We start from the raw sequence: 67,311 nt of genomic DNA on the forward strand, positions 1-67,311 counted from the left end.
TTTTTTTCAATTTCTTTCATCAATGTCCTCTAGTTTTCACTGTAGAGATCTTTCACTTCCTTGGTTAAATTTGTTCCTAAGTATTTTTATTACTATTATTATTTTTAGGAAGATTAGCCCTGAGCTAACGTCCGTGCCCATCTTCCTCTACTTTATATGTGGGACGCCTGCCACAGCTTGGCTTGATAAGCAGTTTGTAGGTCCACACCAGGGATTCAAACTGGTGAACCCTCGGCCGCCGAAGTGGAGCTTGCAAACTTAACTGCTGTGCCACTGGGCTGGCCGCTTATTTTATTATTTTTGATGCTAATGTAAACGGGATTATTTTCTTGATTCATTTTTTGTATAGTTTATTGTTGGTGTAAAGAAATGCAATTAATTTTTGTTTGTTGATTTTGTATCCTGTATCTTTACTGAATTTGCTTATTAGTTCTAACTTTTTTGGTAGCGTTTTTAGGGTTCTCTACATCTACGGTCATGTTCTCTGCAAGTGGGTAATTTTACTTCTTTCTTTCCGATTTGGATGCCTTTTATGTCTTTTTCTTGTCTGTTCTTGCTAGTACTTCTAGTACTATGTTGAATAGAAGTGGTGAGAGTGGGCTTCCTTGCCTTGTATCAGATCTTAGAGCAAAAGCTGTCAGTTTTTCCCAGTTTATTATCATGTTAGCTGTGGACTTTGTGGGCATTTCATAAATGGTCTTTATTATGTTGAGAAAATTGCCTTCTTCTTTTTTTTTTTTCTTTGTGTGAGGGAGATTCACCCTGAGCTAACATCCATTGCCAATCCTCCTCTTCTTTTGCTTGAGGAAGATTAGCCCTGAGCTAATCTATGCCAATCTTCCTTTACTTTGTATGTGGGATGCCTCCACAGTGTGGCCGATGAGTGGAGTTTGTTCGCACCCAGGATCTACACCTGGGATCTGAACTTGTGGACCCTGGGCCATGGAAGTGGAGCGTGTGGAACTTTAACCACATGGCTGTTGGGCTGGCCCTGGAATTTCCTTCTAAATTTATTTTGCTTGGAGTTTTTATCATGAGAGGGTGTTGAACTTCGTCAAATGCTTTTTTCTCTATCTATTAAGATGATCATGTGGTTTTTATCTTTCATTCTGTTAAACTAGTGTATCACATTGATTTACATATTTTAACCAATCTTGTATGCCAGGGATTAATCCCAATTGGTTTTGGTGTATAATCTTTTGGGTGTGTTAAATTCAGATGACTGGTATTTTATTAAGGTATACTTCTTATTCATAATGCTTGACCAATAAAATTTCTGCATCCCTGTATGTCTGAAAATGTATTTATTTTATTCTCATATTTGAATTCTATATTGCATGGTATAGAACTAAAGGTTACAGTTATTTGCCCTTTAGAACATTAAAGACTTTTTACCATTAACTCCCAATTTCTAGTTTTGTGGACAAAATGTCTGATGCCAGGCTGATTTTTATTTCCTTTATAGCCTGTTTTTATTTTATAGATTTAGTATCCTACTGAATTCCTAATAATATAGAAATTGCTATGTTTAGAGTTCTATTTTGGCATCGTTCTTTTTTGGTTTTCTTCCTAAAAATATCAAAATGGCTATGGATCTTTTGAGAGACTACTGATGACTACCCATGGTTGACAAAATTATGCAAAATTACGTAATAATTTTTTGGCTTTAATTTCCATCTGTGTGCTCAAGGCTTCTACATTTCTATGACCTACATCTTTCTGAGGATCAGAAACGTATATTTGATTGTATGTAGCTACTTGAATCTCATTCAGTACATTAAAAACACATTTATCTTCTCTCTGTTCCATCCATCCAGTAATCTAAGTCAGAAACTGGGTGTTACCCATGACTCTTCTATCTCTAACATCTGCTATCAAGTTCTTTTGTTTAGAACTCCTAAATATTTAAAAACCCTTCTCTATCGCTCTGTTAGTTTGGGTTCCCTGGATGCAGACTTTGAGATGGGGATTTTTATGAAGGTGATTTATAAGCAGGAGGGGTTCAGGGAAGCTGACTATGGCAGGGGAAAGAAAAGATGTGGTCACAAATGGATTCCAGTTTCAGCCTGGAGCCACAGGAGCTCTGGAGTATACACTGTACCAGTGAACTGGTTCCACCTTGAGGCAATGGAGCCAGGCATTTTTACTCCCACTCCAGTCATTCATTGGCCACTTGTAGGTCCTGGGATGGTTTATCAAATTCTGCATCTTCACTGGAACCACCAGAGGACAGGCCTCCATCCTTTCACACCGAAATCATTACAGCAACCTCCAAACTGCTCTCCTGCTGTCAGTCTCGTCTCCTGCAAACCATTTCCCATACTGTAACTAGTTATCATTCTAAAACTCAAATCTAACTGCATCATTCACTAGCTTAAAAAAGCTTTCAATATTTTCTTCCTGGTACCAGTTTGATCCTCCCCATTCTTGTCTCTCCAACTTCATATCTTGCCCTTTACCATTGTACAAGCTCAGTGTCCAGCATGATTTCCAGCACACAGTGGGGGGGTTCAATACATAATTGTTGAGTGAAAGGATGAATTAATAACCACAGCCATATTGAACTAATTAGGTTTTCGGCATACTCTTTTTCACCTCCCGGACTCTTTTATATATTCTATTTGCTAGAATGCTCTTTCAGCCTCATGCCTATTCTCTGCCAACCAACTTCTTTTCATCCATTGGGTCTGATTTTTGATGACTTTTCATCTAGAAATCTTTTCCTGAGCCTGCATATCTTAGTTGTCTGTTACTCTAGTGTGGTTTCATAGTACCCTGTACTTCCACTGTTTTATCATTTATAACACTGTTGTAATTTTCTGCTCCTTCTTGGGAGTTTTTCAGTGGATACTAAGCTCTGTGAAGTCTTTATTCACCCCTGAAGGCTAAGCAGCTATCGATGTGCCTGATACATCCCTTGGCCTCAAAAATATTTGTTGATAATGAATGAAGGATGGAGGAGTGAAATGAATATATTTATCCTGAAGTTGCTTTGTGTATATATGGAGCAAGATATTTTTTAAAACAGCTTTTAATAATGAAATGTTACCAAAAGGTAAACTGATTAACAGAAAAATATACCATAAACAGCTCATATTAACAAGGTAATAAGTTCTCCTCAGAGCAGGGAGAGTATCAAGGTAAACTGTTTGCTCATATGCTGAGAATTATAGTTTCAATTTCTTTCTCAACCTCATTTAAGCCAGAGTAAGAACAAACTGTAGCTCCCCCAAGGGTTCTAGGCAGAATTCTCCTTATAGACGAATCGGATAAAAGTGTGAAAGAATTCCCTGGGTTTCAGTACTACTTTCTTATTCTTCATTTATTGAATTGATTCACGTTCCTTTATACTTTCACTTATTCAATCAATATTTATTGTGTGCTGGACATCATTCTACCGTGTAGAAGGTGTTGGTATATAGCAGGCAAGTACGTGACAGAGGATGGCTGAATATTTAATAAGTAAAAACTCCTGTCGGGCCTCAAAATAATCTTTCATTTGAATCACTGCTCTTTCTGATGTGTTATCAGCATAAGATGGGTGATAAGAGTAACACAAAATGGTTCTTAAGCTACAAGGAAATTTAGAAACGTGGTATAGTCTTCATTACCTAACCCTCAGAGGTTAAATGGTCAAAGCTTTTACAGCCCTAAAGTAGTTACACACCAAAATGTTACAGGCAACATAATACAATCAATTGTGATATATAAAAACTGGCACAGATATTAATGAAAACATTAAATTAAATTAATATATACTTTGTGTCCAGCACAGTCCCTGGCTCAACAAATGGTAACAGTATAATTATCTCATCTGTCATATTGTCTATAGCTAACAGCAGATAAGGACATGATCTGGGAAATCAGTCAATTCTGGTTACTGGCTTTCCAATATGTCTATTTTAATACCTTCCCCTTTCTCTCCGTTTCCTCACCTGTAAAATGGTGGTGATGGCAATACTTAACTCTGGATTTTTACAGAAATTACTGTTCAATAACAATATATTCTTATTTCTTTAATTTGCTATAAGGACAGCCTGTGAATCCACATATATGGTTGAAGGTAGAAAATCTATACTCTAATTTGGTAGAGTTTTTTAAATATGGGAAGAGTGGTCCCAGGTTATATATTTTTTTTCTCTTTACTGCACCATTTCTTCTCCACTCAATGCAGAATCTAAGATTCATAGCTGCTAATTTTATTCTTTATTCCCTAAGTGTGCCTTACTGAAATCATCTCCTGTGTCCTTTTGGCTCTTGCCTCAGTTGAATCAATGTTGGTCTCCAGGCACATTTATTTCTCACGTGAAATAGCTTTCCTATGACACAACTTCCCAATAGCATTTTTCATCTGGGCATTTCTCAAGGTATAGATTAAAGGATTTAACATGGGAGTTATGATATTGTAGGATACAGCAACTGCTTTATCAATTGATAAAGTAGCTGCAGGTCTCATGTACACAAATATACAAGGCACAAAGAATAAGATGACCACTGTGATGTGGGAGGCACAGGTGAAGAGGGCTTTGCGCCTTGCCTCCAAGCTGTAGGTCCTTAGGGAGTGCAGGATGGCCACATAGGAGACCATCAAGAGAAGGAATTTTAACAGGCAGATGAACCCACTGTTGGCAGCAACAAAGAGCCCTAGAATGTGGGTATCAGTGCAGGCAAGATTGAGCAAAGGATTCAGATCACACATAAAGTGATCTATGACATTAGGGCCACAGAAGGGTAATCGGAAGATGAAGAGGATTTGTATGGTTGCATGAAGAAAGCCTCCCACCGACACCACTCCCACTAGCAGGACACACACCTGCCAATTCATTATAATTGTGTAGTGCAAGGGCTTGCAGATGGCTACATAGCGGTCATATGCCATCACAGTGAGCAGGATGCTCTCAGAACCTCCAAAAAAATGTTCCCAGAATATTTGGGTCATGCATTCATTAAATAGGATGGTCTTCTTTTCATGGAGTGAATCTATGATCTGTTTGGGGGTACTGACAGAAGGATAGCAGGCATCAATAAAGGAGAGATAAGCCAGGAAAAAGTACATGGGAGACCCCAGTGATGGACTGGAGGTGATGGTGACCAAGATGAGCACATTTCCTACCACAGTGATGATGTAGATGACAAAAATCAGAGCAAATATGATTTTCTGCATCTTTGGATTCTCTGTGAGCCCCAGTAGAACAAACTCTGTCACGTTGTTCCTGTTTTCCATGAGTTTCATGTGGTGGTTAATTATAGTAACTGAAAAGAAAAAATTTTTATTAATGTAACTTTGAATTTATGAAACTTTCTATTCTAATATTTAATAAATTCTTGGATTCTGTTGAGTTTTGAATTCTTTTGAGGTTAGTTTTTTTTTTTTTTTGGTATTTATTTGTGTGTGCACTGGAAATAAAGACTCTGAGTTCTTGAAGATTACTCAAATTGCCTCCAAGGGGAAGTCTTTGTTAAGGTTACAGACATTAGGAACTTTGTAAACACACAGGCAGGAGACCACCTGTGGACACTTAATCATCCCAGATGACTAAGAATTTAACTTGAAGTAGTAGACTGCACACACAGTGACAGGCAAGCCTGAAAAGGAAGTAGAAGATAGATGTCAAGACCATAAATGCAAAGCTACAGAACTTTCCTTTAATCTCTAGGAAATGGGAAACCACTAAAGGTTATTGAGAATATGAGTGGAAGGATGAAGAGGAATTTGAAGAAGGGGAATCTTAGATATTATTCTAGTAAAGATCTTTGTGTGTCTCGGATGAAATGGGCTGAGGTTCAGTAAGGGGGTGAAAGGCAGACACAGGACTCCCTGTGATATCCTGCCCAAGACCAAGCAGCTAATAAAGCACAGAAGCAAGATTGGGTCAGATTATACTTGTTAATTTTTTCCCTCCAAATTCTTAACCTGTATGCCCTATATCGTTAACATTATAATAAAAAATATTCAACTAGTAATCTTTTTTGATATGGCCATAATAATTATAATTACTTTAATACTACTTGAGAGGCAAGATTGTATAGAACAATTCCATCAGCGCACACACATGCAACATACTGCCACTGACATATTGGAACTCCGAAATGTTAAGAAAAATGTGATGCTGCTTTCTGTGAATAATCCTTTTATCCTGGCCTCTCCATAAGCCCCAAATATTCCTTCTTCCATCCCCCTCCAAAAAATGGGCTCCCACACAATATCAGAAAAAATTTTCCCAATGGTTAAGTGTATTGGTTTAAGAATCAAACAGACCACCTCAGAATCCTAGTTCTACTTGTAATATCTTTTATCTGGGGTGTATTACTTTGGCACCTTACATTCCTAGTTTTCTCTTCTATAAAGTGAGAATAATAATAGCCACCTCACACGTTGTTATGAGAATTATTTGAGGGAACATGTATGACACATCCACCACAATATCTGGGACACACATAGAACTTTCATTTTATGACTGTATGCACCTAAGAGATCGGAAGAACTGGCCGTTTGATCAATAATACAGAGAAACATTTACCTATGCAATGAGCTCAGGAAGAATTGTCTCTAATTTTACCCTCAAAGAATCAGAGACTCATATTATCCATAGCAATTGATCCCAGGAAGTACTCTCCATGTTTGCGCTTGGACTAAACAGTTGATGATTTATGATATTTCAAATTCACATTTATGTCTTTTGTGTATGCATAGTGTAGTCAAATTTTGCTTTTATTCTCATGATTAGTCTTGCTATTAAAGGAGATGTCTCATGGCAAAAGCATGGTATCTTGTGTCAGAGAGCTGGGTCCTACAATTTGCTTAATTTCTATGAGCCTCAACATTTTCAACTGTCAGATTAGGTTAATGACAATTAAGAATTATCTTTTAAAGAATTGAAAAATAATGAGTACTATATATGGAAAGTAACAATCTTTAATAAGCATCAGCACTATTGAAAGACTTACCTTAGCAGTCTTAGATGATCTTAATGATGTTTGTGGGTGTCCAGAAACAATTCCATATTCAAATTGACTGCCACTTGTAATAAGTGACTTGCAGCATGAAAGATATGTCGTGCTTGGGGAGAGCCTCTTCAGATAATTAACTATCAAATGAATAGCTGTTAAGAAATTGTATACATTGAACTTGTGCAATATTTTTGTTATATCAATTTACCTCAATAAACCCCAATAAAAAAGAAAGTGTCCTTATGAATCTAGATCTTTCCATCTAGCCTAAAGCCTCAAAAGTTTTTCAAAGAAAACCTGTTTTCTGGTTTTGAATTTAGAATGGATTCACTTGAAACACTGTGGAGAAATGATCTTCCGTATACGGCTCTGGTCCTGCAGAGGAAGAGGCCCACAGTGTAGAGGAAACACATTCTAAATGTTTACTCTGCCCATAAAGATTCTTGCTCTGGAGAGGTGAACAACAACCAAAACGTTTTCACCTTGCTCCGTGGAGACATTTATAATAAGAAAGTTTCCATGAGAATTAAGGAACTTTGTCTTTTATCAGCTATTTTTCTCTCCCAGGAATTAATTATCTCCTTTGCTGGAAAGCCTTTGTCTTAGAAACAGGTATTCTGGAGAGACCTATTTGAGAAACACTCATTCTTGAGTGAGGAATTATGTTCCTACATGTGGAACCTAAGAATGTGGGAGCCCCCTTTGTCTATCGGAACCTGGGTTGTTAACAAAGCTGAATGTCCAGTGAATAACAAGATATGATAGCAAGGTGGCCTAATTCCAGCATGTGGAGCTGTGATGTAGTTTCCCTGTTGACTCAGGTCACAGAAGTTTCTATCTTCTTATCAATGTTAAACTTTTATTGGAAAACCACTGCTGATCGTTTGAGAGTTAGATCAGTGAGGGTTTAAAATTAATGGTGGCCATCTTAAAATTCTTGACTCTAAAAGTTCATTTTTCCCCAGATTTATTAAAATGTCATGGACAAATAAAATTGTATATATTTAAGGTGTAGAACTTGATATTTTGATATAAGTATATATTGTGAAGTAATCGCCAAAATCAAAATATTTAACATATTCATCACTCACATCATTACTATTTTTTTTGTGCGTGTGGCAAGAACACTTAAGATTTATCCTCTTAGCAAATTTTAAGTATGCGATACAATATTATTAACTATGATTGCATTGCTGTACAATAGATTTCCAGAAATTATTCATCTTGCGTAACTGAAACTTTGGTCCCCTGGTCAACATCTCCCTATTTCTCCACCCCCTGCCTTTGGCAATCAGCATTCTACTCTCTGCTTTTGTAAGTTTGAATATTTTAGATTCCACAAATAAGTAAGAACATACAGTATTTTTCCTTGTCTGGCTTATTTCACTTAGCATGATGTCCTCCAGGTTAATTTGTCACAAATGGCAAATTTCCTTCTTTTTTAATGATTATGTGATATTCCATTGTACATATATACCTCAGCCATCAACAGACATAGGTTGTTCCCATATCTTGGCTATCAGGAATAATGCTGCAATAAACACGAGTGCAGATATCTCTGAGATATTGATTTCAATTCCTTTGGCTATATGCCCAGAAGTGAGATTGATGGATCAAAAGTAGTTCTATTTTTAATTTTTTGAGGAACCTCCATACTATTTTCCATAACGGCTGTGCCAATTTACATTCCACCAAGCTTGCACAAGGGTTCCCTTTTTTCTGCATCCTCAACACTCATTACCTTTTGTCTTTTTGACAATTACTGTTCTTACGAATGTGAGTTGATACCTCATTGTGGTTTTGATTTGCATTCCCCTAATGATTAGTGATGCTAAACACTTTCTAATATTCCTGTTGGCCATCAGTATGTCTTCTTTTGAGAAATGCCAATTCAGGTCTTTTTCACATTTTTCTTTTTCTTTTGGCTGAGGAAGATTTGCCCTGAGCTAACGTGTTGCCAATCCTCCTCTTTTTTTTTTTCTTGAGGAAGATTAGCCCTGAGCTAACATCTATGCCAGGCTTCCTCCACTTTACACGTGGGACACTGCCACGGCATGGCTGATGAATGGAGCAGGTCCACGGCCCCGGACCTGGGCCATCAAAGTGGAGTGCATGGAACTAGCCACAGGCCCTGGCCCTCCTTTGCCCATTTTTGAATCAGGATGTTTGTGGTTTTGCTATTGAATTTATGTGTTCATTGTATATTTTAGATATTAACTCCTTATCACATATATGGTTTGCAAATATTTTCTCACATTCATTGGTTTCCTTTTCACTCTTGATTGTTTCCTTTGCTGAGCAGAAATTTTTTAGTTTGATGCAATCCCACTTGTTTGTCTTTGCTTTTGGTGTCATATCTAAAAAATCATTGCCCAGACCAATGTCAAGAAGATTTTTCCCTATGCTTTCTTCGAGTTTTATGGTTTCAGGTCTTATGCTTAATTCTTTAATCTATTTTGAGTTGATTTTTGTATATGGTGCAAGATAAGGGTCCAATGTTGTTCTTATGAATGTGGATATCCAGAGTTCCCAAACCATTTCTTGAAGAGACTATCCTTTCCCCATTGTATGTTCTTGGTAGCCTTGTTGAAGTTTAGTTGACTGTATATGCATGATTTAATTTCTGGAGTCTGTATTCTATTCCATTGGTCTATAAGTCTGTATTTTTGTCAGTACTCACTGTTTTTATTATAGTAGCTTTGTAATATACTTAAAAATCAGAAATTGTGATGTCTCCAATTCTATTCTTCTTGCTCAAGATGGCTCTGGGCATTCCAATTTCTTTTGTTGTTCCATATGAATTTTTATGGAAAGGTGTTTTCGCTTTTCTTGCAGGGCTATGGAATAGCCAAAAACCTTAGAAGGCTCCTGATTACAATTATTTCTGGCACTTATGGGCTGGTCAGTATGGAATATTAGACAGCATTAAAAGTGTGGGAAGATATATAAAAGACAATAAAAAAGTTCCAGTTCCACATCTTTGTCACTTGTAATTACTACTAGTTGTTTTTCCTTGAGTCATTCCAAGAGGTATGTCATGGTAAGTTGTTGTGGTTTTAATTTTTCTTCCCTAATGCTAATGATGTTGGGCATTCTGTTTCTCATGTTCTTATTGACTATTTGTATATCTTCTTTTGTGGTATTTCTGTTCACGTCTTTTATACTTTTTAAAAATAGGGTTTTAAAAAATTTATATATTTAATATATTTATTTAAATTTTCTCCTGCTCCATGGATCGTCTTTTCAGTCTTAAAAATGATGACATCTGATGAGTAGAACATTTAAGATTACAGTAAAGTCCAATTTTTCATTAATTCTTGCATTACATACTTATCACATCATATGAAATAAATATTGGTCTATTTTTAATAGATTTTATCATTATTATTATTATTTTAGATTAAGCTTTACTACGTGGGTCTCTGACTCATTTAGACTTAGTTTTTGTGTATGGTGTGAGGTAGTTGCTACTATTTATTTTTTTTCCCTATAGATATCCAATTGACAGCATAATTTGTTTAAAAGTCTATTCTTTAACCATTGAATTACCTTGACGTTGTTGTAAAAGAATGAGCATAATTAAGTTTATTTCTGGACATTCTATTGTTTCTGAACATAGTTATATGTTTTTCCTTATGCCACTCAATATTGATTACAGGAGTTTAAGGGTAAGCCTTGAAATTAGGTAAAGTTCACCAACTGTGTTCTTTTTGTCAGAGTGCTTTGCTATTCTAGGCTCTTTCAAATTTCTACATTTCTGTATAAATTTCAAAGTAAATTTACCAATTTCTCCAGCAATCTTCTTGGGATTTTGATTGGAATTGTATTCAAAATTTAGAATTGGTACGTTAAGCATGTTGGGTTTTCTGTTCCATCTAACGTCGTATATCTCTCTATTTATGCATTTAATTTTATCAGTGGTGTTTTCTAGTTTTCATGCACAGATGTTGAATATATTTTAAAAATGTAACCCTAATATTTCACTTTAAAAAAAGTCATTGGACATAGTATTTTGTTTCTAACTTCAATTTCTAATTGTTGCTATTGTAGAAATACAATAGATTTTTTATATTGACGTTGTGACCTGCATCTCTGCTGAATTCACTGATTAGGCCAATTAGTTTTTTAAGTGTATTTAACATTTCTCCATACATAATTATTCCATCTACACAAAGATACATATTTACAATTTTGCTTCTTCCTTTCCAATCTGTGTCTTTTCTTTTTCTTTTCTTATTGCAATGATTAGCACCAGAGTAAAATATATAATAGTAATGGTGAGTGGATATGCTTTTCTTGTTCCTATTCTTAGAGGGAGTGTATTCATCATTAATATGATGGAAATTATGGATTTTATATAGATGCTCTTTATTAGGTTGAGTAAGTTGTTTTCTAGTCTCCATTTGCTAACATTTAAAAAAAAATAAATCTGGGCTGAAATTTATCAATTTTTATGCATCTCTTCAAATAATCATGTGGTTATTCTCCTTCATTCTGTTACTTTAGTGACTTACATTGAATGATATTTGAATGTTAAATCAACCTCTTATTCATTGGCAAACTCTACATGATTATGATGTATTATTATTTTTAAAAATCATTGATGATTTGATTTACTGATATTTTGTTAAATGTCTTTTGCATATACTCATAGGGATATTTGTCAATTTCTTTCTTTTAATGTCATTTGGTATTTAGACAATGCAGGCTTCATATAATAAAATGCATAGGGTTTTCTCCTTTGTGTTCTGAAAGAGTTTGCATAGGTATTATTTATTTTTTAAATATTATTATGGGATTCAAAAGTGAAGCCATTGGGCCTGTGATTATTTTTGAGAAGGATTTTAATTACAAATTCAATGTCTTTGGCTGATATGAATCTATTCAGGTTTTCTATTTCTTTGTCAGTTAGACTTTGTAATACTTTTACAAATAATTGGTTTTTAAGTTGTCAAGTTTATTAGCTTTAATTTATCACAATATTTCCTACTATCAAGTTAATGTCCATAGAATCTGTAATGTTGTATTATCTTTCATTCTTGATATGAATGATTTGTGTCTTCTATCTCTTTCATCCTTTTTCTCCATCACTCCCTCCTCTATATGCCTCCTCATTATTCTAGCTAAGTCTTTGTCAATTTTATTTAAGCTTTTTAAAGAGCCAGCTTTTTATTCACTGATTTTTTTCTACTATTTTTTTGTTTTCTACATCATTGAGTTTTTGTTCTTATCCTTATTATTTCCTTTCTTCTCCATTCTTTCTTCTTTATTTTGTCTGTTTTTTCTACATCTGTAGCTCAAAATCTTTGATAATTAATTTTAAATATTATTCCTTTTCTAATATATACATTTTATGGTCCAAATTAACCCTGATATGTTGTGCTTTCAATTTAATTTATTCAAAATATTTTTTAGTTGTCTTGTGATTTCTTTTTTTAATTGAGATAAAACTTATCATTTAACAATTTAAAAGTGTACAGTTCATTGTCTTTTAGTACATTCACAATGTTGTGCCATCATTACAGGTATATAACTGTTTAACATTTTCATCTCTCTATACAAATTAAGCAGTCACTTTCCATTTCTTCCTTTCCCTAGACTCTGGTTAACCACTAATCTGCTTTCTGTTTCTGAGGATTTGCTCATTTTAGATATTTCATATACATAGAATTATACAATGTTTTGCCTTTTGTGTCTGTCTTCTTTCACTTAGCATAATGTTTTCAAGGTCCGTCTATGTTTTAGCATTTAAAAGTATTTCATTCCTCTCTGTAGCTGAATAATATTCTATCCTATGGATATACCATGTTTGGTTATCTGTTAATCAGTTGACAGAGATTTGAAATATTTTTACCTTTTGTCTATTGTGAATATTGCTGCTGTGAGAACTTTGTACAAGTCTGTTTGAACACCAATTTTTAATTATATTAGGTATATACTTGGGAGTGGAATTGCTGGGTCACATGATAATTCTGTATTTAACTTTTTGAGGAACCATCAACTATTTTCTCACAGCTATGGAAAATTTTACATTTCTATCAACAATAATATGAGATTTCCAATTATTCCATCTTTTCCAACACTTGTTAATTTCCTTTTTTAAAAAATTATAGCCATTTAAAAGATGTGGAGTGTATCTCATTGTGATTTTTCTTTGCATTTCCTTAATGACTAACAATATCAAGTGTATTTTTATATGCTCATTAGCCATTTGTTTATCTTATTTGCAGAAATGCCTATTTGAGTCCTTTGCACATTTACAAGTTGGGTTTTCCTTTTTTTTTGTTGAGTGATATGTTATTTACATATTCTTGATACAAGATGCTTATCAGATATATGATTTGCAAATATTTTCTCTCATTCTGTGAGTTGACTTTCACTTTCTTGATAGTGTCCTTTGAGAAATATGATGTTTTAATTTTGATAAAATCCTATTTATCTACTTTTCTTTAGTTGCTTGCACTTTTGTTGCCACATTTAATAAACCATTGCTAATATAAGGCCATAAAAATTTGTTCCTATGTTTTCTTCGAAGAGTTTTATAGTTTTAGCTTACACTTTGATGTTGGATCCATTTTGAGCTAATTTTTGTACATAGTGTGATTTAGGAGTCTTAATTAATTCTTTTGTATTTGGACATCCAGTTGTCCTGGCACCATTTGTTGAAGAGATTATTCTTTCTCTAATGAATGGTCTTGATTGCTTTCTAAAAATTCAATTGACGATATATGCATGGGTTTCCTTCTGGACTCCCAATTCTATTCTTTTTATCTATATGTGACTTCTTATGCTTTTACTATGCTGTTTTAATTCCTATAGCTTTTAATAAGGTCAGAGATTGGAAAGTATGATATTGTTTGCTTCTTGGGGTTCTTTGCAATGCCCTATGAAATCTTTTCTATTTCTGTAAAAGATGGCTTGGGGACTTTTTTGTTTTAAAGATTGGCACCTGAGCTAACAACTGTTGCCAATCTTTTTCTTTTTTTCTTCTTCTTCTCCCCAAAGGTCCCCAGTACATAGTTGTATGCATTCTATTTGTGAGTGCCTCTGGTTGTACTATGTGGGACACCGCCTCAGCATAGCCTGATGAGCGGTGCCATGTCCATGTTCAGGATCCGAAGTGGAGAAATCCTAGGCTGTCAAAGTAGAGTGCGCCAACTTAACCACTTGGCCACAGGGCCAGCCCCTGACATTGGGATCTTGATAGTGGTTGCGTTGAATTTGTAGATCACTTTGGGAAATCATCTTAATTATATTAAATCTTCCAGTCTGTGAACACAGAGTGTATTTCTATTTATTTAGATCTTTAATTTATTTAAAAAATGTTTCATATTTTTCAGTGTAAAAGTCTTTCATCATATAGTTTAAATTTGATCTTCAGTATTTTATTCTTTCTGATGCTCTGGTAATGGAATTGTTTCCTTAATTTCATTTTCAGATTGTCCATTGCTAGTGTATAGAAATACAACTGGTTTTTGTATGTTGATCTTGTATCCTGAAATTTTGCTAAACTTCTTCATTAGATCTAATAGTTTGTGTGTGTGTGTGTGTGTGTATTCTCTAGGGTTTTCTATGTATAAGGTTATTCATTTGCAAATACAGATAGATTTACTTCTTCCTGTCCAGTTTGTATACCTTTTCTTTTGTTTTCTCAAACCTAATTTCCATGGTAAGAACCTATAGTAAAATGTTGAATAGAAGTGTTTAGAGTGGACACAGTTACACTGTTCTAACTTTTAAGAAAAGCTTTTTGATGAGGTGTAGTTTTTTGTTGGTCTTGTGACTTTTCTAAAGTATTTTTACAAAGACTAGTGTCCTAGTCAGCACAATAAAGAAGAAAGAAATGAGAGAGTTTGGAAAGGAATAACTAAACTGTGTATTTGCAAAATTTATAGTTTTGTACACAGAAGAATCATTACTAAAACTAATAAGTGAATATAGCCATATTGCTGTATAAAATGTCAGTATATAAAAACAAATTCTTTATTTATGTCTGCATCAAGAATAAAAACATTGGAAAATTAAATTGAAAAACTGTTCACATTAGATAAAAATGAAAATGTGAATAAATCTAATAGATAATGTGCAAGAATTCTACATGAAAATTTACACTACTGATTTCAAGACTTAATATAAAGATACCAGTAACCAAGACAGTGTGGTATCAACATATGCTAAACACGTGGAACAAGATAAAGAGTCCAGAAATAGGCCAGCAATAAATGGCTAATTGATTTTCACAAAAAGTTGCCAAAGCAATTATTGGGGAAGAGAAAGTCTTTTCAACAAATGATGCTATTTTTCTGAATATTTTTTATGACCCTGAAGTATGTGATTTTTTTTTATTGAAAGAAACATAAAAGGTTTTTCCATAAAGAAAAGGTATATAAATATCAGTATTTAAATTATGAACTGTTGTTCTTAAGAAGAACCTTAAAATAAGTGAAGAGGCAAACTTTAAACTAGGAACTATTTGAAAGCTATTTAAATCACTAAGGACTATTGTTTAGAATACATAACAAACTCTGCAAATGGAAAATAAAAAAGACAAATAAAAAAATGGGACGTGAGCAGGCATTTCAGCAAAAAGAAAGATATAGGGAATAAACGTGAGATAATAATCAACTCATTAGTAATTATGGAAATGCCAATCTAACCCACAATGAGATAACATTCTATATCCACTTAATTTGCAAAAGTTAAGAAGTTTGAGACTACCATGTGATGTAGAGGATATGAACCAATGGGATGTCTTTTACATTGCTGCCCCAGGTGTATATATTGATACAACTACTTTGGCAAAGATTTTGGCATTATCTAGCGATCTTGAACATTCACAGAAACTCAATTCATAAGTTCAACTCCTATATATATGCTTAAGCAATACTTGGTACATGTACATCTGAAGTTGTGTACCATAGTCTTTTGCAGCCTGTCAGTAATACTGAAAATGTGGAACTACCCAGAAACCTATCAACCGAAATCGACTGTAAATCACCACCAGAAGCATTGCCTGAATCCAAAGAATGTACCCTAGGGCACAGGAGCTGTGGACTACAGCACTGCAGGCTTGGAGAACAAACAGCTTCAGGGAGAGACATTGACCAAAATTAGCTGTTCTGTAATGGGAAACAATTCACGAAGAATGTCTGAGAAGGTAGATTTCTTTAGTCACTTGAAAACAGATTCTCAAAGTTTTAGCGGAAATTCCATCTCAAGCTGAGATCCTGTTTTTTGTTTTTAAATTGTTTTTTTAAATTGGTAAAAACATGGCTGTCATTTATTTATTTTTTACTGTGGGTCTATTTACTCCTCAAAACAATCACAAGAATTATTTGTCTCATTTTGAATATGAGAAAAACTGAGGCTGAGAAAGGTTAAGTAACTCCTTTCAAGGTAAGGAAACATATTTACAGCATACCTTAGATTACAGACTGGCTCTGTGCTTATCCAGCGTTTATGTGTTTTAACTAAGCTGTCGTTGCTCGTATTTCAGTGAGTCAGTTATAACTGGGGTTTTTCTGTTGCTCAATGCATTTTAACTCTTTTGTTCAAGTAATTTCCAGCTAATTGACAGTGCCAATGAAAGCATATAGTGCGCTTGGAGATACGTTTGGAAAATATAATTGATTGGAATTAGTTCCTATCAGGATGGAACCACAAATGCAGTTGGTGGGCCCACACAGGTACCTCATTCATTGTTCACATTCACCAGTGATATAGTCCAGCTCAATTCCTCAATTGTTAACTTTCCCAAGTTCTTTCTTACTTATCTAATCTAGATCTTGGATAGTATTTTTTGGCTTCAACTGCAACATCACTTCCTTAAGGATACCTTCCCTGAGCATTCCACCTCCTCCCCTATTTAAGCCATGTCCCCATTGCACATACATAGAGCACTGTCTTTTTTATAGTGCTCATCACTCCTTTTTTTTTTTTTTTTAAATAGTTGAGTTCTTGCATGATCAGAGCAGAGAAACTACCTAGGCTGTGGACGCAGTTTTGTATTTAAATTTCAGTTATGCCACTACTCATTTCTGATCCTGGGTAAGTTACCTAAAGTCATAGTGCCTCAGTTCCCATTTGTAAAATAAGAATAATAATTGTGTCCATCACAAAGAGTACCTCATGTAATGTGTATAATACAGTGCCTGTCATATAGCTCTCAATAGTTAGTCAATGTCATTGTTATTGTTAAACAGTGCTGTCTGGTACACTTTAAGTGTTCAACGAACATTTATTTTAAAAAACTGAAGAATCCAAGTTATGACTGTATCCTGGTGATTTTTCCAGCTTACTGGATGAATTCTAACCCTTGTCAAAATTTCATTGTCTGGTCAGAGGACTGTAGGAAGAACAGAGCAGCATTTGGTTGCCATTTTGGCAAAGCATTCTAAAATTAATTACTCTTCCCTTGAGGAAATAGCACAGAGGAGTCACCCATTTGAATAAAACTCATGTCTTTATATTGTAAGAATTGAAGGAGTTAAGAAGACAGGACTGCAAGAATTTCTTGGCAGAGATAACCACAAAGGCAATGTCTCTCCCTGACCTCCTCTGGCTAGACATGGGATTCTAGTGAAATGAAGGGAGAAGACAGGGTGGGTCCCAAGGACCAAAATATGTGCCTCTGCACTGAGCATAGATGCTCTAAAAAAAAGGCTTGAAGGCATTGACTTCAAGAGATTCCTTGTCAAAGTGACTTTAATCAACTGTTGATGTTTTGGTAATTGAGTTTGCTTTTCTAGCTTTAAAAATGGCTACCATGTTCTTAGGGCCTGTATCAAGGCTCTCAGATCAAGTTCTACAAAAAAAGTTTAAAAACTAAATTTAGATTTAAAAACTAGCTTTAGATTTTATTTTATCATTTTTTTAAAGATTGGCGCCTAGGCTAACAACTGTTGCTGATCTTCCTTTTTTTTTAAATAATAAATTAAGATGATCATGACTCTGGTTGTAAACACCTTGCATTGAAGAAAACCCTAATAGAGTTTGATTTAAGTATTTTAGAGTCTGCAAAGGACCAACTGATAAGAAGTCAGTAGTTTGTGATCCTCAATACTGAGTTGGGCAAAAATAACCTTTTTTCCCAACCAGTTTTTATGTAAGAACAACCTATGATTTATTTATTTGTCAGTATTTGTCTCTGCTCTTGATCCTACAGGCCATAATCAACAAGTGAATTTGGTAAAAAGTTTGGATTTCAAGGGCAGCAATTGTTGGAAATATCACAGCACAACTACTTACAAAATGTCTTTCTTACGTATCGTTCTCAAATTATTCCAAAAATTGAGGAAGAAGGAACCCTTCCTAACACATTCTATGAAGCCCACATCGCCCTGATGTCAAAGCCAGACAGGGACAACACAAAGAAGGAAAATTACAGGCCAATGTTGCTGATGAACATAGATGCAAAAATCCCCAACAAAATATTGGCAAACTGAATACAGAAATATGTTTAAAAAGATCATACACCACGATCAAGTGAGAGTTATACCAGGGACACAGGGATGCTTCAACATCCACAAATCAATCAATGTCATACGCCACATTAACAAAATGAGGAAGGAAAACCACATGATCATCTCAATAGATGCAGAAAAAGCATATGACAAGATCCAACATCCATTTATGATAAAAAGAAAACTACTCCCAATAAAATGAGTATAGAAGGAAAGTACCTCAACATAATAAAGGCCATATATGACAAACCCACAGCCAAAATCATACTCAATGAGGAAAAACTGAAAGCCATCCCTCTGAGAACAGGAACAAGACAAGGGTGCCCATTCTCTCCACTCTTCTTCAATGTAGTACTGGATGTTTTGGCCAGAGTGATTAGGCAAGAAAAAGAAATAAAAGGAATCCAAATATGCAATGAAGAAGTGAAACTCTCACTGTTTGCAGATGACAAGATTTTATATATAGACAAACCTGAAAAATCCATGGGAAAGCTACTAGAAATAATCAACAATTATAGCAAAGTTGCAAGGTACAAAATCAACTTACAAAAATCAGTTGCATTTCTATACTCTAAAATGATCTAACAGAAAGCTATAGTAATCAAAACAGCATGATACTGGTACGAAAACAGACATACGGATCAATGGAACAGAATTGAAAGCCCAGAAATAAAACCACACATCTACAGACAACTAATCTTCAACAAAGGAGGTAAGAACATACAATGGAGAAAGGGGAGTCTCTTCAACAAATGGTGTTGGGAAAACTGGACAGCCACATGTTAAAGAACGAAAGTAGACCACTATCTTATGCCATATATAAAAATAAACTCAAAATGGATCAAAGACTTTAAGGTAAGACATGAAACCATAAAATTTCTAGAAGAAAATATTGGAAGTACACTCTTTGACATTGGTCTTAAAAGGATTTTTTCAAATACCATGTCTACTTGGACAAGGGAAACAAAAGAAAAAGAAACAAGTAGGACTTCACCAGTCTAAAGAGCTTCTACAAGGCAAGGGAAACCAGGATCAAAACAAAAAGACAACCCACCAATTGGGAGAAAATATTTGCGAATCATATATCCAACAAGGGGTTAATCTCCGTAATATATAAAGAACTCACACAACTCAAGAACAAAAATCAAACAACCTGATCAAACAATGGGCAGAGGATACGAACAGACATTTCTCCCAAAAAGATATACAGATGGCCAATAGGCACATTGATGCTCAATATCACTAATCATCAGGGAAATGCAAATCAAACCTACACTCAGATATCACCTTACACCTGTTAGAATGGCAATAATAAGCAAGACAAAAAATAACAAATGTTGGGGAGGATGTGGAGAAAAGAGAACTCTCATACACTGCTGGTGGGAATGCAAACTGGTGCAGCCACTATGGAAAACAGTAGGGAGATTTCTCAAAAAACTAAAAATAGAAATACCATATGACCCAGCTACCCCACTACTGGGTATCTATCCAAAGAACTTGAAATCAACAGTTCGAAGAGACTTGTGCACCCCTATGTTCATAGCAGCATTATTCACAATAGCCAAGACATGGAAGCAACTCAAGCATCCATCGACTGAGGATTGGATAAAGAAGATATGAGATATATATATATATATATATATATATATATACACACACACACACACACACACATACATACAACAGAATAATACTCAGCCATAAACAAGACAAAATTATCCCATTTGCGACAACGTGGATGGACCTCAAGGGTATTATGTTAAGTGAAATAAGCTAGACAGAGAAAGACTTACACTGTATGATTTTACTCATATTTGGAAGACAAATAAACGCACGGACAAGAGAACTATTTACTGTTACCAGGGGGAAGGTGGATGGGAGGTGGGAGCAAAGGGTGAAGGGGAGCACCTATATGGTGACTGAAAAATAATATGTACAGTTGATATTTCAATGTTGTAAACTATCATAACCTCAATAAAAAAATTTAAAAATGTCTTTCTTAGATGACTCTGTAATACGTCCATTGTCTCCTTTTACCTCTCCCCTTTTTTTCTCTTTTCATTTCTTTATTTCACTTTTTCTACTCCTCTTCCTTTCTCTTCTCCTTTCTTTCCTTCCATTTCTCTCTTCTCCTTTCTCTCTCCACATCCCTGTTCTTGCTCTCTCACCAAATGCTTTATAATACCTTACAGTGGCCAGCACTGAGGATGCAAAAATGAATAGATCAGAAGACTAAATCACGATATTCTAATACAAATCATTTATTTGGATAGTGAACTGGGTTTAAAGTTTCCAGTTTCCTGGAAAACTCCACAGTCAGTCATAAGAGTCAAATCTGGAAAGATTAAGTTTTTTATGTATTGGAATATGGCTTTAGCAACTGAATTAATGAAATGAGTAGACAATAGACCCCACAAAACAAGCAGGCGAACTAAGCAATAATTGAATCTTTGTGTTAAGGATTCTTTTAATAGTTTGCTTTTTCTTTTTGATATTTCTCATTGTTTCCCTCTTTCTCCTGTTTCTCCTCACTTAGTTAGCTTACATTTTCAGAATCTTTACTTTTTTGGAGATGTTTAGTGACAATTTTGAAGGTTTTCTTTAGTGATTCTCCCAAGAGAACAGTAAAATCATAGAACAAGAACAATAATAAGTTTAAAATGATTTAATCTTCTCAACAATTGTAAATAAAGGCATGTTTATTCTTCCTTTAATAGACAAAAAAACTGAAACATCAAGAGATAAAATAATGTTGTATAGTTAATCAGGGGTAGATCGTGGACTCCAAACGAAGTCTTTGGATTTTAAATCCATTTCTCTTGCTTTACTCTTTAATGCATTTCTAATTTTCCCTTTCTCCTTTCTTTCCCACTTTCTTTCTCTTTTGCCTCGATTTTTCTCCTCCCTCTCTCATTAAATCTTTACAAGCATTTATTTTTTTGGCAAGCATTGGGGATACAAAAATGAATAAGATTACAATTGTGGTAACACAAATTTTTGCATTCAAGGACCCACACTGTTGAATAAGAGTGGTGAGTGTGAGACAATGTGGCGAGTGCTGTAATGGACATTTACGGCAGTCTCTGACATTGGGAGGAGGTCACAGCACACTTTTTCAGTTTGAGGAAGTGGAGAAGCTTCCAGACAGGCAAAGTATGAAAAGGTATAGCTCATGAAAGAATATTTATATATCTTTGAGTCTATTTAAATGACTTAAATTAGTAGAACAAAATGGATTTTCACTGGTAAGCATTTCCAGCCATGTTGGGGTAAAATACATACATCTTTGGGTATTTGTGAATGTGCCACTTATATGGCCACAAGATGGACTGGCTCTTAAAACTGGATGCATAGTATTTTTCTTTTCTGATATTAAAAGTCACACATTTTATTGTAGAAAATTGAAAACAAATCAAGAAATTATGAAGAAGAAAATTAATACCAACTTTATTGTCACATGTTTGAATATGAAAAATGTTGACGTGGTTTTGTGCTTGTTTTTGCCTTCTGTAAAACTAGAAAAAATGAGGCACTCTATGGATATTTATGCATTAAGTGAAGATGTTATTATTAAGGATGAGTGCAAATTTCTTTTCAGGAAAGTCATTTGTCTCTTCAACTGAGCTGATGGAAAAAATGAATAACATGACAGAATTCATCCTCCTGGGCCTAACTCAAAATATGGAACTTCAGAAATTTTCATTTCTTGTGTTCTTAATTGTCTATTTGGTCACCCTGGCAAGCAACTTGCTTATTATGATCACTATCAGCACCAGTAAGGCCTGGGCTCCCCCATGTGCTTCTTCCTGTCTTACTCATCTCTTATGGATGGCTGCTGTTCTTCCTCCATGACCCCTAAAACGCTAGCTCACACTCTTTCTGTGAGAAAAATCATTTCTTTTAAGAGGTGTATGACAAGTCTTTGCTCTGCATCTTTTTGGTGCTGCTGAGATTATCCTTCTCACAGTTACGGCCTATGACCTCTATATGGCCATCGGCAATCCCCTGCAATATAGGGCCATCACGAGTGGACAGATGTATAGGCTTCTTGTGAGAGTGACCTGGACTGGAGCCTTTGTCCAGGCAACCATTCAGATCCTCTTCACAGTTTGGATGCCCTTCTGTGGCCCCAATGTCATAGATCACTTCATGTGTGCATTGAACCCTTTGTTGAAACTTATCTTCATGGACAGTCATACCCTTGATCTCTTTGTTGCTGCCAATCGTGGATTCATCTGCCTGTTAAATTACTCTTTTGATAGTCTCCTATGTGGTCATCTTGCACTCTCTAAGGACCTGTAGCTTGGAGGGGAGGCACAAAGCCCTCTACACCTGTGTCTCTCACATCACCATAGTCATTTTGTTATTTCTGCCCTTCATATTTGTGTATCTGCACCCAGTAACCACCTTCTCGAGCAATAAAGCTGTGGCTGTGTTTTATACCATGATAACTCCTACGTTAAACCCTTTAATCTACACACTCAGAAACGCAGAGGTGAAAAATGTTATAAAGCAGCTCTGGATCAAAAGGTGACTTCAATGGAGAAATGCTTGCAATAGCATAAAATGACTTTATTTTTCAAACGGCAAGGAGAAAATAATATAATTTCTATGGTTTGGGGGCAAGTGAACACTACATTTAAAAGTATGTTGATGTTGGCATATAAGCCCACTGAAGAAAGGCCCAGGCAGGAAATTACCGATCATTTAAAATATCCCATTTAGATTTATTTATTGCCCATTGATTGTTAAAATTAGATGTACTTTCAGAATCGGTTGGAATTCTTGTTAAAACGCACATTTCCACTATACAGCTCTAGAGATTCTAATTCAATGGGACTGTTGCAGACTGACATATCTGCATTTTAAGTAAATTATCCAGTTATTTCTAAGCAGTGATCTGTGCATACACCTTGTGCTATAGATTATGTTTGCATCCTTAGCCTATTAATGCAGGACCTTATTGAGGCATTTCCTGGGAAATATCTTTCATAGCACATGATATGAGAATTCATGAAACTTTCAATTCTTCATAAATCCTTCAATGTAACCTTACTACCTTTGCAATCGCCAAACAATAATATTGTGTTCTGTGAAAAATAGAAAGATTTTTGGTATTTATTTTCTGTCTTATCTTTCTATACTTTTTAATCTTCTGCTACATCTGGTCTGATTCTCTCTTTTTGTCTCTGTGCTTCCAAAGGGAAGATCTACCATATCTTCTTGCTGAATTATTTGGACTAAAATTCATTGTTACCGTAATCTTAAACTGGTTATTCATTTTGAGAAGAGTTTTCATGATTTTGCTATGTGAAGAAGATTTTATGTATCATTTTTATATGCACATTTTGGCGGAATGGTTGGTAGGGTTTAGTATACTACAGTGGTTAAGAGAATAGTCTAGGAGTAAAATAGTTCTGAGATCAAAACTTAGTTTTGCTGCATATAATGTAAACTCTGGAAAACCATAATCTCTTTAGGTGTGAGTTAAAGGGGAATGATCGATACCTTATAAGAATTAAATAAATAATCCTTGTAAATCTTTTATTACCAATATGTGCTCAATAGCTGTTAGCTATTATGGACCTTTATTACTGGAGTCTCTGTAACCGTATAGACCAACTCATTAATTTTTTTGAGCATTAGAAGGAATAATACATCATTTCTTTGTATTTGCTGTGAAGAATAATACTCTAATCTGACTGGTCTTGTAGAATTTGTTGGGGGCTGGAGTACTTCCCAACAGCCTTGGACATTACTGTGCACTCTTTCCTGGTTTTATGATTTCCATTAGTCTCATGCCTCCTAGGCCTTGGGGCTGATCCATTTATGGGTACAATTTTTTCCTGAAAAGCCCTGATTGAAGGGCCATAACATGATCTTATTATGAACCTGAGGTCAACACAAAAGGCGACCAGAATATGAACAGAATCAAGTGAGATTTTTGTTTAGAGGAAGTAGTGTGGAGCAGTGGTAAGAGCAGGCTTGGGAGCCAGATTCCTGGGTTTAAATGTGACCTGGGGAGGGCATTTAACCTTTCTACCCCATATTTTATTTATCTGTAAAAGAGGTAACAATAATATCTATCTCATAAAGTTTTGGGCCAATTAATTGGGTTTATATATGTTAAGTTCTTATGAAAGTCCCCAGCTCATAGTAAACATTATAAAAATGTGTTTAAAAAGAAAAAAAAATATTGATTAGTGTGGACTCAACTTTCAGTCAGGGTAGATTTTAGCTTATATCTTCTTAAACTAGCTAGAGGCAGATTCTGTGTGGATCAGGACCCCTATGGATCTTGCCTTGGTCTCTGTCTCCTTAGGTGAAAAAGAGACCTTCTTGGTTGACTAGTACTATGTCAGAAAACTTTTCCCTTGAATTTCAGCAAGGACATTATTGACTTTTAGGGTTATTATTCAGCCTGTGGAAGTCCTGTTAGCAGCAGGGTTTCGGGGAAGTGGAAGGATTTGGGTTATGGAGTCAACAGAACTAGTATTGAATTCTATCTAGTTAGGTTATATAACCCTGCATGTATTTCACAAGCTCTCAGGATCTTATTTTAATCTTAGCTCATATATACAATGAAATGGTAATACATATTTCATAGTGTTATTTTATTTATTTCTTTTTGTGAAGAAGTTTCTCCTTGAACTAACATCCATTACCAACCTTCCTCTTTTTTTGCTTGAGGAAGATTTGCCCTGAGCTAACATCTGTGCCAATCTTCCTATATGTTGTATGTGGGATGCCTCCACAGCATGGCTGATGAGCAGAGTAGGTCCATACCAGGGATCCGAACCCGTTAATCCCGGGCTGCCAAAGCAGAGCACGTGGAACTTGAACCACTCAGCCAGGGGGCTGGCCTCATAGGGTTATTTTAAGCATTAGCTGAGACACTGTATGCAAAGTATCCAGGGCAGTGCCTGTCACTCAATGTGCACTTAATAAATGTCACTATCTTTTTGCTTCCCTCACTTCTTCATCAATACCTCATTTCTGACTTTTAAAAAACTCTATGATTTATACTTTTTATTCACTCTATGTAGATATTATGTTAGGAGGTTATGAGAAACTTTCAGAATTCTGAGAGTAAAGCCCCCCAAATTAATGTAAGATAGATCAGATTCACTCTGTAAACAATTCACCTTAAAAGTGTGAATGTCTCAAAAGTTAAAATCAAGTTAAGGAAGACCCACAAATTTAATACATTTTCTAATACAAATAAGAAATCTGTAGTACAGTAATTAGTAAGTGTACTAAAACTATTGTTATTTACTAAAATTTGGCTGATACTACAAAGGCAAGCTATTGTTTTATCCCCATAAAAGCCTGGGAAATAGGTATTCTTCCTGCTTTCCAGAGGAATTAACTAAAGCTGGAAAACTTAACTAATTTATCATAAGTCACAGATCTAAAAAATGCCTCAGGTGGGATTTGAAGCCACGCAGTTGGCTTTAGGACTTGCACTCTTAAACACTGTGGTATACATCATCATAATAACACATATTGCATATAACATAACACTTTCTAGTGGAGGGAGATTAGGCAATAAATAAGTAAACATATAAAAAAAGTCTACAATGAGAGTGAAAAGTGCTTAAAAAAATGAAAGTGATGTGATAGAGTGACTCAAAAGGCAAGGGGCGACTTTAAATAGTGTGTTCAAGGAAGAGCCAAGAGCAAGAATTTATAGCATTCATCCACGTCCCAGGGTGCCAGAAAGGAGATGAAGTTTATGAGTAAAACCTCTAGAGAGGAGGTTCTGTGTGTGGGAAGGGGATTTTCATCTGACCTGGATGAGTATCTTTAACTGCTCTCTTTTCTGACTCAAAGATCACTCAGCAACCTTAACCTTATAATTATTTCAGCTCTAATTAAAATCAGGACGAAGCAAAATACCACATATGTATCTTTCCCCAGAACTTGCTTGTGCTTCCTGACAGGTGCTCTCTTTGGTCTAGTCAACAGCGCTGGTCAACATATTGCCTGTTCATGGCTTCTTTTGCTTTAATTTCCACACATATTTTCCACTATGTAAAAGCATTTGCTTAGAGGAAATGAGCTAAACTGATTGGTACAAGGAAAGCTATCAGTTTCACCAAATTTACACTCAATTAGATTACTGGCCTTTTCTTGGCTTATCAGGCTCTGCATAATTGCCCCCATTCAAACATGCATTTCTTTTACCTTATCCTGTGTCATTCTCTCCCTTGTTCACTAGCTCCAGCTGCAATGGCCTCATTTTTGCCCACGGGTCTTTAAGCTGGTTCTTCTTTATTCCACAAATGCTTTTCCTCTAAACCATCATATGGCTGGATTGCTGTCCTCACTCAGTGCACACCTCCTTACAGGTCTTCTTCTTCTTTTTTTTTTTTTAATTTTTATTTTTTTCAGATGTACATCATATTCCAAATTCTGGATACATTGCATCATGTTCACCACCCGAACGCTAATTATAGTGCATCCCCTCACATGTGACCCTAATCACCCCTTTTGCCCTCCCCCCTGCGCCCTTCCCCAATGGTAACCACCAGTCCAATCTCCAATGCTATGTGTGTGTTTTTTTTTTTTTTGTCGTTTTTATCTTCTACTTATGAGTGAGATCATATGATATTTGACTTTCTCCCTTTGACTTATTTCACTCAGCATAATACCCTCAAGGTCTGTCCATGTTGTCACAAATGGCCGGATTTCGTCATTTCTTATGGCTGAGTAGTAGTCCATCGTGTATAAATACCACATCTTCTTTAGCCATTCGTCCCTTGATGGGCACCTAGGTTGCTTCCAAGTCTTGGCTATGGTGTATAATGCCGCAATGAACACAGGGGTGCAAGTATCTTTATGCCTTTGTGTTTTCAAGTTCATTGGATAAATCCCCAGCAGTGGAATAGCTGGATCATATGGTAGATCTATCCTTAATTTTCTGAGGATACTCCAAACTGCTTTCCATAGTGGCTGCAACACTTTGCACTGCCACCAGCAGTGAATAAGGGTTCTCTTCTCTCCACACCCTCTCCAACATTTGTTGTTTCCTATCTTGTTAATTATAGCCATTCTGACCGGAGTGAGGTGATACCTCATTGTAGTTTTGATTTGCATTTCCCTGATAGCTAATGATGTTGAGCATCTTTTCATATGCCTGTTGGCCATCTGTATTTCTTCTTTGGAGAAATCTCTGTTCAGATCTTTTGCCCATTTTCTAATTGGATTGTTGGTTTTTTTGTTGTTGAGCTGTATGAGTTCTTTGTATATTTTGGATATTAACCCCTTATCTGATATGTGGTTTGCAAATACCTTCTCCAATTGTTAGGTTGTCTTTTCATTTTGTTGATGGTTTCCTTTGCTGTGCAGAAACTTTTTAGTTCGATGTAGTCCCATTTGTTCATTTTATCTTTTGTTTCCCTTGCCTGATCTGACATGGGACTTGAAAATATGCTGCTCAGACCAGTGTCATAGAGCGTACTGCCTATGTTTTCTTCCAGAAGTCTCATGGTTTCGGGTCTTCCATTCACGTCTTTAATCCATTTTGAGTTGATTTTTGTGCATGGTGTAAGGGAATGGTCTACTTTCATTCTTTTGCATGTGGCTGTCCAGTTTTCCCAACACCATTTATTGAAGAGACTCTCCTTTCTCCATCGTATGCTCTTGGCTCTCTTGTCGAATATTAGCTGTCCATAAACGTGTGGGTTTACTTCTGGGCTCTCAATTTTGTTCCATTGATCTGTGTGTCTGTTTTTGTGCCAGTACCATGCAGTTTTGGTTACTATGGCTTTGTAGTATAATTTGAAATCGGGGAGTGTGATACCTCCAGCTTCCTTCTTTTATCTCAGGAATCCTTTGGCTATTCGGGGTCTTTTGTTGTTCCATATAAATTTTAGGATTCTTTGTTCTATTTCTGTAAAAAATGTTGTTGGAACTTTGATAGGGATTGCGTTGAATCTATAGATTGCTTTAGGAAGTAAGGACATTTTAACGATGTTAATTCTTCCAATCCAAGAGCACGGAATATCTTTCCATTGCTTTGTGTCTTCTTCGATTTCTTTCAACAATGTTTTGTAGTTTTCGGTGTACAGATCTTTCAACTCTTTCGTTAAGGTTATTCCTAGGTGTTTTATTATTTTTGTTGCAATTGTAAATGGGATTGTATTCTTAATTTCTCTTTCTGCTACTTCGTTGTTAGTGTATAGAAATGCAACCAATTTTTCTACATTGATTTTGTATCCCGCAACTTGACTGTATTCCTTTATTATTTCTAAAAGTTTTTTAGCAGACTCTTCAGGGTTTTCTAGATATAAAATCATGTCATCTGCAAAGAGTGACAGTTTCACTTCTTCTTTTCCAATGTGGATCCCTTTTATTTCTTTTTCTTGTCTGATTGCTCTGGCTAGGACTTCCAATACTATGTTAAATAAGAGTGGTGACAGTGGGCATCCTTGTCTGGTTCCTGTTCTTAGAGGGATAGCTTTTAGTTTTTCTCCATTGAGAATGATATTTGCTGTGGGTTTGTCATATATGGCCTTTATTATGTTGAGGTATTTTCCTTCTATACCCAATTTATTTAGAGTTTTTATCATAAATGGATGCTGTATCTTAAATGCTTTCTCTGCATCTATTGAGATGATCATGTGATTTTTATTCTTCATTTTGTTAATGTGGTGTATCACGTTGATAGATTTGTGGATGTTGAACCATCCCTGCATCCCCGAATGAAACCCACTTGATCGTGATGTATGATCTTTTTAATGTATTGTTGTATTCGATTTGCTAGTATTTTGTTGAGGATTTTTGCATCGATGTTCATCAGTGATATTGGCCTGTAATTTTCTTTTTTTGTGTTGTCCTTGTCTGGTTTTGGTATCAGGATAATGTTTGCTTCAAGAAGGAATTAGGAAGCCTCCCCTCCTCTTCAACTTTTTGGAAGAGTTTGACAAGGATACGTATTAATTCTTCTTTGAATGTTTGGTAGAATTCACCAGGGAAGCCATCTTGTCCTGGACTTTTATTTTTTGGGAGGTTTTTAATTGCTGTTTTGATCTCCTTACTGGTGATCAGTCTATTCAAATTTTCTACATCTTCTTGGTCCAGTTTTGGAAGGTTGTATGTTTCTAAGAATTTATCCATTTCTTCTAGATTATTCAATTTTTTGGCGTATAGCTTTTCATAGTATTCTCTTATTATCTTTTGTATTTCTGAGGTGTCCATTGTAATCGCTCCTCTTTCGTTTCTGATTTTATTTATTTGAGCCTTCCCTCTTGTTTTCTTGGTGAGTCTAGCTAAAGGTTTGTCAGTTTTGTTTATCTTTTCGAAGAACCAGCTCTTGGTTTCATTAATTTTTTCTATTGATTTTTTAGTCTCTATTTCGTTTATTTCTGCTCTGATTTTTATTATTTCCTTCCCTCTGCTGATTTTGGGCTTTGTGTGTTGTTCTTTTTCCAGTACCTTTAGGTGCACTTTTATATTGTCTATTTGGGATTTTTCTTCTTTGTTGAGGTACACCTGAATTGCTATAAAGTTCCCTCATAGAAACGCTGTTGCTGTATCCCACAGATTTTGGCATGTCGTGTTTTCATTTTCATTTGTCTCCAGGAATTTTTTAATTTCTTCTTTGATTTCTTCATTGACCCAATCATTGTTCAGTAGCATTTTGTTCAATCTCCACGTTTTTGTGGATTTTCTGGTTTTCTTTCTGTAGTTGATTTCCAGTTTCATACCTTTGTGGTCAGAAAAGATGCATGGTATTATCTCGATCTTAAATTTATTGAGACTTGTTTTGTGGCCTAATATGTGATCAATCCTGGAGAATGTTCCATGGGCATTTGAAAAGAATGTGTAATCTGTGGTTTTTGGATGGAATGTTCTGTATATATCTACTAAGTCCATCTGGTCTTACGTGTCCTTTAAGGTGAGTGTTTCCTTATTGATCTTCTGTTTGGATGATCTATCCATGGGTGTAAGTGGAGTGTTAAAGTCCCCTACTATTATTGTGTTACTGTCTATTTCTCCTCTTATGTCTGTTAATAATTGCTTTATATATTTAGTTGCTCCTATGTTGGGTGTGTAGATATTTACAAGTGTTATATTTTCTTGTTGGATTGTTCTCTTTATCATTATGTAGTGCCCGTCTTTGTCTCTTATTACAGTTTTTGATTTAAAGTCTATTTTGTCTGATATAAGTATTGCTACCCCCGCTTTCTTTTCTTTGCCATTTACGTGGAATGTCTTTTTCCATCCTTTCACTTTCAGTTTGTGAGTGTCTGTAGGTCTGAAGTGTGTCTCTTGTATGCAGCATATACAACGATCTTGTTTTTTTAATCCAGTTGGCCACCCTGTGGCATTTGGTTGGAGCATTTAATCCATTGACATTCAAAGTAGCTATTGATAAATATGTATTTATTGCCATTTTGTCACTTTTTCTTTTTTTTGGGTGTTTTAGTAGTTCTTCTCAGTTCCTTTCTTTTTCTCTTGCTCTCTTCACTTGTGGTTTGATGGCTATCTTTAGTAATATGTTTGATTTCTTTTGTCTTACTTTTTTCCTGCTTATTATAGGTTTCTGGTGTGTGGTTACCAGGAGGATCCTATTTAATATACTATGTGTATAACAGTCTATATTGAGTAGATAGCCTCTTTAGCTTGACCTCTTTCTAAAAGCTCTACTTTTTCACTCCCCTCCTCCCACATTATATGTTTTTCACATCATATATAGTCTTTTGTTTAGTGTGTGTCTATCCATTACCCTCTTATCATTGAAATAGGTAATTCTAGTACATTTATCTTTTAACCTTCATATTACCTTCACAGGTAGTTGATCTGCTGCCTTTACTATACTTTTACCTTACAAGTGATTTTCTTGCCTGTTTTTTCTTGTTGTTGTTTTGGGTTTTTTGATAATTTTTTTTCTTTTATCTCTATTTGTGGTCATTACTTTCCCACTTAAATAAGTCCCTTCAGCATTTCTTGTAGAACTGGTTTCTTAGTGATAAACTCCTTTAATTTTTGCTTGTCTGGGAAGCTCTTTATGTCTCCTTCCATTCTGAATGATAGCCTTGATGGATAGAGTATTCTTGGTTGTAGGTTTTTTCCTTTTAGCACTTCAAATATGTCATGCCATTCTCTTCTTGCCTGTAGGGTCTCAGCTGAGAAGTCTGCAGACAGCCTGATGGGCTTCCCTTTATATGTCACTTGTGGCCTTTCTCTTGCTGCTTTTAGGATTCTCTCTTTGTCTTTAATTTTAGACATTTTGATTATAATATGTCTTGGTGTGGGCCTCTTTGGGCTTCTCTTGTTTGGAGCTCTCTGTGCTTCCTGAACTTGGATGTCTGTTTCCTTCCTCAGGTGAGGAAAATTTTCCTCTATTATTTTGACAAATATATTTTCTGCCCCTTTGTCTCTCTCTTCTCCTTCTGGGGCCCCTAATATCCGAATGTTAGCATGCTTGATATTGTCCCAGAGTTCCCTTACACTGTTCTCATTCTGTCTAATTCTTTTTTCTCTTTTCTGTTCTGCTTGGGTGATTTCCTCTAATCTTTTGTCTAGCTCACTGATCCGTTCTTCTGCTTCCTCTACTCTGCTACTGAGTCCCTCTAGTGAATTTCTCATTTCAAGTATTGTATTCTTCATTTCTGATTGGTTCTTTTTTATATCTTCCAATTCTTTGCTGATGTGCTCACTGTGTTCATCCATTCTTCTCTGCATATCTGTGAGCATCCTCATTATATTTTATTTGAATTCCTTGTCAAGGAGGTTGCTAGTTTCTGTTTCACTTAGTTCTTTGTCTGGTGTTTTGTAGTGTTCCCTTGTTGGAAAGTATTCCTTTGCCTCCTCATTATGCCTCTTTTTCTGTGCTATTTTCTTTGTACTAGGTGAGTCGGCTATGTCTCCTGATCTTGGAGAAGTGGCCTTGTGTATGAGATGCCTTATGAGGCCCAACAGTGTGCTTCCCTCTCGTCACCAGACCATAAGAACCAGGAGTGACCCCTTTGTGGGCTATTTGTGTTCTTCTGCTGTGGCAGGGTTCCTCCCACTGACAGTCTCCAGGGAGTCTGATCTTTCCTTCCCTGGCCAGCTGCTTGTAAATCCGGTTTGGAGGGGCCTCAGCATTGTTGGCTACAAAGTCAATTAGCACACTCTTATTGCAAGTGTCCTCTTAATTGGGTTGGTACCCAGTGTAGCTGGTAGCTAGGCTCAGGGGCATAGAGTTGTGATAGGCCTGAGGACAACAAGGCTGATGTCAGTTCTCTTAGGAGCACAGCTGAGTGGGGCTAGCCCTTGGCATGGAGGCACTCAGTTGTTTCAGGCTTTGGACGGTGGGGCTGATCCTTTTTATGGCTATTTGTGAAGCACAAGTCTTCTGCTGCTGATAAGCCTCACCCTTCTCTGGACCACATACACTGTCAACACAGTCCTGGTCTGTGCACACTTCTCAACCCCCTGGATCGTACCCCTCTGCCACACTGCAGAGGCCCCCACCTCTGCCCCAATGCCCCCCACAGTTCACCTGGTCCTCACACAAGCCCTGCCCCACAGACGCAGACACCCTTGCCTGCCTGTAGAGGATCAAGACACTCAGTCAATGCAGGCTGAAAAGTAACCTCAGGGCTTGCTGTTAGGTGGGGACAATCCCTAGGGCGGGTTGCCTGCCCTGGCTGAACTGGATTAAATCTGTGCTCTAGTGGGTGTGGCAGACCCCTGGGCTAACAGCCCAAGGGACGCACCTCAATGGCCCCCACCAGTGTCCATATCAGCACCTCTGGACCAGCTCAGAACAACGGCCCCAACCAATGTCTCAGTCTCAGGAGAGGATCCTCCTCTCACCAAGATGCCCCCAGGGCCCACCAGGTGAGTCTTGTTTCACCAAAGGACAGTCAGCCTTCTCTCTGGTGATTTTAGGTTGCTGCAATGAGTGAGTTTGTGCGTGGGCCCTTTAAGACCTGGATCTTTTCGGCTTTAGGCGGATAGCTTTTCTGGGGTGTCCTCGCTGCAGTTAATAGCCAGCAAAGCCAGATAGTAAGACCCCCATCCCAGTTGGGCTGAGTCCGAAGGATGGTTATAGCAGTATTGCCCCCACTCTGGACCTCACTCCTCCAGGGAGGGCTGCGTACCTTAGGTTGGCTCCCGCCTGGCCAGCTGAGAAGCTCTGCTGCTCCCAAAGGTGGCTTTTTTCCTCTCCGGCCAGAGTTACTGCCTCTTCTGCTTTTGTCAGGACTGTCCCTTGTTGTGGGGTTTCTTTTTATCCAGTTTTCAGTTTTCAATCCAGGGTGATTCTTCCCAAAATTGTTGTAACCTGGTTGTGAAGAGGCAAGTTCAACGTCTGCTCACAGCGCCATCTTGATGAGAACCCTTACAAGTCTTCTTTAACCACACATATAAAGCCGTTCTCCATCTCCCTGAGTTACCCTCTATCACATCACTCTATTACAGTTTCTCTATGGGATCTTCACCATCTGATCATCTGATGTATTTGTTTAATCTCTCTCTCTTCCAACTAGAATGTAAACTACATGAAAATTAGACGCATTGGCTGTCTTGTTCACTACTGCATTTCCAGCACCTAGAACAGACTTGGCACAGAGCGATGCTTAATCAATATTCATGGAATAAAAGGTCATCATCTCCACTTAACCTTCTTAAGAGTAAGTGTGTCTTTATTTATTTATTTTTTATTGTGGTAACAGTAGTAAATGAATTTTAAAAAGGGACTTTTGTTAACTGGAAGCTTCTGAAATCGATGACTTTCCATTCTTGGTGATAAATTGAAATGGAGAATTGTAGGTCAGCTTAGTATATCAGCCAGGATTCTTAACTGATGACACAGAATCCCTGTAGCTAGTTTAAGTAGAAGGGATACACGATGTGCAATTAAACAGCTTAAGAAGAGTGGGGATCACCAATTCTAGGCTGAGCAATGGGGAAAACTTGCAGAAGCACACCTGATGGACTTGCGTGCTAAGGAGCTGCTGCTATAACCAAGATCATGCTGCCTCTGACTAAACTACAAAGGTGCCACCACATTCCTGACCTCAGAACCACTCTGATTTTCAGGACCACCTAACCTCAGATAACTAATATCCACTCAAAGACCTGGTTGTCAGAACCCAAGTCACATGCATGCACCCAAGTGCCAGGGGCATAGGGAAATGTAGTTCTTTGGATTTCATACTGGGAAACTGGGTATATACTTAGGAAACTAACAACATGTGCAGGATACCTTTAAGAGATTTATGGGCAGCCACACACTCTTGTTATTCACTATGATTGGGGATGGGATCTCATAAAATCGGTTTCACTTATCCATAGATAGCTTGTCATTTCCACAAAATTTAAGGGTGTCCCAGTCTCTGTCTTATACGTAGGAAGAAAAACAGAAACAAAGAACCACAAAAAAGCTGAGAACAGGAAAACTCTTGATACTGTGGAGAATTATTCATATATTCATTTACTTTTCCTGAATACCTGCGATGCTTGTAATTGTGGTTAGTGCTGAAAAGGAAACACAAATGACCAGAAGAGTCCTTAACCTCTGGCACTATCATAGTCTAGCTTACCGTTTGGCAGCTTTTCTCAAGTAACGATTCTATCTTAATTTTGAGATGTTTATTAGAAGGAAGTTTCCCCAATGAAAAAAAAAATGCCTGTCTTACTTTACTGACTCTGATCTGTTTTTTAAAACCACTTTGATCCATGTGTTATTTAGAATTGGTTGTTTATTCCTTAAGTTGATGAGGTTTTCCAGATATCTTTCTATAATTGATTTCCAGTTTAATTCCACTGTAGTCTGAGAGTAGGCATTGTATGATTTCTATTCTTTTAAATTTATTAAGGTGTGTTTTACAGTACAGAATGTTTTCTGTCTTGGTGAATGTTCTATGTGAGCTTGAGAAAAATGTGTATTCTGCTGTCGCTGGATGAAGTAGTCTATGGTTGCAATCATGTTCAGTTGATTGATGATGTTATTGAGTTTAGCTATGTCCTTATTGAGTTTATGTCTGCTGAATCTGTCCCTTTCTGATAATGGAATTTGAAGTCTTCAACTATAATAGTGAATTCACTATTTCTCCTTGCAGTTTTATAAATTTTTCCCCTAATATATTGTGATGCTCTGTTTTTAGGTGCATATACAGTATGGATTTCCATTTCTTCTTGGAGAATTGACCAATTTGTCCTTATGTAATGTTCTTCTTATCCCTGATGATAACTTTCCTTGCTTTGAAGTCTACTTTGTCTGAAATTAATATAGCTTTCCACTGTGTTTTGATTAGTGTTAGTGTGGTGTATCTTCATCCATCCATTTACTTTCAGTGTGTATGTGTCTTTATATATAATGTGAATTTCTTGTAGACAAAATATAGAGGGATCATATTTTTGATCTACTCTGACAATATCTGTATTTTAACTGGTTCATTCAGACCATTGATATTCAAAGTGATTAATTATATAATTGGGTTAATATCTATCATATTTGTTGCCCTTGTCTTTTGTTCTTATTTTTGTATTCCACTCTTGTTCTGTATTTTGTAGCTTTAAGTGAGCATTTTATATGATTCTTTATTTTCTCCATTGTTCACATATCAGTTACTTTATTTTATTTTTTTTAATGATTGTCCTAGTGTTTGCAATATACATTTAAAACTAAGTCCAATTTCAAAGAACACTACTCCATGTCATGGGTAGTGCACCTATATTGTTATAACAAAATACTCATAATTCCTATCTCCAGTCCCTTGTATTATTACTGACATTCATTTCACTTATACATAAACATACATAGTTGAATACGTTGTTGCTATTATTATTTTGAACAAACTGCTTTCTGTTAGATCAGTTAAGAATAAGAAAGTAAACGTTTTTATTTAACTTCACTTATTCATTCTCCAGTGTTCTTTGTTTACGTAGATCTGAGTTTCTGACCTGTATGATTTTCTTTCTCTCAGAAGAACTTGTTTAACATTTCTTGCAGGAAGATCTACTTGTGATAAATTCAGTTAATTTTTCATTCTCTAAGAAAATCTTTCTTTTTCCTTTCTGTGTATAATGTGATGATTTACTATACGTATGTGTTATGACATTATTATCACAACCAAGTTAATTAGCTTAACCATCACCTCACAGTTACCATTTTTTGTGCATGTGGTGAGGACACTTATGATGTACTCTCTTTGCAAATTCCTTGTATACAATACAGTATTATTAACTATAGTCACCATGTTGTACATTAGATCCTCAGAACTTACCTTATTCGTGTTTGTATCCTTTGACCAACATCTCCCCATTTCTGTGGCAACCACCATTCTACTCGCTGATCCTATGAGTCTGGCTACTTTTCTCCTTCACTTTTAAAGGATAATTTCACAGGGTACAGAATCTTCGGTTGCTTTTTATATCTCTCTCAACTCTTTGTTTCACTCCGTTAATTTCTTGCGTGCATGCTTTCTGAGAAGTTGGATGCAATTCTTTTCTTTGCTCCTTGTTGTGGTGGTCTCAGCCTATTGATAGTGATTGAAAGTGATGATTCACCAGGCCCATATTACTTGTAGCAAGTCCCCATGGACATTTGCCCCCCTGAGACCAATGTTGTGGCTAGACTGGCCTTTGTGGTTTTTATGATGACTGTAGGACACAAATCAGCAAAAACCATCAGGGAACTTTGAGAAACAAGATGTATTACTCACTGGTCCTGGAGGGATCTTGGCACACGCAGGGGCCATAGAGCAGGGTCAGAGGTAGAGAAAAAGAGTGCAGTCCTGGGGCTCTGCCTTTCTTAGGGTCTGAGGATGGGTATCTAGGCTATTGTGGGTTCACTCTTTATTTGCCAATTTAAAGCATAATAGTGGGAATTAGGGCATAGGAAGGAAGAAGTGGGGTGTTCAAGTTGGCAGTTATCTAGATTAGCCAGGGCTTTCTGAAAGAGGGAACTTCATAGGTAGAGGTGGCCTAATTTCTTATCTGGTTGTTTTGCTAGTAGCTGTGTCATATAACTGACAATATGTTTATTCAAGATGAATGTCTTTTGAAATGAATGCCTTGGCAATCAAATCTTAATTACAAGCACTTACATTACAATCAAAGAGCTTAATCTCAGGAGTTTACACTTCTCTCCTCTACAGGTAAGATATTTTTTCCTCTGGCTTCTTTCAAGATTTTAAAATTTTTGATTTTTTGAAGTTTGAATATGATACATTCTGGTATAGCTTTTAGTTTGTTTGTTTTGTCATTTATCTTATGAGTTGTTCTCTGAGCTTCTAGGATCCATGGTTTTGTGTCTGACATTAGTTTGGGGGAAATTCTCAGTCATTATTGCTTTGAATATGGCTTCTGTTCCTTTCACTCTTTCTCTTTTTTCTGGTATTCACATTACATGTATATCTTTTATAGTTGTCCCACAGGTTTTGGATATTTTATTCTGCTTTTTTCTTTAGACCTTTTTTCTCTTTGATTTGCAGTTTTGGAAATATCTATGATCATATCCTCAGGCTCAGAGACTCTTTCCTCAGCCATGTCCAGTCTACTAATGAGCCAATCATAAGCATTCTTGATTTATGTCACAGTGTTTTTGATCTCTAGCATTTCTTTTCAATTCTTAAAATTTCTATCTCTTCTTATGTTATTCACCTGTTCCTACTTGTCTACTTTTTCCTCTTAGCATATTAATCATAGTTTAAAAAGTTTCCTGCTCTAATAACATTTCTTCCAATATCTGACTCTAGCTCGGATGGTTCTTCAGTCTCTTCAAACCATGCTTTCTGCCTTTAGTATGCATTGTAATTTGTTGTAGAAATGTGGAGATGATGTACTGGATGAAAAAAACTGTGCTAAATACACCTTTAATAATGTAGTAGGAAGGTGTTACACAAGGGGAGTGTTCCATAGTTCTCTGACAAAGTCTCAGTCTTTGGAGAGCCTGTGTCCTTGGACTGCGTAGCTCAGCAGTGCTTCTCAGGTCCTCTCCAGTCCCCACTTAGGTGGGACAAGATGACTAGAGGAGACCAGAGTTGGGTGTTTCATTTCTTCCAGGTAGGTTAGGCTCTGATAAAATTCCAGCAGATTAGGCTGTGGTAAAATAGTTTCTCCTGAGGGCAGGTCTTGTTAAGAACAGAAGGCTCTGAAGTATTTAAAAGATTTCTTTTTGCTCTCCCTGCCAGAAGCATGAGGGTATTTTTCTCCTATATTCTCTGTGTCGAGTTGGTTGAGATCCCAGAGTTAAAACTCACAAACATGTGGAAGCCCTCATATGACTGGGTCCCCCCAGAGTTTTTCTCTTTTGGTCTTGTCCACACCAAGCCTCTGGCAATCCATCAATTACAGTTCAGGTTTTCCTACCTGGGCACTGGTTCCCATGGGGGTTTCTGTTCATAGGTTTCTGCTCTGGGAAGTTGTGATTCTCTGTAATGGTCTGTCTCTCCAATTTAGGAACAGAGGTTTTCTCTGTAACCCCATTTCTCTGACCAAGAGAATTAATTCTGAGAATTCTCAGATCAAGGTAATTAATTCAGCTTCCTACTTATTGTTAGGAGGTTATAATGATTTCTACTATTTGTTGTTAGGAGGGAGTAATGATTTCTAAGTTCCTTACGTGCCAAACTGGAACTAGAAGCCCCCTTACTCTCCTCATGAAAGAATTTAAGATGAAATCCAAATTTCTTACCAAGAGCTGTACTGCCCAGCAGAGTTTGGTTCCTGTGCATCTCTTAAACTTCAGTTCTGTCCTTTCCGTTTCCTGTGCCCCTTCAGGCACAGTGACTTTTCAAGTGCCATGAACTTGCCAAGCTCTTTTCAGTGTTGGAGCTTTTCACATGTAACAGTGCTTCCCATGGTAACAACTTGTCATCCTTTGGATTTCGGCTTAAAAATCACCTTTTAAAAAGGTCTTCCCTAGTTACCTTATGCACAGTAGTATCTCCTTCTGATTTTCTGTCATGGTATCCTGTTGTCTTATTAGCAGCAATCACAGTTTATAATTACTTTATTAAGTTGGTTCCCTTTTTATTGTCTGACTTTATTCCAAGAGTATGATAAATGCAGGCAGAATTCTTATCCTGATTTTTTTCCTATTTTATTAACTACTTTATACACAGCTCATAGCACAGAACCTGGCATAAAATAGATGATCAAATTTTAAAAAAGCAATTGGATAAATAATTAATTATTACAACTAGATCAGAGATAAAATTTAACATATACAACCTCACCACTCTTATAGGCAGAAAAAAATTAAATATTAGATAAAAGGAAAGAAAACCTTGCTATGGCAAGGTGGGGAAATGAGTGACAAATTAATCTTCTTTAGACTAAAATGACAGGGCTGATATTTTAGCCTTGGCTGGCAATATTTCCATAACAGTTTTGAGGCTATCTTTTTTCTCCTTGTTACATTCTACTTACCATCATTATGTGATTGGTCTAACAGGTTTTTCTCTCTTTTTTAATATAGGTGTTCTCTTAAAATTTTGTGGAAAATCTCAGTGAATTAAATTAGGCAACAATCGGTCCTGGACACATTCCAATTGCAGACTCAATAATTAATATCATTAGAGAGTATAAAGTCTTCTTGATCTTTGCCTGTCTTGGTTAGAAGATGCTCTGCTCTTAAGTACTGATATAATAATTTCAGGAGATGCTTTATTAGGCTTAAAGTACAAGAAAGTTCTCTCGAATGTCAAGTACAACTATTTGGCCATATCCACACGGTAGAGTGAGATGGACTAAACCTCTGAATGATAGTTATTCTTTATTGATGCTACTGGAAAAGAAAGTACTCAAAAAATTTTCCCGGTAAATAGCTACTTGCTGTCTTCTTCTGCAGACATACGATTTACTTGCGTTTTTGATAAATTATCCTAATGGGAAAATTTTATTTTACTTGTATCATGCTTTCTTTGAAATATAGCTACATGGCAAGTAGTAATTTTCTGAAATCTTTACAAGAATCCATGGAGAAAATTGATAGACTAAGGCATGTGAAATAAAATATCTTCAAGAAATAATGCACTTTTTTGCCCTCTGTGGGGAAAGTAGATGGAAGGTCTATTTCCAGCTCTTTATGAGTAAAGTTAAAATTTCTCCTTCAAATTGTGAACCAGTTTCTGAAAGGTAAGACTTTAATAGTTCAGAGTGCAAACCAGGCTGTGTAGTTGTGTGAATTTCTTTATTACATAGGAAATTATAATGTTTGAATTTATAAGAATTGAAAAGTTTAAAAACCTTCTGCTGGTATATACAGGGACTTTGAAGTAAATCAAACTTAGATTCCAACTCCAGTTCTGTCACTTAAAAATAAGTAACTTTGGAAAAATTAATTCTATTCTAAGCCTCAATGTTTTCCACCAAAAAATGGGGATAATGATTCTTGTTATTGTAAACATGAAAAATTATACATTTAATGTAACTTTATATATGTATATGTTTATGTGTATATGTATTTGTGAGTTTATATACTTATATATGTATGTATAGATATAACATGTATGTATGAATGGACATAGTATCTAATACATAGTTTTGCATAACAAATTAAATAGGTGTTCTTTCCATATTAATATTTCCTTTCATTAAAATGTTTTTGTCTATATCAATGGAAACAATGGAATAAAAATATTTGTTTTCTCATCTTTTTATTTTTGCATTGCAGGAGGATATACACTTATGATTGATGCTGATATGCTTACTTTGTAGCTTCTGATATTTTATTAAAAAAATGAAGATTGATTATCCATGTTGATCCAAGAACTGTGTTACATATGCCTTCATTTTTTTAGCTTATTAAATGTTCACAAAAACTCACTAAGTACCTATCATAATTTAATTTTACAAACATGCAAATTATGACTCAGAGTGATGACTGTTACTTTTTTGAAGGTATTAAAGGTAGATTTAGAAAAATAAAATTTACCGTTTTTGAAATATCCTTTGCAATAAGGTATGACATATATATTTTATAAAACATCAGTTCTGTAGACATTAGAGTAACACAAAATTATTTATGCACATATATTAATGATGGGATTTATGTAAAAATCCAGTACAATAAGACTTTTTGGCTTTCATGGCAAAAAAACTCAATCTCTTGAGTAGGGAGAGACATTTATAAGCAGATGTAGTAGTCAATTAGCTAAATAGAGACTTCCTCAAGGGTAGTTCAATATCATGGAAAATTGGTGGAAAAAATTGGAAAGTTACTGGTCAAGATTTATATGATATTTCTCATGAATAGATTAAAAAATTCTTTAAATGTAGTCAGCAGCCATCTTATAACTTCAAGAGGCATACTTACGTGGAAAAGTAAGAGACTGATGGTGAAAAGGTGCTTCCTCAGTCACCACCACCATTTCTATCTTCTGATAACATAACCCCTGACTTAGACCCTGAGCATCGATGAATCAGTGGATGCTCTGTGATGCTGGGAGTCTACCTTATCTGAAAGGAATGACACAATGTAAGTATTCTGTAAACACTTGTCAATGAATGAATAAGTAAAGATTAAACTTACAATACACCTCTCCAGAATATTTCCCATTATTTTAGAGGTAAACTGCTTCTGATCTCTGAAATTAGCATCTACAAAAGAATTGATGGAGCTAAAGAGACAGAAAAGCACTTTGGATAGCTGGGGAAGACTATGAAGTCTTGAGCAGAATGATTATGGAGAATTATAAGATGTGACTTTGGGGAGGTAGCCTGGTTCCAAGTAATCCAAGGAACTGTAGGTCAAGTATCCCAGGAGATTGGATTTTATTGATTATGTGAGAGAAATGCACTGTAGGGGTTTTGAAAAGGGAAGTGATATGATTTAAATAAGACATAAAGAAGAATATTTGGGCTGCTTCATGAGAATAAACCATTGAAGGCCAGAACAAAAGCAGAGAGAACTTGCAAGAGGCTACTACAGCGGACCAGGAAGGCAATGGGTGTTGTGGTAATTATCAATTTTGCAACATATTTTAAAGAAAGAGTCAGCAGGACTTATTAAATTTTTTTATAAATAAATTGAGTGAATAAGGGAGTGCAGAATACTATCAGATTTAAATTCTGAACAATAACATGGAAGGTGGTACCATTTAATTAAATAGGAAACACCTAGGAAGGAATAGATTTATTATAGTATATTAAAAATTTAGCTTTACAAATGCTAAATTGACATCTAATTGGAGATATCAGTTAGTTTCATATACAGCTTTGAAAATTAGGAGAGAGATAGAGGCAGAAGTCATACAATTTTGGAAAGCTTTAGCATTTATAATTCAGGAAAGGCAGGAAGATCTGAGTAAAGACACTAAGAAGATTTCAGGGATTTGGTAGAAAATCTGGGGCAGTGATTATTATGGGTCATATGCTATGTCAGAAGACACAATTATGATTCCATTGAATCCTCCCAAAATTCATATGTTGACATCCTAACCCCCAGTACCTCAGAATGTGACCTTGTTTGGGCATAGGGTCTTTACAGAGGTAATAAAGTACAAATAAGATCGTTAGGGTGGGCATGAATCCAACATGACTAGTAATTTTATCAAAAGAGGAAATCTGGATGCTTACAGGGAGAATACCATATGAACATAAATATGGTCATCAACAAGCCAAGGAACAGGTCCTTCCCTTCCAATTTTTAGAAGGAATCAACACTGTCAACACCTTGAATTTGAATTCCTAACATCCAGAATGGTGAGATGATAAGTTTCTATTGTTTAAGCCATCCAGTTTATGCTTCTTTGTTATGGTAGCTCTAGCAAACTAATACAGATTTTGTGCTGAGAAGTGGAGGTGCTGCTGTAATATATTTCAAAAAATGTGGAACTGGCTTTGGGATTGATTAATGGGTAGATGTTGTAGAAAAAACCTATGCCTTGTGAGAATGTTGGTAGAAATATGGGCATTGAAAGTTGATTCTAGTGAGGGCTCAGGAAGGAAATAGGAATGCTATAGAAAAAATATTTGTCCTCTGAAAGAATACATATATCATCATGAACATAATGTTGCTAGAAATTGAATATTAAAGCTGAAGTCTCAAGCGGAAATGAATATCTCTTTGGAAACTGGAGGAAGGGCAATTATTGTTATAGAGTGGAAGCTCTAGCAACTAATACAGTGATCTTTGGTCTATAGCCTTCCATTCATAATTCGCACTACTGACTTTGAATATGTAAATTATCTTGAGTTCTCAGTCTAACACTTTTGTGACTTTACACATAGTTCATCGTTTAACGAATTCCCTTCCCCTTCTCTCTTGTTCTCTCACTTTTCCCTTAAAGCTCTGCGGAAGTACTGCTTCCTCTGGGAAGCACTCCTAGATCCTAGCTTGATTTAGATGTTCCTTAGTACAACACAAATATATTTACAATGATATTTACTAATTTGATCTTTAATTGTCTGATCCCCTGGTTATACATGAAATCACTGAGAGTAGGGAACCAATCCTATTCAATATGGTAATACCAATATTTACGGCAGGTTGTTTGACACAAACACACCCTCCATAGATATTTTTTTGATTGGAGATTAAACAAAAGGTTAAATTTAAAATACTTTTAAAGATTTTTTTCTTGTTTTACAGGTAAACTAATATCTGAAATCAGCACTTAAAAAAGAATAGATGGAACCAGAGAACAATGTGACTTACTTTGTCCTCTTGGGCCTCACACAGAATCCAAAGGAGCAGAAAGTTCTTTTTGTTATGTTTTTGCTCTTCTACATTTTGACCATGGTGGGCAACATGCTTATTGTGGTGACTGTAACTTTTAGTAGGACCCTGGGCTCACCCATGTACTTCTTTCTTGCCAGTCTATCATTTATGGATTCCATTTATTCTTCAGTCATTTCCCCCAAATTGATTTCAGACTTGTTCTTTGGGGAAAATACCCTATCCTTCAGATTTTGTATGGCCCAGCTGTTTACAGAGCACTTTTTTGGTGGATCAGAGGTCTTTCTTCTGTTGGTGATGGCCTATGACCGCTATGTGGCCATCTGTAAGCCCTCGCATTATTTGGTTATCATGAGGCAATGGGTGTGTGTCGTATTACTGGTAGTGTCCTGGGTTGGAGGTTTTCTTCACTCAGTAATTCAACTTAGCACTATTTACGGGCTCCCATTTTGTGGGCCCAATGTCATTGATCACTTTATCTGTGACATGTACCCCTTACTGAAACTTGTCTGTACTGACACCCGTGTCGTTGGCCTCTTAGTGGTGGCCAATGGAGGACTGATTTGCACTATTGTGTTTCTGCTCTTACTCATCTCTTATGGTGTCGTCTTGTGCTCTCTAAAGAATCTTAGTCAGGAAGGGAGGCGGAAAGCCCTCCAGACCTGTGGTTCCCACATCACTGTGGTTGTCTTCTTCTTTGTTCCCTGTATTTTCATCTATGCAAGACCTGCAGAGACCTTCCCCATTGACAAATCATTGAGTGTGTTTTATACAGTCATAACCCCCATGTTGAACCCATTAATCTACACTCTGAGAAATTCTGAGATGAATAATGCTATGAAGAAGGTCTGGAGAAGAAATTTCCTAGCTCATAGTAAATAAGTTTGACATTCACCATGAAGAGAGTCCTTTGACTTTAGGGCTCATCTCCTTGGAACCCAAGAGTCTTCTTAAAACTTATCCACCTATCCTTTCCTTTAACAGCATTTATCATAATTATAATAAATAATTCTGTATGATTAGATTATTAATGACAGTTTATTTGCTTAATGCCACTCTATAATGTCTTATTTATCACTTCACCTAGAAACCTGTAATGCATATACAGCAAGAAGTCAATAAGAAATATATAGTGAATGAAATTTTTATAGTTAAACTAATATTTAATTAATTTATGCATTTATTTAATTTTTTCTGCAATTAGTTTTACTTTTTAGCTGGATTATTTATTACCCTTTCTTGTTCTTTTTTCCTAACTGAAACATTTAATGATATGTAGAATGTTCTCTTTGTTTAATTTCATTATATATGAAATATTTAGCATGTAACACTTCTGCTTTTTAAAATAAATAAATTGAAAGTTCAATAATAACATAAAAATATAAACCACATGAAATAATATGTGAAAAACAAATTTCTATTCCATCCCCATTAGTGTTTCCCAGTGTTCCTCCCCAGAGTAGTCATGAAAGCCTGTCTTAAGATTCTTCAAGGATTAATCTTTGCAAATACAAATGTGTTTACATACATGCTTGATATTTTTTTGTATGTCTATGTGTAAACATTTACAACTTTACTACTCATCATCTTGACTATCTTTCCATACCAGTTCATTTAGATCTAACTCATTCTTAGTTGTTCTCATACTATATAATTTTCTCTTATAATAATACTAGAATTAATGTATCCAGTATTCTTCATATTGTTTTTAATCCTTTTCTCTCACATATAATTCTGCAATAAATATATGTTTTGAATATATGTTCCTAGAAATGTTAGTTACTAGGAATAGAATTTTTCAGTCTAGAGTATATGTATTTAAAAAGTTGATATTCATAGTTGTTGCCAAAGTGACATCCATGAAGTTGTACCAAGTACACTTCTGCCCACAGTTTTTGAAATTATCTGCTCATCCACATTCTCAACAACTAGCGCTTGGTAAACATTTATGCTATACAACAATCTCATTCATAAAAGGAATTATAATTAGTTTGTATACTTTAATTGAAGTTCTTTCAATGTAATTGATTTAAGCATATTTTCACATGTTTAAAGTTAATGTATTTCTTTCTGTTTGAATTGTCTATAAATTTTTTTTTTTTTTTTTTGAGGAAGATTAGCTCTGAGCTAACATCTACAGCCAATCCTTCTGTTTTGGCTGAGGAAGACTGGCCCCGATTAACATCCATGCCCATCTTCTTCTACTTTATATGTGGGATGCCTGTCACAGCATGGCCTGATGAGCAGTGCCATGTCCGTGCCTGGGATCCAAACCAGAGAACCCAGGCCGCTGAAGCAGAGCACGTGATCTTCACTATTCCGTTAACTGGCCTGGCCCTTTATAAATGATTTTTAAACTATTTTCTTCAATTGTTGGTCTTTTCCATACTGATTTTTATGAGGAATTATATATTAAGGAAATAATCTCTTTCATGTACGTGATTTGATTTTGACTTTCTTATGCTATGTATAATTTTTTTTCTTGGCTAGGTAGAATTTTTTAATATTCACCTAGTCAGATTTATAAATGGTTTTTGATTTTTTTATCTTCCTTAAAAATTTTTCAACACTTCAATCTAACCATAATATTTCCCCACATTTTTTAGAAGTTAATATTTTCTTAGCATTTTTGTGGTTTTATATTTTATATGAAATTTTTGATCTATTTGATGTTTATTTTGATATCATCAGTTAAATAGGATTAAGTTCTATTGTTTTGTCGGTGAATTATTTTGTAGTTGCATAATTATATTTTCACCACTGAGTAGAAATCCCAATTTCATTGTTTCTAAAGTCCTATATATATTTGGATGCAATTCAGGACTCTATTATTTTCCATTGATCTCTGCTGTCATGTGCCATTTAATACAAAAAATAATTGCATTTCTTCTATAATACATTGTGATATGCAATAAGCCTAGGACTCCCTCATTAATCTCCTTTTTCAGAATTATGTCCATTCCTGCATACTTATGTTATGGAATTAAACTTATGATAAGCTAGAAAGGTCACAAAAAAGTTGTTATTTTCAATGTGTTTTGATTTAGGAAGATTAATTTAGCAAGATTGTATATCTTTAGAATTTTGAGGGTTCTTATCCATGAGGAGGGTAAATGTTTACATTTAGTTACGTCTTTTTTATGCTCCCTAGTAGTACTTTATTTTTTCTTTCTGTTACTTATTCTTTATAGGTGGCTACTCTTCTTCTTCCCTGACCCATAAAATGCTAGCTAACACTTTTGCTGTAAGAAAAACCGCCACTTTCAGGAAGTGTATGACTTAAGTATTTGCTGAGCATCTTTTGATGCTGCTGAGGTCATTCTGCTGATGGGGATGGCCTCTGACAGCTTAGGGACATTCTGTAACACAGACCATCATGAGCAGATTGTATAGCTGTGGCCATCTCACTGGAGTGTCCTAGGATGGAGGCTCTATTCATTCAATAATTCGGATTCTTTTCAGAGTCTGACTGCCTTTTTGCAGTCCCAACGTCATTGATCATGAGTGACAGGAACACTGCTGAAATTCATCTTCTTGGAAACTCATACCTTTGGTCTCTTCACTGCTGCCCAAAGAGGGTTCATCTGCTCATTAAACTTTCTCCTCCTACTGGTCTCCAATATGGTCATCATATACCCTTTGAATTGTCACAGTTTGGATGGTAGGTGCAAAGCCCTCTCCACCAGTGTCTCTCACACCACTGTGGTTATTTTACACTTTGTGTCCTGCATGTTTGTGTATCTTCCTCCAGTGACCACACTTTCCATCAAGTTATGGCTGTGTTTTGTACTATGATAACTCCCATGTTAAATCCTTTAATCTACACCTCAGGAGTGCAGAAGTAGAAAATTCTGTGAAGAATCTCAGAGTCACAAGGTGACTTTAACAGAGAAATATACATGACAACATAAAATAACTTTATCCCTTAAATGATGAAGAGTTAAAAAAAAAGCTAATTTCTACCATTCTGGGCCAAATTAACACTATTTGTCAAAATTATGTTGATTTTTGTGGATAGGCACTCTGAGGACAGGCCTTGACAGGAAATCATCAATATAAAAATATCCCGTTAACATTTTTGTGTTACCCAATTGTTTGTCAAACTTTGCGTTGCTGTCAGAATCACTTTGATATCTTGTGAAAATATGGATTCCCAGGACAAAGCTCTAGAGATTCTGATTTAGTGAAGCTGCTGATTGATAGATTTAGCTTTTTAAACAATTATCTTGATGTTTTTGAAGTAGGTGATCCTTGCAGGCAGTTTGACCAAGAGTCCTATAGATTACATTCACATCCTGAGCCTATCAATAGAGTTATTTTATTAAGGCATTTTCTAGGAAGAATTCTTCACAGCAGAAGCTGGGAGGATGATGAAATTCTCAAAACATCTTAATTCTTACAATGCAACCTTGTTACCTAGGCAATGGCAAAAGAAAAATAAAGCATTCTTGGAAAAAAGGAATTTTGGGTATTCTCCAATTTCTCTTTCTGTACTTTGTAATCTTCTGGCACATTTTATCTGATTCTGTTTTTGTTTTTCTTCCTCCAAAAGGAAAGATCTACCAGCTATTTTTGCTATATTATTTGCACTAACACTCATGGTTATTGTAATTGTATTGTAAACTAGTCATTCATATTGAGAGCTTTGTTTTATGAAAATTTTTATGTATCATATGTTTTATGTACATTTTTGAGGAACAAGTGAAAAGATTTAATACATTATAATGCTTGAGAGCACAGCATTTGAGTTAGACAGTCCTGAGTTCAAATCTTAACTTTGCCTTTTATAGTGTGAACTTTGGCAAAACATTACCTCTTTAAGCTACAGTTATCGGGGAATGATGGAGATATTTTCAAGGTCAAATATGCAATCTGTATAAGGTCTTAGACAATCAAATGCTTGGAAATGTTAGTTATTATGAACACTTTTTATTACTGGAAATTTTAAAATTGTAGTAGAACTACTTACATGGCCTAGAATATTAAGCTAATTTTTTTTTAACTTTAGAAAGTATTATGCATGATTTCTCTGTGCCTGCTGAGAACATGAGAGCTGACTGACCTTGTGGGAATTTCTGTGCCTGGAATGGTCTCCAATCTCCTTGGCATTTCTGAATTTCTCTCTCTTGTTCTCTGATCTATATTGACCCCGTACCTCTAAGGACTTGATGATGTTCCAATTGTGGGTCTGATTTCCTTGACAAGACTTGTGTGAGGGTAAAATTTTATTATGAAAGTGAGACCAACATAGCAAGTAGAATATGTAAAGACTTAAAATACAGGGAAGTATTTTTTCAGAAGTGGTATAGGGTGTATGTTTGTTCAATATCACATGTCCAGTTTAGAAGAAAGCTTGGCCTCAAATAAACGCTTAATCAATAATTATGGAATGAATGACTATTGTCTCTTTCTAACCTTCTTAAAAATATTTGCTTTTGTAAAAAAGGACATTTGTTAACTAGAATGCTTCTGAGATTGATGACATTCCTTTCTTGGTGATAAATTGAAATGGGGAATTTTAGGTCTGTTTGGCATATGTCAAGTTACTTATCTGAAGACAGAGAATAATGTCTATCTAGTTTAAGTAGAAGAGACTTAGGATATGCAATAAAATAGCTTAAAGACTCTTTGGCAGGACTTGGGTCACAGATTCTAGGTTCAGCTACAATTAATACATTTCAGAAGCACACCTGGACAATACAGGGGTTCTAAAGGAAGTATTGTCCTGCTGACACCAAGATCATGCTGCTGCTGGCTAAATTGCAAAGGTGACACCACTTCCCTGACCTCAGAACCCTTCTGGCTCTCAGAACGACTTAATCTCAGATAACTTATTTCCAATTGAAGTTTGCACAGATGCTCCTGGTTGGCAGAACTCAAGTCACATATCTGCACCCGAGCAGCAGGAGCACAGGGAAATGTAGTTCTTTGGATTTTATGTTGGCAAAGTGGGTTCATACTTGGGGAACTAACAACAGGTGCAGGACATTTTTAAGGGATTTAGGGGGCAGCCATACACTCCAGGTGTTCACTACCATTGGGGATATGATCTCATAAAACGAATTTCATTTATCCCATAGATAATTGTTTATTCCTAGAAAAATTAAGCGTGCCCCTGTTTCTACCTTACACGTATGAAGACTAGCAGAACTAAAGGACTGAGGAAGCTGGAGAGCAGGAAATTTATTGACACCATAGAGAGGTATTCATACACTCACTTATTTTTACTGAATACCTGCTGTGTAGTAATTGTGGTTAGTCCTGAAGTAGAAATAGAAAGGACTTAGAACAGTCTTTAACCTGCTGGAACTAGTGTAGTCTAGCCTATGATTTGGTAGCACTTCTCAAGTAGCTCTTCTACCTTAATTGTGAGATGTTCATTAGATGGAAGCTTTCCTTAGTTAAAAACAAATTGTTGTCTTACTTTACTGAGTCTCACCTTAAAAAAAAATGACGGTACCCTACTGTGTTTCAGGCATTTTGTTAAGCATTTTCCATGCATTATGTTTTTCAATCATTATAGCTTCTAGAGTGGGTATTATTCATTTCTTTTTACTGAAAATCAAACAAACAAACCTTGATGCTTAGCGGTGTTTAAAATAACTTCTTCAATGTTAGACAATTGTAAGAAGCTTAACCCTGGTCACCTTTCTCCAACATATTTGGAATCCTGTTTGAAATGCACAGCTATGGTCAAATAGGTCAGATCAGAGTTTGTCTTTAAAGTTTCAAGCCAGCTCATTCCATCTTGCCTCATATTTCTTTCTGCCTGACCCTGGGCTCCAAATACAGGCTTCTGGGTCATCTAGCTTATGCATATGCAGTTGTGTACTTCCTTTTCCTGCTCACTTGTCATTAAAAACTTTATTTTTTAAAGTAGTTCTAAGTTCACAGCAAAACTGAGCAGAAAGTCTAGAGAGTTCCCATATATCTCGTTTCCTACTCTTGACATCACACACCACGATGATACATTTGTTACAGTTGGTGAACTTACATTGACACATCATTATTGCCCAAAGTCCATAGTTTACACTAGGGTTCACTCTTGATGTTGTATCTTCTAAGAGCTTGGATGCATGAATAATAACATGAATCCACTGTTGTAGTAGCATACAGAATAATGTCACCGCCCTAGAAATCCTGTGTTCTCTGCCTATTCATCCCTCTCATCCTCCCAACTCCTGATGTTTTCACTGTCTCCCAAAATGTCATATTTTTGGAATTATGCAGCATCTGGCCTCTCAGTTTCACTTCTTTTACTTACTAATATGCATTTAAGTGTCCTCCATATCTTTCATAGCTTGACTGCTCATTTATTTTTAGTGCTGAGTAGCATTTCATTGTCTGGTGTTTATCCATTCTCTTATTAAAGAAGACATTGATTGTTTGTTTTAGCAATTATACATAAAACTGCTATAAACATCAATGTGAATGTTTTGCTTGGACATAACTTTTCAGTTCATTTGGGTAAATCCCAATAAGTGTGATTGCTGGGTTGTATGATAGGAGTGTATCTGGTTTTGTAAGAAATTTCCAAACTGTCTTTCAAAGTGGCCATACCATTTTCCATTCCCACCAGAAGCGAATGAGGGTCCTTATTGCTCACATCCTCACCAGCAGTTAATGTTGTCAGTGTTTTGGATTTTGGTCATTCTAATAAGCATGCAGTAGTATCTCCCTGTTGTTTTAATTTGCATTTTCATAACTATATATGACATTGAACATGTTTTAATGTGTTCGCTTGCTATCTTTATAACTTCATTGTGAGGCATCTGCTTAGGTTTTGCCCATTTTTTTAAATTAAGTTTTTAGGTGTTTTTAAACCACTTTATTGGGGTATGATTGACAAACAAAAGGCTGTACATATTTAATGTCTACAACTTGATGAATTTGGAGATAAGTACACATCCATGAAAACATCACCACAATCTATGCCATAAACCTATCCAACACCTCCAAAAGTTTCCTCCTGCCATCTTTATTGTTATTATTTTTTGTGATACGAATGCTTAACGTAAGACCCACTTCCTTAGAAAATTTCAAGGTGTACAAAACAATATTGCTAACTGTAGACAATGTACTATAAAGTAGGTTTCTGGGGCTGATCAGTCTTGGATAACCAAAACTTTGCACCCTTTGGATAAAACCTCCTAATTTCCCCATCTTCCTGGCCAGCTGCTGGGAATCAACATTCCACTCTCTGCTTCTATGAGTTTGACTATTTCAGATTCATCATATAAGTGGTATCATGTAGTATTTTTTTGTGTCTGGCTTATTTCACTTAGCATACTTCTCTCAAGGATTATCAATGTTGTTGCAAATGTCAGGATTTCCTTCTTTTAAAGGCTGAATAAATAGTATTTCATAAGATGTATATATGTCATTTTCTTTATCCATTCATTTGTTGATTGACATTTAGGTTGCTTCCATTTCTTGGCTATTGTGAATAATGCCACAATGAATATGGGAATGCAGATATATCTTCAAAATCTTGATTTCAATTCCTCTGGATATATACCCAGAAGTGGGATTACTGGATCATATGGCCACTTCTATTTTTTTAGGAACCTACATACTGTTTTCCATAGTGACTGCGCCAATTTACATTCTCATCAACAGTGTTCAAGGCTTCCAATTTTTCTACATCCTTGGCAACACTCGTTATCTGTTGTTTTGTTCATATAGCATTCCTAGTAGATGTGACATGATATTTCATTATGGTTGGTTGAGATGTGTAATTCTTTTTATACATTGTTGGATTCTATTGCTAATACTTTGTAGAGGTTTTTTGCACCTATGTCATTAGAGATATTGCTCCATAGTTTTCTTTTCTTGTGATGTGTTGCCTGATTTTAGTATTAGGGTAATGCTGACCACATAGAATGAGTTAAGGAGTATTCACTGTGTTGCTATTTTCTAGAAAAGATTGTGGACAATACCTTAAATGTCTCATAGAATTCTGGAGTGTGAACTTCACCTGTGCTTCTCAGTCCTCCCCATCTTAGGTGGGATAGGATGGCTGGTGGGGGCTGGAGTTGTGCATTTCCTTTCCCCCAGAGCCTTCTGAAAAGACTCCAGCTTGGTAGGCTCTGGTAAAATAGTTTCTCCTGATGGCAGGCTTTGTTAACAACAGAATGCTCTGGTGTATTTTTAAATGGTTCCCTTCTCTTCCTGATGGATGGTATTTTCCCCAATATTCACTGTGATAACCTGGTAGATTATCTGGAGGTAAAACTTACAAAACGTCAGGGCCCCTGATGACTTAGTTGACTTGGAGTTTTTATCTTTCTGCCTTGTCTATTTTGAGCCTCCAGCAGTTCATCAATTACAGTTCAGATTTCCTACCTCAGCATTGATTACTGCTGTGGTTTCTGCTTTTGGGTAATTTGTGATTCTCTGTAGCTACCTGAATGTCACTCTCCATTTTGGGGGCCAGTGGTTTGTCTTGTGACCTCACACCCCTGACAGATGTAAGCTTTGTTGATTTTTCACTTCATTCAGCTTTCTAATTCTTAGGATGAAGCTGTGACTTCAAAGCTCCTGATATGCTGGGCCAGAAACTGGAAGTCCCTCTAACTCATTTTAAAAGAGATTCTGCCATTGCACCATGTAAAGACACAGAGAGAAATTGACTGTAAATGCAAACCAAATTCCTTACCAAATCTGTACTGCCCAGCAGGATTTGGTTCCTGTCCATCTCTTCAACCTCAGTTTGTACTATCCTGTCCATTTCCTATTCCCCTTTAAAAACAATGATATTTCATTTTCTTGAACTTGCCAAGTTCTTTTCAATGTTGGATCTTAGTGCATACAACAGTGCTTCCCACAGTAATGACTTCTCATCATTTGGAATTCAGCTTAAGTATCACCTTTTAAAGAGTCTTCTCTGATTGCATTATCCAACATGGTATCTTCTCCTTTTTTATTACCAAGTACCCTGTTTTGTGTCTTATTAACAATGATCACAGGTTATAATTACTCTAAAGTTGTTACACCTAAATTGGAGAGTAAATTTTGATATACACAATCCCACGTTTATAGGCAGAAAAAATTGAGTATTAGATAATAGGAAAGAAAATCTTGCTACAACAAGGTGGGGAAACAAGGGACAAATTTATCTTCATTGGAACAAAATGACTGAACCAATATTTTATTCTTGACTAGCAATAGTTCCATAACGATTCTGAGGCTATTTTTTCTCCTTGTTACATCTTCCTTACCCTAATTATGTGATGGGTCTAACAGGTCTTTTTTTTCATATTTGAGAACTAATGCAGTTCCTTCACTGTTTATTTTCAAAAAAATTTTTTGGAAGCTCTTTTTTGAAGATTGGCCTTGAGCTAACATCTATTGCCAATCATCTATTGCCAATCTCCCTCTGATTTTAATTTTTCTCCCAAAGCCCCCCAGTACATAGTGTATACCCTAGTTGTAGGTTCTTCTATTTTCTGTATGTGGGACACCTCCTCAGCATGGCTTGATGAGTGGTACTACGTCCATACCCAGGAACCAAATTGGCAAACCCCAGCCTGCTGAAGTGGAGCCCACAAACTTAACCACTGGGCCATGGTCTGGCCCTTGTTTTGTTTTGTTTTGTTTTTTTAATACAGTTGCTCTTTTAAAATTTTCTAGAAAATCCCAGTGGTTTACTTAAGCAACAGTCAGTCTTCACACCTTCCAAATGCAGGACTCTATGGTTAACATAGTTAGAAGGTATAAAATCTTCAGTGATATTTTCCCCTATTTAGCAGAAAATGTTACCCTCTGAAGAACTGCTACAGTTACCTCAGGTGATGCTTTATTAGGCTTACAGCATGAGATAAAAAGGTGCACGAATGCCCTCTCCAAATCTCGAGTCCAATTCTTTAGCCATATGAACCGACTAGAGTGAGATGGACTGAACATCTGAGTGGTAGTTATTCTTTACTGATGTCACTAGAAAAGAAGTTACTTAAAATTTTTTTCTTGGTAAAAATGGCTACTTGCTATCCTTTTTGTGTAGACATGCAATTTATTTGCATATTAGTTAAATTATCCTAACATAGAACATTTTTATTTTTCTATTTTCACCATGGAATTCCTTTGAAATAGAACTAGAATGCAAGTTAGAATTTTCTGAAGTATTTAGAAGACTCCATGAGGAAAATGGATGGACAAACCCACAGGATATCAAATATATTTTCAAGGAATAATGCAGCCTTTGACCTCTGTAATAAGAGTGAATGGAAAGCAATTTCCAGCTCCATGTGAGTGAAGTTGAGTCCTCCTTCGAATTGTGAACAAGTTTCAAAATGTAGGACTTTAATAGTTCATGGTGGAAACCTGGCTTTGCAGTCTTGTGAATTTCTTTATTGTGTAGGAAATTATATCACTGGAGTTTATAAGAATTGAAAAGTTAAAAAGCTTCCTGGCTAAATAGGGACTTTGAGGTTGGTCAATGTAAATTCCAATTCAAATTTGGTCATTTAAAAATATTTAACTTTGGAAAAATTAACTCTATATTCTGACAGTTTTTCACCTATAAAATTGGGATAACAATACATGTTACTCTAAAGGTTAAATATGATAAAATAATTAGAATGATATATATGTATGCATATGCATATATATTCTGAAACATGCATGATATACACACTTTGAGTAAAATAAAACTGTTTTTGCATGAATGTCAATCATATGGTTTATTTTAAAAACCCAGCACAATAAGACTCTTTGGTTTTCAGGGCATTTAAATTAAGTTTCTTTAGCAAGAGAGAGAAATTTATAATCAAATGTAATAGTCAACTAGCCAAATGGAAACTTCCTGAAGAGAAGCTCAGTATCATTGAGAAAAAAGTAGAACAAATTTAGAAAGTTACTGCTCAGGATTTTTATACTTGTCATGAATAGATTTAAATTTAAAATGAGGTCAGAAGCATCTTATAATTTCAAGAGGTATACTTACTGGAAAAGTAGGAGACTGATGGTGAAATGGTGATTCCTCAGTCACCACCACCATTTCTGTCTTCTGATGATATGACCCCTGACTTAGACCTTGATTCTCAATGAGTAAGTGGACACTGTGATGCTTGGAGTCTACCTTATCTGAAAGGCAGGACAGGGTGCAAGTATTCTATAAACATTTGTCGATTGAATAAATATGTAAAGATTAAATTTACAGTGTACCTTTATATGATATTTCCCATTATTTTAGAGGTAAACTGTTTCTGATATCTGAAATTAGATCTATGAAAAGTAGATGGGACTAAGGAGATAGACATGCATTTTGGATATTTGAGGAAGAGTGTAAAGTCTTGAGCAGAATGAACATAGAGAATCGTAAGATGGAAATTTGGGGAAGCAGTCTCCTTCCAAGTCATCTGGGGTCTTGGAGACCGTGGTAGAGAGATTGGATTTTATTGAGTATGTGATAGGAATCCACTGTAGGGATTTGATCAGGGTAGTGATAAGATCATTTGGGCTGCTTCAGGAAAAAAGATTATTCGAGGCCAAAATTAAAGCAAAGAAACCTTGCAGGAGGCTACTGCAGTAGACCAGAGAGGTAATGAGTGTAATGGTAATGATCAATTTTGCAGTATACTTAAAATGGGGAGTCAACAAAAAGTATCATTAAGTAATGTAAGAGGAATAAAAGAGTGAAGGACACTGTCAGATATTTGGTCTGAACAATAACATGTAAAGTGGTGCCATTTAACTATATAGGGAATACCTAAGAGGAAAGATTGAATATTTGTGGAAAATTGAATATTTAGTTTTAAAAAACACTGAATTGATTTCAAATAGAGATGTCAATTAGGTAGTTGAAATTAGGGGAGAGAGGGGGCAGAAGGCACATAATTTTAGAGTGCTTTAGCATTTGTAGTTCAGGAAAAAGAGGAAGATGCAAGTAAAGACACTAAGAAGGAGACTTCAGTTAGTTGGTAGAATATCTGGAATAGTGACTGTTATGGGTCATATGCTACATCAGGTGACACAATTATGGTTCCATTTTATCCTCCCAAAATTCATATGTTGAAGTTGTAACCTTCAGTATGTCAGAATGTGATCTTATTTGGGGGTAGGTTGTTTACAGAAGTAATCACATTAAAATAAGATCATTAGGGGAACACTAATCCAAAGTGACTTGTGTTCTTATTAAAAGATGCTGACATGCTTAGAGTGAGAACACAATGTGAGCATAAATACAGTCACCTACAGGCCAAGGAAAGAGATTTGAAGCAGCTCCTTCCCTCACAGTCTTCAGAAAGAATCAACACGGTGAGCATCTAGATTTTTAATTTCAGAACTGTGATATGACAAATTTCTGTTCTTTAAGCCACCCAGTTTGTGCTAAATACTTATGGCAACTCTAGCAAACTAATACAGCTTTTGATACTGAGAGGTGGGGTGAGTGCTGTAATAAATGTCATAAAATGTGGACATGGCTTTGGGATTGGGTGAGGTAGATGCTGGAAGAGTTTAGGGCTGACTGTTAGAAAAAGCCTAGACTACCTTGAAGAGACTGTTGGTAGAAATATGGCTATCGAACGATGATTCTGATGAGAGCTCAGAAAGGAATGAGAAGCACTGTAGGAAGATAAAAGGCCTCTATCATCATAGAAGATACGTGTATCATCATAAACAAATGTTGCAAGAAATATAATGTGAAGGTGCTTCTGGTGGGGTCTCAAATGAAAATAAGAAACAAGCTATTGGAAACTAGAGGAAAGGTGATCATTGTTCTAAAGTGGCAGCCCTACCAACTAATGCAGTGACCTTTGGTTTATAGCCTTCCATTCATAATTTGTTCTACGGACTCTCAATATGTAAATTCTCTAAAGTGAGTCACAGTTTTGTGACTTCATCCATGCTGCATCTTTTTATGGAATTCCTTTCTGATCCTCTCTTGTTCTTTCATGTCACCTTTAATGCTCAGCTGAAGTATTGCTTCCTTTGAGATAAATTCTCAGTTCTTAGTTTGATTTAAATATTCCACAGCACAAGAATATATGATACTTATTACATTGATCTTTTATTGTCCGATCCTATGATTATATATTAAATCACTGAGTAGGGAATCATATTTTAATCCACTTGATAATCCCACTCTCTATTTTGACACAGATGCCCCATAGGCATTTTTGATTGAATGAATAAATAAATAAAGATTAAGCTTATAATATGTTTAAGATACTTTTCCTTGTTTTATAGGTAAACTGCTTCTAATATCTGAAGTCAGCATCTGTAAAGACTAGATGGAAGCAAGGAACAGTATGATTTACTTTGTGTTCTTGGGCCTCACACAGAATCCAAAGGAGCAGAAAGTCTTTTTTGTTATGTTCTTGCTCTTCTATACATTGACCGTGGTGGACAACATGCTCATTGTTGTGACTGTAATTCCCAGTAAGACACTGGGAACCAATGTACTTTTTGCTTACTAGCTTATCGTTTATGGATGTCATTTATTCCTCAGCCCTTTCTCCCAAACTTATTTCAAACTTGTTCTTTGGGGAAAATGCCATATCCTTCCAATCTTCTATGACTTAGCTCTTTACAAAGCACTTTTCTGGTGGATCAGGGATCTTCTGTTCGTGATGGCCTATGACCATTATGTGGCCGTCTGTAAGCCTTTGCATTACTTGGTTATCAGGAGGCAATGGGTGTGTGTTGTGTTACCCATAGTGTCCTGTGATGGGGGTTTTCTGCACTCAGTAACTACTTATGGGCTCCCATTCTGTAGCTCCAATGTCATTGATCACTTTATCTGTGACATGTACCCTTATGGAAACTGATCTCTACTGACACCTATGTCATGGCCTCTTAGTGGTGGCCAGTGGAGGACTGATCTGCACTGTTGTGCTTTTGCTCTTACTCATCTCTTATGGTGTCATCTTTCACTCTCTAAAGAACCCTACCCAGGAAGGTAGTCAGAAAGCCCTCCAGACCTGTGGTTCCCACATCACTGTGGTTGTCTTCTTCTTTCTTCTTTGTATTTTCATGTATGTGAGACCTGCTAAGACCTTCCCCATTGAAAAATCATTGAGTGTGTTTTATACAGTCAAAACTCCCATGCTGAACCCGTTAATTTGTATTCTGAGAAATTCAGAGATGACAAATGCTATGAAAAAGCTCAGGAGAAGAAATGTCATATCTTTTAGTAAATAAGCACATCAATCCACAATGAAGAGAGTCTTTTGACATTAGCGTCCATTTCCTTGGATGGCAGAAGTCTTCTTAAACCTGATGCTGACTTTTCTTTCTTCAAATAATTTATCGTAATTATCATTAAAACGTGAACTAAGTGATTTTAATAATAAAAATTTTTCTCCCTGCTAGAACGCAAGGTCTATACTGTCTTGTAAATCACTTCACCTAGAAAGATGTAATGCCTGTATAGCAAGGAGTCACTAATATGTAATGAGTCAGTGAGGAACTTTTTATGTAGTTATAGTAATTTTAATCAGTTTATGCATTAATCTTTTTTTACTTTTTTCTGAGACTTAGTAGTATTTTTATTTAGATTCTTGTCATTTAAGTTAGTCTTTTACAGTATTTAAAATATTTTATGCTGTATAGATTTTCTTCTCTAAGAAATACAGTGACACTACACATCAAATTTTTATTGTAACACTACTTTTTAAAGAAAAATTGCAGTGTAATAGATAACAAATGGTAAAAGTAAAAACCATACAAAATGGGATAAAGTATAGAAAAACTTCTTATTTATCTCTATAGTCTACAGTTCTTTTCCCCAGAGGCAGTCACTTAAACCATTTCTTAAGTTTCATCAGGTAATAATCTTCGCAAATGCAAATGTATTTAAACATATTTATATATTTCCTGTGTATGTAAATGTATGCTTTTACTATGCACCATCTTGAAGATATTTCCATAGCAGTCCATATAGGTCTAACTCTTAGTTTTCCTCATACTGTATCATCCTGCCTTATAAATATGTACTAAAATTAATGTATCCATTCCTCTTCATGTTGGTCCTTATCTTTTTCTATGATAAATGATTTTGCAATAAATATACGTTTTTGAATATGTGCAAGTATGAGTTCCTAGAAGTGAAAATGTTATATACATATTTGAATCAATAGTCAGATAGCACATGTATATAAAATGTTACTATTCATAGTTATTGCCAAACTGCCATCATTGAGGTTGTACTGACAGCTGCATTCCTGCTCACCATCTGTGATGATATTTTTGTCCACGTTCTTAACAGCCAGTTCCTGATAAATATTTATGGCATATGACAATCTGATTAAAGTTATTTTTTTATACTTTCATCAAAATCTTGTTGATATAATTGAGTTTGAGCATCTTTCACATGTTTCATATGATTTGTGTTTCCTTTTCTCTAAATGATCTATTAATGTCTTTTATCTATTTCATTCCATTGTTGATCTTTTCCGTATTGCTATTTTTTTTTTCAGGGAAAGATTAACCCTAAACTAACATCTCTTGCCAATCTTCCCCTTTTTTTTCCTTCCTCCCCAAAGCCTCAGTACGTGGTTATATATGCTAGTTTTAAGTCTTTCTAGTTCTTCTCTGTGAACCACTGCCACAGTGTGGCAACTGACAGACAGGTGGTATGGTTCCACAAACGGGAAGTGAACCTGGCTATGAGGGCTGGCTCATCTATACTGATTTTTATTCGTAATGATCCCTTTACTATCATATATGTAATTATTATTTTTCTAGTTGTGTTATGTTTTTAACTTTTTTATACTATATCAAAAGCTTTTATATGTAAACATTTTTTCTTTACATTTTGTATTTATTTATTTAATTTTTGGTTTCCCTATCTTGCTTAAAAAGACTTTCCCCACTTCACTCTTACCTAAATACTCCTCATCTATTTTTAGAATTTAATTTTTAAAGAATTTTTGTACTATCTTATATTAAAACTTTTGTTTCATATGGAATTTATTTTAATATAAGAGTTAAGTAAGGATTGAATTTTGTTTTCTAAATTTTAGTCATTTTTTTCTAGTTCCACAATTAACTTTGCCATTGACTTGAAATCTTGCCTATTCTATTTTAAAATCCCTTATGTATTTGGATCCAACTCAGGACTCTATTCATTTTGTTGATCTCCTTATTCATGTACTAATTGAAACAATGAAACAATGAATTCATATATAACATTTTGATATGTGATAAGACTAGCAGTCCCTCATTGCTATTCTTTCCAGAATTATGCCTATTCTTGCATATGTATGTTTCAAAATTGTTTAAAATAAAATAATATGGTTAAATTTAAATAAGATAAATATGTTTAAAATTAAAATAAGTTTACAATTAAGTTAAAATAAGTTTCAGATAGTTCAGTCACAAAACAAAATGCACTTATTATTTTCAATAAGATTCCATTTAAGAAGATAAATTTAGAAAGAGTTACATCTTTAGAGCATTGACAACTGTTATCCAAGAACAGTACAGATCTTTTCATTTAACAAGTTATCTTTTATACTCTTGGGTAGTGCTTCCACCTCCTGCCTGTGTTACTTATCCCTTAGAGATACCTACTGTTCTTTATCCATGAGCTCTAAAATGTTAACTGACACGTTTGCTGTAAGGAAAATCATCTCTTTCAGGAAGCGCATGACTCAAGTCTTTGCTCAGCATCTTTTGGTGCTGCTGAGATCATTCTTCTCCTGGTGGTTGCCAATGACAACTATGTGTCCATCTGCAAACCCCTGTACTAGGAAATCATCATGAGTTACAGGGATGTGTCTTCTGTTTTTGAGTGGCATGAGTACAGTCAAAACCCCCATGCTGAATCACCTTGCAACCATTCAGATCCTCTTCACAGTCTGACTGCTCATCTGTGGCTCTAATGTCATAGACCATTCATGTGTGATTTAAATCTTTTGTTGAAGTCTCTGCATGGACACACATACCCTTGGTCTCTTTGTTGCGTCCATCATTAATTTCATCTGCCTATTAATTTTTTTCCTCTTGATGATCTCCTGTGTGGTCATCTTGAGCTCCCCGAGGACACGTAGCTTGGAAGGGAGATGCATTGTCCTCTCCACGGGTGTTTCTCACATCATTGTGGTCATCCTAGATTTTGTGACCTGAGTATCAATATATTTGCACCCAATCACTGCCTTCTTCATTGATAAAGCAATGGCTGTGTTTTATACTATGATAACTTCCTTGTCAAACTTAAATCTACACACTCAGAAATTTAGAGGTAAAAAGGTATAAGTAATTTCTAGAGTAAAAAAATGACTTTGAGAAATAATCACAACAATATAAAATGACTTTATCCTTTAAATAGAGAAGAAAAAAGAAGATAATTTCTGTGGTTGAGGGCAAACTGAACACTATTTGTCAAAAGTATGTTCATGTTGACCTATAGGCACTCTGAGGAACAGTCCAGGCCGAAAATTATTTATCATTAGAAAATTATTGATTTAGATTTATGTTTTGCCCAACTGGTTGTCAAACTTTAAGATACTATCAAAATTAGTTAAGAGTCTTGTAAAATGCAGATTCTCAGGACACAGCAACACAGATTTTAATTTAGTAGTTTTGTTGTTGGACTGATTTATCTAGCTTTTAAACAAAGTAATCAGGTGTATTTGCACCAAATGATCTTTGCATACACTTGGAGCTATTGTGCCATAATTTAAGTTCACATTATGAGCTACTAATGAAGTCACTTTAGTTTTCAAATTTAGTTTTTAAATTGCTACAAATATTTAACAATATTTACAATTTTAACCATTTTTAAGTGTACTGTTCAGTGATATTAAGTTAATTCACATTGTTATGCCAATGTCATCACCATTTTTCTCTGGAACTTTTTCATTTTCCCAAACTGAAACTGCACAACTGTGTAACAGTAATCCCCTTTCCCCTCTCCTGAGCTCCAGACAACCCACATTCTGCTTTCTGTCTATGAATTTGACTAAGAACCTCATGTAAGTGCAATAATACAATCTTTGTCCTTTTGTGACTGCCCTACTTCACTTAAGATAATGCATTGTATGTTAATCTATGTTTTAGCATGTATTAGTATTTCTTTCCTTTTCAAGGCTGAATAATATTCCATTATAGGCATATGCCTCATTTTGTACATAAATTTATCTACCAGTAGACACTTGGGTTGCTTCTACTTTCTGGCTATTGTAAATAATACTGCCATGAAAATGAGTATAGAAAGAGCAGGGTGTTTGAGTCCCTGCTTTCCATTATTTTGGAAATACACCGAAAAGTAGAACTGCTGAATCACTTGATAATTCTTTGCTTAAATTTTGAGGAAGTACCATAGCATTTTCCATAGGAGATAGATCATTTTACATTCTGATCAGCAGTGCACAATTATTTCAATTTCTCTAGATTATCTGCTGCATGTGTCATTTTCTTTTTTCTTTTTTTTTTTAAATAATAGCTATCCTAATGGGTGTGAAATGGTATATGATCACAATTTTGATCTGCATTACTCTAATGAAAATTAACATTGTTCATCTTTTCATGTTTTTCCTGGTCATTTATATATCTTCTTTTGAGGAATGTCTATCCAAATCCTTTGTTCATTTTCAATGTTGTTTTTGTTGTTGAGACACAAAAGTTCTTCATATATTCTACATTTTAATACCTTATCATTTATTGTTTGCAAATCATTTTTCCAAATCTGTGTGTTGCCTTTTCATTCTGTTATAGTGCCATTTCATGCATAAAATTTCCTAATTGTGAAGAAGTACAATTCATTTATTTCTTCTTTCCTGGCTTGTGCATTTTGTGTCAAAGAAATTATTGCCAAATCCAACATTATGAACCTTTTCTTTTATGTTTTCTTCTAAAATTTTTCTAGTTTTAGCTAATATTTTAGGTCCTTGATCCATTTTGAGTTAATTATTGCATTTCACGTAAGTTAAGGGTTCAGTTTCATTCCTTTGCTTTTAGATATCCAGTTTTCACAGCACATTTTTTTGAACAGGTTGTCTTTCCCCATTGAATGCTCTTGGCTCCCACATCAAAAGTCATTTGAAAACACACACAAATGTTTCTTTCTAGGAGCTGTATTTTATTCCATTAGTCTGTATGCCTGTCTTTATGCCAATACCACACTGTTTTAATTAACATATCTTCATAGTAAGTTTTAGAATCAGGAAGTATGAGATCTCTAACTCTGTTCTTCTTTTTCAAGATTGTTTTGGCTATTGGGAGTCCCTTGAGATTCCAAATGAATTTTTGGATGGATTTGTCTATTTCTGCAAAACACACTTTTGGGATTTAATAGGAATTGCATTGAGTCTATCGATCACTTTAGGTAATATTGACCTGTTAATAATATTAAATCTTCCAGTCCATGAATGTCTTTCCATTTATTTTTTCTCTTCTGTAATATCTTTCAGCAACATTTTGTAGTTTTCAGTGTGCCACATTTTTGCTCCCTTGGTTGAGTTTTTTCTTAAGTATTTTATCTTTTTGATGCTGTTGTAAATGAAATTGTCTCCTTAATTTTCCCTTTGGGTTTTCATGGATAGTGTGGAAATTCAAAACTTTTTTATGATAAAAAGCTCTCAACAAATTGGATATAGAAGAAATGTACCTCAACATAATAAAGGCTATATAGGACAAATCCACAATTAACATTATAGTCAACAGTGAAAGTTTGAAAGCTTTCCCACTAAAATCAGGAACAAGACAAGAGTTACCACTCTCATCACTCCTTTTCAACATAGTCCTGCAATAAAAATTCCTGTGAAAGTGTTAGTTTTCTACATATAGATCATGTCATCTCTGAGGTGAAATATTTTACTTAATTAATTAATTTAAGTTGGTATTACTACATGTAGCAGTGCTTCCAATGGTAGCAACTTCCTATCACTTGGGTCTTGGCTTAAACATCACCTTTAAAAAAAGACCTCTGATAATCTTACCTGTAGTAGAATTCTCCCTCTTATCTTCTGTCACAGTACCATGTTTGCTGTCTTATAAGCACTGAATAAAATTATCATCACTTTATTAAACTGCACCCTTATTTATTGACTGACTCTATTACAAGAATATAAGGTCTGAGAAGGAAGGAACTGTTACGTGATTTTTTTCCCTTTTTTATTAATTGCTGTGTCCACACTCATAGCACAGTTCCTGGTGTGGAAGTTAACCAAAGAAACCTTATCTAAATTGCAGTCAGGAAGGCCTGTAGAAGGAGCTTTCATGGTCTAGAATACATCATCAATTACATCAAACAGGAAGAGATTAAGCTTGCATCTTCAACAGGAAGTAAAGCTACTTTACTATTGAAGGAAAGTTTTCATTCCCCACTGGCAACAGCCCAGCCAATAAAAGGTGCTATAGCTCAGCCAATGAAAAGTCATTGCCTCCCTAACTGTTACTTTGCCCCAATGGACTTGCATTTAGAACAGCCTTTCCCTACTCCCCCTTTTTCTCTATAAAAGCAACTCCCCTCCTTTGTTTTCTGGATTTGCCTGTGACCTGCCATATCCTGAATTGCAATTCTTTTCTCTATTCCCAAAGAGACTCATTATAAGGTTAAAAATAGGCAAATTTGCTTTTTAAGTTGACACTGGCATAAAATAGGTGGTCTTAATTTTGAAAACAATAATTAATAATTGATGAATAATCACTTATTACATCTATATTGGTGACAAAATTTTTTAACATAGGTTACCAAACTTGAAAGCAGAATAAATTGAGCATTAAATAAAAGGAATTAAGAACTTGTCAAGGCAAGTGGGGAAATACTTGATAATATTCACTGGAACAAAATGATTTGGCTGATATTTTATTCTTGATTTACAATAGTCTTATAATGGTTCTAAAGCTATTTTTTTTCCATACTACATCGTTTTAATCTTCATTATGTGATTTGGCCTATTAGTATCTTTCCATATAGATGTTATTTTAAATTCTGTGGAAAATCCCAGTGAATTTAATTAAGCAAGAATTAGTCTGGATGTATTCCAATTCCAGGACTCAATGATAAATGTGTTCAAAGGGATAGAATATCCAGTGGTCTTTGCCCCTGTCAGAAAGAAGATGCTATCCTTTTAAGAACTGATATAAAATCTTCAGGAGGTCCTTTGTTGGGCTTAATGCATGACATTTAAAAAAGCACAAAAATATCTGTTAAAGTCTCAAGTCAAATAGTCTGGCCATACCAACACCACAGAATAAGAAGGGCTAAACAATTGAATGGTATTTTTCTCTTTTGAAGTTAGTAGGAAAGAAGTTACTCCAGAAAAATTTCCCTGGGGAAAGGGCCAGTTTTTAACTTCTTATGCAAAATAGAATTTATTGCCTTTTTGATAAATTATCCTAACATGAAAATTTTTGTTTTTCTGTGTGCACCATGTAATTACTATTAAAGAATCTACAGTGCAAATAAAAAGAATCTTCTAAATAATCAGAAGACTCCATGAAGAAAATGGACAGATAGCCATATGAAGGAAAATATATCTTCAAGTTATAATGCAGCTTTTTGTTCTCCACCGTCATAGTGGATGAAAGAAGAATTCCAGGGCCCCTGTGAATGAGGTAAAAAGTCTTCCTTCAGATTGTGAACAAGCCACCACAAGGTAAGACTAACAGTAGATAGTGGGAACCAGGAATCACAATTGTGTGAATTTCTTCATTTTCTAAGAAATTAAATCACTTTGAAAGAAATTGAACAGACTCTAAACCAAGTTTTCTCACTTAAACATCTGTGACCTTGGGAAAATTAATTAGAAGTTCTGAATCTCACTTTCTTCAACTATGAAGTAGGCATTACAATTCTTGTTACTATAAATATTACAGGTGATACATTAAATTGTGAGAGTGTGTTTGGAATCCACTGTATGAGTTTTGAGCTGTGGAGTGATACAATCACAATAAGATTTTACAAGGATCATTTCAGCTGCTTTGGGAGAATTTGTTGGAGGGCAGAATCAACGTGGAGAGCCTTGGCAGGAGGCTATTTCATTGAGACAGGAAGAAAATAAGTGCTGGGAAATGATAAAATTTGTCATATATTAGAAAGTAGACTAAACAAGACTTGTTAAATGTATCACTAAATTAATATGAAAGTGTAAAGGAGGAAAGGACACTGAGATTTATTGCCTATATTATTACATGGAAGGTGGTAGCATTTAATGAGATGAGGAGCATTGATGTTTTTTGTAGAAAATTAAAAATTTGGTTTCATAAAAACAAAATTGATATCCAATTGGAGATGTCCAAAATTGGAGATGTTGATAATACACCTTTGAAAATTAGGGGGAGGTATGGGCTGGAGACACAATATTGAAGTGCTTCAGCATT

The 67,311-nt window shown here is 35.5% G+C and overlaps 2 protein-coding genes and 1 pseudogene across 2 annotated transcripts; 2 read left to right on the forward strand and 1 right to left on the reverse strand.

Moving 5' to 3' along the window:
- Positions 1-4,294: 4,294 nt before the first annotated feature.
- On the reverse strand, positions 4,295-5,224 carry LOC139040432 (olfactory receptor 4C46-like). The gene has a single exon (XM_070487203.1). The coding sequence runs from the start codon at positions 5,222-5,224 to the stop codon at positions 4,295-4,297; it is 930 nt and encodes a 309-aa protein (XP_070343304.1).
- Positions 5,225-22,207: 16,983 nt separating this feature from the next.
- Positions 22,208-22,947, forward strand: LOC139040519 (olfactory receptor 4C12-like; annotated as a pseudogene).
- A 21,045-nt stretch (positions 22,948-43,992) lies between these two features.
- On the forward strand, positions 43,993-44,922 carry LOC106821885 (olfactory receptor 4A47). The gene has a single exon (XM_014826760.2). It carries the CDS (start codon positions 43,993-43,995, stop codon positions 44,920-44,922), a length of 930 nt encoding a protein of 309 aa, XP_014682246.2.
- The last annotated feature ends 22,389 nt before the right edge of the window (positions 44,923-67,311 follow it).

Source organism: Equus asinus, chromosome 17, assembly GCF_041296235.1.
Source record: "Equus asinus isolate D_3611 breed Donkey chromosome 17, EquAss-T2T_v2, whole genome shotgun sequence".
Taxonomy (NCBI): Eukaryota; Metazoa; Chordata; class Mammalia; order Perissodactyla; family Equidae; genus Equus; species Equus asinus.

Coding starts and splice junctions, on each gene's coding strand:
- LOC139040432 (XM_070487203.1), bottom strand. CDS start 5,224: ATGGAAAACAGGAACAACGTGACAGAGTTTGTTCTACTGGGGCTCACA.
- LOC106821885 (XM_014826760.2), top strand. CDS start 43,993: ATGGAACCAGAGAACAATGTGACTTACTTTGTCCTCTTGGGCCTCACA.